The sequence below is a fragment of the Leptonychotes weddellii genome, chromosome 4, assembly GCF_054177405.1.
Source record: "Leptonychotes weddellii isolate Sample4059 chromosome 4, ASM5417740v2, whole genome shotgun sequence".
Classification (NCBI taxonomy): Eukaryota; Metazoa; Chordata; class Mammalia; order Carnivora; family Phocidae; genus Leptonychotes; species Leptonychotes weddellii.
This window is the reverse complement of record NC_138372.1, coordinates 159,257,000-159,328,558: the sequence shown is the minus strand read 5'-3', so window position 1 is coordinate 159,328,558 and position 71,559 is coordinate 159,257,000. Positions and strand designations below refer to the sequence as shown.

General features: G+C 45.9%; 1 protein-coding gene across 4 annotated transcripts; it reads right to left on the bottom strand.

Annotated features, from left to right (window-relative positions):
- Positions 1 to 35,055: 35,055 nt before the first annotated feature.
- Positions 35,056 to 40,291, bottom strand: MYC (MYC proto-oncogene, bHLH transcription factor). 4 transcript variants are annotated; one of them, XM_031024491.2, is made up of 3 exons: positions 39,697 to 40,291; positions 37,258 to 38,023; positions 35,056 to 36,127 (listed from the first exon to the last, which is right to left on the bottom strand). In XM_031024491.2, the coding sequence occupies exons 2-3, from the start codon at positions 38,012 to 38,014 to the stop codon at positions 35,568 to 35,570; spliced, it is 1,317 nt and encodes a 438-aa protein (XP_030880351.1). In that variant the 5' UTR covers positions 38,015 to 38,023; positions 39,697 to 40,291; the 3' UTR covers positions 35,056 to 35,567. The 4 variants fall into 4 exon arrangements, with proteins under 4 accessions (XP_030880351.1, XP_030880350.1, XP_030880352.1 ...); XM_031024490.2 differs by having other exon boundaries at positions 37,258 to 38,026; positions 39,697 to 40,290; XM_031024492.2 differs by lacking the exon at positions 39,697 to 40,291 and adding an exon at positions 38,279 to 38,411 and having other exon boundaries at positions 37,258 to 38,026.
- Positions 40,292 to 71,559: the final 31,268 nt, after the last annotated feature.

The window sequence follows — 71,559 nt, the reverse complement described above, 5'->3', positions numbered from 1 at the left end:
TCAGCTGCGGGTAACAGAAAATCCACTAAAGGTTGTTTAAACGAATAAGGGTTTAAATTTCCCACCAACCCGTAGTCTGGAGGCTACTCGATATTGGTGCAGTGGCTCATTTGTGGCTCTCAGGTGGCTGTTGCAGCCTTAGGCATCACATGTGTGGCTCAAGCAAAGCAATGTGAAATGAGCAGCATCAGCGGTATCTGGCCCTTTTACCAGAAAAAGCAAATGTCTTCCCAGCGTCTGTTGTTCGACCTCCAGTCTCATTGGCTGGAACTGTCACGTGGCTTCTGCTAACTTCGAGTGAAGTTGTGAAAGCAAGCCTTGGGTTTTTCCAACCTCGGTAGCAAAGGCAGCCAAGTAGGAAGGGATTAAGAATTAGGTTGTGTGAACCAGCTAGCGGTGTTTGTCTTGGCCAGTTTGAGTTGAGGTTTCTGTTGTTTGGAAAGCATCTTCAATAGAAGACCTGATTTTTTTTCTTCTTCCAGTTGTTTTAAGTTTCCCTTTTTACTCCCAAACTCCTTAATCCATCTGAAATTTCACTTTATTAGATTCTAGAATTCTGAAACTTTTCTTGAAGGAGAGAATAGGAAGCACATTAGTACCTTGGAATATGACAACATATATAGACACAGCAAAGCTTACAAGATAGTCTGGACATTGATGTCCAGAGGTCTGTGCTAAAAAAAACTGTCCCTGGTCTCACCCACTGGTCAGAAGGACTCAGGGAGATCTGTTGCTGAATTTTGTCCTGGACGAGGTGATTTAGCATCCTAGGTCAGAGTGCAATGCTCCTGAGTCTTAAATTATAAGGTCCAATCCTTCACACTCAAGTTAGCAACTTCCAAGCATAGGGAAATTTCTGTTTTAAAGTTGCAGCTCTCAGGTGCCTGGGTGGCTCAATTGGTTAAGCAACTGCCTTCCGCTCAGGTCATGATTCTGGAGTCGTGGGATCAAGTCCCGCATCGGGCTCCCCGCTCAGTGGGGAGTCTGCTTCTCCCTCTGACCCTCCCCCCTTTCATTTCTCTCTCTCCCATTCTCTCTCTCAGATAAATAAATAAAATCTTTAAAATAAAAATTAAAAAAAAATTTTTTAAAAAGCTGCAGCTCTCTACCCATGGACCAAGTCAGATGCCTCCCCCACGCAAGAGGGTTTTCAAAGACACTGGCTCTGAGACACTGGAAATGAGTGGAAGAAAAAAATCAGCTACAAGTACCTAATTGCAATCAGCTACAGTATATATGTATATACTTTATGTATATACTTTATACTTTTAGTATATTTTCATTTAAAAAAAAAAAACCCTCAATGCAAGATACAGTGAAACAAAGCATGGGTTTTGTGCCAGATAGAGCTGAGTTGGAATCTGCAATGAACTTTCACCAGTTACATGAGATGGGGTAAGTCTGAGGCTCAGTTTCCTCATTTGAACAATGAAAATACTAACTTACAGCATGTTTGGGAGAATATAAGATAATTTCTGGGAGGTGGGCTCTCTCCACCTCATGTAATGCAGCTGCCCAGGCTGTATGTAGCAACTTAAATTGTTTTTAAAGATTTTATTTATTTGAGAGAGAGAGAGAGCACAAGTGGGGGAGAGGGAGATGCGGGGCTTGATGTGGGGCTCGACGCAGGGCTGGATCCCAGGGTCCTGGGATCATGACCCAGGCTGAAGGCAGCTGCTTAGCTGACTGGGCCACCCAGGCACCCCAGCAATTTAATTTTCTTAATAACACTTAATATTCTTAATCAGGATATTTTCTAGATAGTACTACTTGATATTTTCTTATTTCTTATTTCTATTTCTAGTCTATTGGCTATCCTCATTCCCCCTCATTGGAATGTGAACTCTGAGGGGAGATCTTGTCTGTCTTGTTCATCTCTGTATTCCCAGAATGTAGCACACAACAGGTACTCAATAAAACTTGCTGAATATTTGTAGACCAAGTACAGAGCCTAGGGTAGTTTCTCACACAAGGTAAGTGCTTAGTAAATGCTCATTCCCTTCTATTCTTTCTCCAATACCCTAGGCAGTGGGGCTGTTTTTGGAATAAGACCCATACTCAGCATCAAAAGCAGGGTTCTGCTTCCAGCTTTGATAGTGTATAACTGTGTGACTTTAGTAAAATGGCTTGCCCTCTCTGTTCTGTTTCCTCACTGGTATAATGAGAGGGTCCAAGGAGATGATCACGTCTAGCTGTCTCAGTTGGAAGCTTTGTGATTCTGAATGAGTTGCCGCCTCTCTGCATAAGGAAGACCACCCATTCTAGCTTTCTCTTCCCGACACAGGAGAGAGGACACCTAATAGAAAGATCTGCTTCCATGGAACCTGGCCTAGATGAACAACGGCCAATGACCAGACTGTCATGGCTGAGGGAGACTTCGGACATTTTCCTACCTACCCCCTGTTTGTGCTTGGGCTCTGAGAAGTGAAACTGACCTGCCCAAGGTCATGTCACCAGTTGCAGGAGCAGCTAGGAGAACCAGATTTCTTAACTCCCCATGATTCTTTTCTCTACTGTCTATGTCTCCAGAATACTTCATTTTTTTGTGCCCCTGCCTTTTATCTGTCCACTGACTCTCAACCCATTTAAATGCAGAGATATCACTTCTCTGGGGAGAAATTTGTGGTTTTCCAATGTGTGCAGTTAAGGGCAGTTAGATGAATGGTCTCATGTGAACTCTTACGGCTTGATTTGTGATTAAATATTAACCACTCCCTTCTTGGTACATGTTGTCACTTTCCACCAAGCTTCCTTGGCTGTCTGTCCAGCCCTGATTCTTGGGGTAACTATCTTCCTGCCTTTCTTGGCTCTTCCACACTTTATCCATCCCTATGTCTAGATACATGGTCTCTCAGGCCGAAAGATTCCTACGAAATGGACTCTTTTCTTTACAGTGGTCTAGGTCTTTGTACTTGGGTCTCAGGTCAAAAAAGGGCTACCTGGAACCCATGTCTTTCCAAACTTGCTGAGCACAAGAGATCAATGCTGTGTGGTCATGACAATGAATTTGGCACCAAAACGATCTGGTCCCAATCTGCTCCTGCCACTCTCCAGGCACATGATCAAAAATAAGTTATTGACCATGCAGATCTTCAGCTTGCTTTATTTATTTGTTTGTTTGTTTGTTTGTTTTTTAGAAAAGGGAATAATAACATCTATTTCACAGAGTTATATAGTGGGCTGAATGAGGCTTCATGGGTGTAGGTTGTGGTACGGTGATTGGCATATCATAAGCTCTTAATAAACATTTGTTAAGATTTATCCATACTTAAACCCTTCACCTGTATCCAGCTGTATTAGTATTTCTTAGGTTCCATTTGCAAATTAATGGAACAAACCCAAGTGAGGGAATAACAAAGATTTACTCTTTGACCAGACTCTAGCCGGGTTCCTCAGGGTCCCCTCCTCCACTTACCCATAACCTTGGCTTATAAAGACTTGAGCAAACACTAACACAGTTTCTCACAGCTCAAGGATGCATCCCTAGGATGATCTTAGCTCTGCTTAAGGAGCCTGCCTGAGAAAATTCAAGGCTGCCAAGAGAACGAACTGTTTCAGCCTGAAGGTAGGGCCCCTGTCTCCCAGTCTCTATGGGAGGGAGAAGCCAAACTTCAGTAAGTACCAGTTAGCAAACCCAGAGGCATTTCACATTACCAATGCCCTCCCGGTTTTTGTCATGTTTCCTTTCCCCGACTCTGCTTGAGCCCCTGCCCCCCTCCTTCCTACTCCCTCAATGCCAGTTCGTCTGTGTGCAAATCCGAATGGAGTTTGGCTCTTCCCCTACTGCCAGCAGCTACTGAATACAATCTATGTCACTGTTGTAACTAATCCCTGGCTGGGACTCATCTTTGGCAGTAACGGTCCAAGGCGGCCACTCACACAGTCATTCAGGACTCTAGCCTGACAGCAGCTTTGCATCTTTAATATTAGCTTCCATGTGATCCTGGCGGTCACCATTCCAATCAAACTAAAGGGGAAAGGAGGATGGGGGAGTGAAAATTTGCTGGACCTGGAAGCAGCTTGCTTCACCTCTGTCCACATTCCTTTTGCCAGACCCAGTACATACCATGTGCCCAGAGAAAGAGGAAATGGGCTTGGTGTGCAGTTGGTGGTCTCTGGCCCACATTCCAATCAACTCCATCCTACCCCTACCTGACTCTTCTTCAGTCTTTGTAAAGTATTTTCGAACAGTTTCAATGTTGTAGCTACAGCATCTTCATGGAGTTCACCTCAAATTCCCCGTTTTGTTTTTGGTAAGTGCGAAGGAGAGAGAAACCAGTCATTGAGTGTGAAACCCGTATCTGTGTATTAGTCAGCTTTTGCTACAGCAACAAATGTCCCCTAGATGTCATGGCTGATGATTTCTTTTTTTTTTTAAGATTTTATTTATTTATTCATGAGAGAGAGCGACAGAGAGAGAGACAGATGCAGAGGGAGAAGCAAGCTCCCTGCAGAGCAGGGAGCCCGATGCGGCACTCGATCCCAGGACCCTGGGATCATGCCCTGAGCCAAAGACAGACGCTTAACCAACTGAGCCACCCAGGCACCCTGACAATTTATTTTCTTGCTGCTCTGCAGTTTAACTGTGGCTGTGCCCACCTGGGTTCGGGGTGTCTGTTCGTTCCTGGATCTGAGATCATACACAAGCCCAAATAGAGGACACATTGTTCTCACAGCAAAGTATGAGAGGAGGGAAGAAATTTCCAAACTTCGTTCATGTGTTTAAGATTCTGCTCAGATTGACATACATCTCGCTCCCTCACAGTCCATCGGTCAGATTATCCTGGCTAAACCCAAAGTCAGTGGTTCCAAAGGTATATTCCACCTATAGAGAATGAAAGCAGAGTAAGAACGGCGAGAAAGTGACTAATGGTGAGCAAACAATACAATCTATTAATCTCTTATAGCCAGATGCTCTGCACCCAAGATATAATAAATATTATTTCACAATCCCAATTTTGCATTTGAGAAAATAGGCCTCAGAGACGTTCCTATTTGTCCAAGTTCTCAACAGATGATAAATAACAGTCAAAATTCAACTTAAAGTCTGTTTCACTCTGAAACACATGTTCTTTTCCTTGCGCCTCTCCTAATTGAGTCAAATCACAAGAAGACTTGCTCAATTTCTTTGCGAGATTGTTTCTTTTCCCAGAAACCAGAGCAAAAGTATGTCTGAGGGTCATTATATTCTTGTTCCCATTTCTCCTACCTTCCCCATGTGTGCCTACAGTTCTCCAGTCCTTAATGAATGCGCCAAGATGCCATCCTAAGCTTAAGATAAACACCTCCTCTGTGAAGCCAGGCCAGATATTCAAAGCCAGGCTTCGGTCCTCTGGGTTGTCTTGTGCCTCATACAGACCTCCAGTCTAGCAATTACCACATTGCATTAGGTTTGTCTAGTGAATTTTCTGTCTGTTTCCATTTATAACAACAATAGGCCTCAACTATTTTTTAAAAATCTGTTTGGGGGTGGGATGGTCATGCATCCCTCTGAGCAAATAAGGAAGACCTACAAATCCTCCATTTCGGAAAAATACACTTGTGCACGTACGCAGCGACAGGTGCTCACAATCTCATGGGTCTGTGGATTCTCAGTGAACCATATCTGCCATGGGCTGTGGGCTGCACTTTTGTATCCCTGACACCTAGCACAGAGCTTAGAACCCCAAATAGGTTCTTAGTACATGTTATGTGGTTGAATGAATGGATGGGTGCAGTAAGGGAGAAATGATAGCAAAACTTACCCAGAACTTACTATGTGCCAGACATTGTTCTAAGTGATTTTTCTGGGTTACCACAATGAAGTCTCACAACTTATAAGGTAAACACTATTATTATTCTCATTTCATGGAAGAGGAAATTCAGGCACCGAAAACTTCGGTGGTTTGTTTGGGATCACTCAGCTAGTTCTAGAGTCCGTAAATGTAACCATCAGATTATAAGAAAAATGAAACAAAACATTTTAGAACATTTTAGTTTTTTTTTTTTTTTTTTAACTTGGATTCATCTGATATCTTTGGAGGGCCTTCTAGGGACCGAGCCTTATGCCAGGGGTTTCCAGCTCTAACTAGAGACTGATGTAGCCTTTCCTCTGGGGTCCTGGGTAATCTAAACCGGATGGAAGATCTGGCGAGCTTTTGTCCCACTGTGAGGTCCAGATTGAGCAATTTGTGGTCTAGAACCAGAAACACAGGTTCTCTTAAACAGAAGCATTTCCTTATAAATGGCTAAGATTAATGGGGTTGGTTTATCATCTTTTTCAATGAATTGACATTAACCTTAAATATCACAGGCTGGTTGGACTGGCCCATCAAGGTATGGAGGATTTGATGTCTTGATCAGCTCAGTTTATCTAGGAGCAAACAGAACCATGTGCCCATCTGTCATTGGTCAAACACAAAGGAGCGATTGCTTTTAAATTATCATCACAGAATTTCCTGGCTACTGGGAAAATTGCATATGATAAAGACAGCAGTTGTGGTTAGAAAGTGCCAGGAAAGAGGCCACCTGGATCCTGCTCTGACCATGTTATTGGCATAGACGCTTGCTGCCTCCAGGCCTCAGCTTCTTATCAGTGAAATGGGAGAACCACACAAGGTGATCACCAGACATTGTAAAAGTTTTAATAGCCTGTGAGTCTGTGGATTTATTTAGCACCAAGCTTCAGCAGTGTGTCAAAAGCTGCAAAGAAAGAGGTGAGGAATTGACTTTTCTTTCTTTCTTTTTTTTTAATTCATTCAGCAAATCTGTATTGTTCATGGCTCTCAGTTCTCTGGATATAGCAGTGAAGAAAACAGATAAACATGCCTGCCTTCATGGGGCTTACGTTCTATACAGGGAGGCAGACACTAAAGAAGGTGAACAAGTATATTAGAAAGTGATGAATACCAGAGAGAAAAATAAAGCATAGTAGAGAATATAGGTTGAATTGTGCCCCTATTCTACCCCCACTCACATGTTGAAGTCCTGATCTCTAGCACCTTAAAATGTGACCTTATTTAAAAATAGAGTAATTGCAGGGGCTTAGTTGGTTAAGCATCTGCCTTTGGCTCAGGTCATGATCCCAGGGTCCTGGGATCGAGCCTTGCATCGGGCTCCCTACACAGTGGGGAGCCTGCTTCTCCCTCTGCCGCTCCCCCTGCTTGTGCTCTCCCACTCTCTCTCTCTGTCAAATAAATAAATAAAATCTTAAGGAAAAGAAATAGAGTTATTGCAGATGTAATTAGTTAAGTTAAGATGAATTCATGCTGGAGTCGGATAGGCCCTAATCCAATATGACTGGCATGCTTATAAAAAGGGGAGGTTTGGCCACAGACACGTATAGGCTGAAAAGGCCATGTGGACACAAAGACAGAGATCAGGGTGATGTATCTGTAAGCCAAGGAACATGAAGGATTACCAGTGATACCAGAAGCCAAGAAGAGAAAGGCATGGGATGCATTCTGTTTCAGAGCCTTCTAGAGAATCTGGCCCTGCCAACACCTTGATCTCAGACTTCTAGCCTCCAGAACTGTGAGACAATAAATTTCTGTTGTTTAAGACCCTCAGCTTAGGGAGCTTTGTTACAGCGGCCGTAGCAAACTAACACAGAGGGCTGGCAAATTTAAATAGGATGATAGAAGAAGACCTCACAGAGGAGGTAACATTATTGAAAGTCTTAAAGGTGGTGAGGGAGTGAGTCATGGGAACAACCGGAGTTAAGAATGTTTCAGGCAGAAGGAAGAACAAGTGCAAAAGCCCCGAGATAAGAGCTTGTCTAGCATGTTTGCAGAACAGCAGAGATGCTCGTGTGAGTGGTAGAGATGACCAAGAAAGAGAAGAGCCAGGAGCTGAAATCAGGGGAGTAAGGGAGCAGCACATTGTGTGTGGCCCAGCCAATGGTAAGGAAGATGCGAGACAATATTCTGTAAGATGCAAGCCATGACATGGTTGTGAGTGAGGAGTAATATGCTATGACTTACCTTGTAAGAAGGTGCTTCTGGTTGCTGTATGGATGGGGATCAGAGGCCAAAGTAGAACCAATCATGCAGGCATCTTAGCTTGGACCAGCAAGGGTACAGATGGAGGTGGTAAGAAGTACCCAGATTATGGACAGAAATGACACACACACACACACATGCACACACACGCACTAAATGTGTCTTGGAAAGCCATCCATAGAAGGACGTCTACCTCTATGTCATTCTTCCCTCTTCCTGGTCCCTTTCCTAATTCCATTCAAATAAAGACGGTTTTGTGCTTTAGGCGGAACTACACAAAACTGATAAAGGTTAAAAATATTAGCCATTTCAGATGGTTCAACCCAAACCTTCTCCAAGAGTTAGCCACAATTCCAGAAAAAAAGAGAATGCTCAATTGCCGCAGGCGGAATTCTTAACATCCCAGTGGAACGTGAGCTTACAATGCAAGGTAAGTTTTAGAAAAATAAAGTTGTATTTCTAGCACAGTGGATGGTTACTGCACTGAAAGTTACACCTGCGTCATGTAGGGTCTTTTCCTGCATTGCTCAGCGTCTGCGTGGCTGTTGTTCTTGGGCTTCTGATGACCAGCCTCAGAGTTAGAGCCCATAAGTCACGGCCAACACTGTGAGAACTGATGTCCCAGGATGCCGGACTCTTGGCAGTCATTACTGACTCAGAGTATTTTCACTTTTGTGGCCAGATCCGGGGTTGTACCTTGCTCTTTGTAACTGTTGCATGGTATTCTACATCCTCTAGAATGTCACAACTTGTTTGACTATTGCTTAGGGATGAGTAGGAAGGTTGCTTCCTTTTTCCCCACAATTATACACAACATGGCAATGAACGTCTTTGTGCACTTGGGTGAGTGTTTCTTTAGGAAACTTTTCAATTATTTTCCTTTCTTTTCACCTTTATACTCATTTATTTTCCCCATCATTTTAATTAAGAAAATTTTCTAATGCACAGAAAAATGAAAAAGAATAGTATAGATCATACAGAGTTATCAATTATTAACATTTGACATATATGTCTACTTTTGATGGCTGATCCATTTCACCACCCCTAAATGTTTCAGCACGTATCCCCAAACAAGGACATTTCCTTAATCACAATACCATATCCACACCTAAATAATTAAACAATAATTGCATGTTCAGATTTTCCCAATTGTCCCTAAAATATGTTTTACAACTGTGTGTGTGTGTGTGTGTGTGTGTGTGTTTAACAAATCCAATCAAGGACAAGGTCATGAGTCTCTTCATCTGTAACAATCATCCTCACCTCTTTTCTTTCATGATTTTGACTTTTTGAAGGGATCAGGCCAGTTATTTCATAGAATATCGTATATTCTGTATTTGCCTTTACTTGTGGGGGGTATTCTTTCTCTACAAAAGCCCTGCTAGTCTACAAAGACTAGTTCAAATGTCCTGAATTTAGTCTTTGTAAATCAAGTCAGCACCTATCAAAATGATAATTTAGCTGGCAACTAATTCACAGGCAACTGGGAGACCTGAATTCTAGCCAGTGCTTCTCTACTGGGGGCAATTTTGCCCCACAAGGGACATTTGGCAATGTCTAGAGGAAGAGGATGCTACCGGCATTGGGTGAGTGGAGGTCAAGGATGCTTCTAAATTTACCACATTGAACAGGACAGCCTCTCACAACAAAGACTTGTTTGGTTCGGGTGCCTGGGTGGCTCAGTCGTTAAGCGTCTGCCTTCGGCTCAGGTCATGATCCCAGAGTCCTGGGATCGAGTCCCACATCGGGCTCCCTGCTCCGTGGGAAGCCTGCTTCTCCCTCTCCCACTCCAGCTGCTTGTGTTCCTCACTGCTGCACGATGGGGACTTTACCATGGATCTTCGTACCAAGAGCACCGGGGGAGCCCCCACTTTCAACATCACTGTCACCATGAGTGCCAAGACGCTAGTCCTGCTGATGGGCAAAGAAGGTGTCCACGGTGGTATAATCAACAAGAAATGTTATGAAATGGCCTCCCACCTGCGGCATTCCCAGTACTGACCTCGTCCATCCCTTCCCCCCACCACTCTCCACGGCTTTTGCACCCCTCTCCTTCCCAGACACACACATACACCATTTTTATTTTTTGGGCCATTACCCCACACCCCTTATTGCTGCCAAAACCACATGGGCTGGGGGCTGGGGCTGGATGGACAGACACCTCCCCCTACCCAAACCCGTCCTGTGTGTGGTTGGAAAAACTTTTTTGTTTTTTGGGGTTTTTTTTTTTTCTGAATAAAAAAGATTCTACTAACGAAAAAAAAAAAAACACACTCTGTCTCTGTCAAATAAATAAATAAAATCTTAAAAAAAAAAAGACTTGTTTGGTTCAAAATATCATTAATGCTGAGGTTAAGAAACCTGTTCTAATCTATCTATGACTCTGACATCAACTTGCTCTATGACCTTGGGCAAGTGCCATCCTGTCTCTGGACCCCCTTGTGATGGTTCTTTCTAGCCCCACCCAACCCAGTTAGAGAGAGGCAAGTTCTACTCTACTATTGGCATCTCTGCAGCTGAGACTGAATGGCTCAGGAACATTCCATGCCAAAGCCTCCTGTTTGACTGACAGTAGGTCAGGTTCACATCCTCTCTTATTGCTAACATCCTCTTTCACATATTGCAGACAAACTATTTTGGGGCCAAGCCATATAGGACAGTTTGGAAAGACCCAACCACAAGACAAATGGGCTTTGGCTAAACAATGCCACACAGTGTTGCTTGTTTCTATTGAGTCTTATGATTGACCAAACAAGTGGGTTATGAACTTATAAAAGAGAAGAAGAATGGGGAAAGCAAAATATCAGGACAGACACACACTTCATTTATTCTTGTGAAAGGAGAAAAGGTGACCCAGGCCATCTGAAAAAAATCACTCAACCCTGAACATCTGTTGAAGGTCTACCCAGAGATCACAACTACCCTTGGATCCATGTCAACTAGCCACTATGAACTGAATACCTACTATGAGCCATGTACTCTACGGAGCATTTAAACATATAGGATTCATTTAATTTTTAAATCTTACAACTCGATGGCAAAATTTACTTTTCCAAAAATGGCTTCAGCAAGATCTCCCACCTCATCATTGTTTCTTACAGTACAACTTGGCATTCCTTGTACCAGGAGGTCCCTCTGCTTGAACGTAGGTGGGCTTATAACTACAGTGGACGTGACACTATATGACTCTGTGGCTAGGTCATAAAAAGCAGCACAGCTTCCATCCGGAGCTCTTGGGACACTCACTCTTAGAACTGAGCCACCCTATTTTGAAGAAACCCATGAACAGGACAGCCATGCGGAGGAGAACCAAGAATCTCAGACCACAGCCCCAGCTGGGTTCCCAGCTGGCCCCCACCTACATTCCAGCCCTGTGAGTATGGATGGATCCCCTGTCCATCCAAATGGACAGATCCAAACTTTGGATCCCCCAAACTACTCCAACTCACACTGCATAGAAGAGAAATGAACTGTCCCTGCTCGATGCTGCCCAATTGTAGATACGTCAACCAAATAAATGATTGTTGCTATTTTAAGGCATTTAGCTTTAGGATGGTTTGTAATGCAGCAACACATAACTGATACTCATACCAAAGTGTAGGTTTAGATATCTTTATTTCACAATTGAGAATGCTGAATTTCAAAGAGTGGCAAAGCCAGAATTCAGACTCAGGGCTGTCTGGTTCCAAAACTTGTGCCCTTACCTACCACACAGTACTGCCCAGTGAGAATGAGATATAATCACTGCTCCCAAGGACTATAAACCCCAGTTGGGGAAATGGGACCTAAACTTTATGCGTTAATAAAAAATTCAAACTCGGGCGCCTGGGTGGCTCAGTTGGTTAAGCGACTGCCTTCGGCTCAGGTCATGATCCTGGAGTCCCGGGATCGAGTCCCGCATCGGGCTCCCTGCTCTGCAGGGAGTCTGCTCCTCCCTCTGACCCTCCCCTTTCATGTGCTCTCTCTCTCATTCTCTCTCTCTCAAATTAAAAAAAAAAAAATTCAAACTCAAATTGCCTGCGGGCAGATAATATCAATCTTGGTATGTTATCCCATGGGGAAAAAAATCCAAGAGGACATGTCATGTGTAACAAAAATTTTGTAAGATCTTGAATGTCTCACAATCAGAAATGGTTGATAAAATATACCAATAAAATCTATCACTATGAACATGAGGTGACAACTTATAAAAATGATCACAAAATCATATTAAACAACAAAGGCAAAACACAAAGTGAAATGTGCACCCCATGCTCATGTCAACATAAAGAACAGAGAGGAAAATCATATGCATTTAAGTTCTCCTAATTTCGTGGCACCGTATGTATTGTTCTTTAATTTCAGCTTTCTAAGAACTCTGTGAGGAAGTATTATCCTTGTCTCAGATCCGTGAACTGAGGTTCAGAGAGATTAAGTAACTTGCACAAAATCAGACAGCTACTACCTGGCTGAGCCAGGGATCAGACCAAAAAGTAGAGGATGGGAAATTAAGCAAAGGTAGGGCAGAAAAGATGAGAGAAGGTAGAACATTGGGGATGAGATCTGGTGAGGTCAAATGATTATTTTTGCCATTGGTTGCATTCACTCTTTCAGCAGAAGCAGATTTACCTTTCAGATCATAGTTTAACACCATTAAAATCAGCAAGTAATTGGGGCACCTGGGTAGCTCAGTCGGTTAAGCGTCTGCCTTTGGTTCAGGTCATGATCTCAGAGTCCTGGGATCGAGCCCCACTTTGGGCTCCCTGCTCAGCTGGGAGCCTGCTTCTACCTCTCCTTCTGCCACTCCCCCTGCTTGTGGTCTCTCTTTCTCTCAAATAAATAAATAAAATCTTTAAAAAATAAAATAAAATAAAATCAGCAAATAACGACTTAGCAGCTGCTGAGCCAACACTGGGCCAAGCCCTTGGTACCAAAATGAATACAACACTGGTACTAACCTGAAGGAAACCCTGGCTAACTGAGCCTGTTACAGGCTCCATTCTTTATTTCTGGGGACACTCCAGGACATCTATGGGCAAGTGGACAGGTGGGGGGAGGAGACCAATGATTGTAAACAATATTCTGACACCATTTGCAAAATGGATGGTTCACAGGCAAAGAAATGTACAGTAAGATCTTAGGGCCCTTCTCCCTGCTTTGCCCTACACGTGACTTAGAATTCTTCAGAGAAAGGGTTCTTTGAAGATCCAGGGCTGAAACAATGAGCAATCAAGTAAGCAAAAACATAGACATGACTGTCAGGATGCTCCCTGGGGAAGAGAAAGGGCAAAATGTAAGACTCCCTCTCATTTGGATAGTACTCAACAGTTCTTGGAACTCTTTATGTATATAATTAGGGTAGCCAGCCTCCAGAATGGCCCCCAGTGATCTTTACCTTTTTGTATTCATACCTTTATGTGGTCCCCTCCATGCTGAATAAAGTTGGCCTCTGTAACTCCTAGGATATTCAGAAAGGATGCATGTGATTTCCGAGGCTAGGTCAGAAAAGACACTGCAGCCTCTGTATTTGCTCCCTCTTGGAATACTCACTCTGGGAGATGCCAGATGCCACATCATGGTGACACTCAATCAGCCCAGTGGAGAAGTCCACGTGACGAGGAGCTGAGACCACTATTAGCTGCTGCTAATAGCCAGCAGGAGTTGAGCCTTCAGATGATTGCAGCTGTGGTACATAATGGTCACTTCTTGAAAAATCCTGAGCCCAAACTATTCAGCTAAGTTGTCCTTGAAATCTTGACTCGTGGACACTTTTTGAGGTAATAAGTATTTATTGTTGTTTTAAGCCACTAAGTTTGTGCGTAATTTGTTATACAGCAATAGCTAACTAACACTCCGTGCTCAGCGGGGCAGTCTGCTTGAGATTCTCTCTCTTCCCCTCCCTTTGCCCCTCCCCCTGCTCCTGTGCTCTTGATCTCTCTCTAAAATAAATAAATGAATCTTAAAAAGAAGAAGAAGAGCCTCAAAGAAGAGTAAATGATTCTCCCATGTTCTCAAGCTGGACCCTTTGTGTCCTTGCTCCCTGCTCTGAGCTGTGGGCCAGGAGGGACCCAGCATTTCTTCTTATCCCTTGAAAATCAAAGAGCAGAAGGGAGCAGAGCTATTAGGGTTTCAAGAATTGGAGGGTAGTGTGGAATCAATAGTTTCCTGGAAATAGTGGAAATGACCAGAATTCTAATATCAGGAAGTAGTGAAAGATGTCTTCTGAAATCGTACACAGTCCAAATTGTTAGTCTTTTGGGTGTCCCATTACTCTAGGTTATATCAGCCATGATGCCTACCGACTCTCTGGGGTTGAACAGGTAGAAGAAGATGGGGGGTTTAGTGCCAGCACAGTAGGGAGTTGAGTCTAGACTAAGACCTCAGTCATGGGACAACATTAAAATGTGCTTTTTTTTTTTTATCCTCAAGAAAAAGAAATTCACTCTCTACTCCTCTTCCATCCCTTTTCACACCTGTGAGAGGCAGTGTGGTTTGAGAGAAACAACACAGGTTTTAGAGTCCCCGATGTGGTGTCACAGCTGGGGATGTCACCGAAACCCTGAATTTAGTGTGCTCATCTGTAAAATGGGTATATTAGTTCTTATTTCTCAGATTCTCTTGAAGAATTCATGACCTCATGTACATGAAAGAGGCTGACATGAGGTGGATTAGTGCCTAGTAAAACAGACTTTCATTTCCTCTTTCTTTCCATTCTTGAAGGAGATCTTTGTGACTGGGTTATATTCTCTATTCCCTGAGAAAAGGTAATTTCCAAGAGTTCTTGGATTACCAGCTTTCTCTAGCTTAAAAGAGGCAAAATAAATAATTATCCTTTTCATATTTGTGTATGTGCACATCTTGTGAGAGGGCACGCACACATACACACACACACACACACTCGCATGCACTCACCCCCTCTCACACCACACACACGGTAGTCACCAGCCAGAATTTCCCTCAATAACCTGTCCCAGGACCAATGCCCTTTAGACGGATCCTAGCAAACAACTTAGGTAATCACAACTGGAAGTAAAACATCACACGGAAGTCTTAATTAAAATTATCCCCAAAGATAACCTGTAAATGACCAGTTTTACCAAAAACAGGATCCGAGAGCATTTACCCACAGCTCGCGCTGTGGCCCGATGACAAATTGTCGTGTTGGCCAGGCCCAGCATCGAGGAGGACTAGACTGGACTCCGAATGAACCTCGTTAAGGAGAAACAGTCCACCTTCCACCCTCAGCCAGCAGGCCTCGGTCCAACACTGCGCACACTGCCACTTTGTTTGGGGCTCGCTGAGGGTTGTCGGCAGCTTTCTGCCAAGCTAGGCTGTGTGGAACCTCTGCTGACTTACCTCAGCCTGCAGTAGTTCTGAGTCTCGACACCGGGTTTGGGAGAACACACTTCCACACGCTCTGTCCTGCTCCTCTGGGAAAGCAGTTCAGCTGTCGGAAAAGCCGGTGTGGAGGCTGGACACCAACGGACGACCCTGTCAGACCACCGTGGGGCCAGAGAGAGACAAGCTCTGCCTCCCACGCACCGGGGGCTCAGGAGGTGTGTCCCCCAACGTGTGCTTCTTGGGCAAGCACATTCATGCAGCACCCCGCACACGGAGGGGTCCACGTTTGGTTTGGGGTTCTGTCAGTACAGTCCTGAAATGTGTAATAATGTTTGATCGAGGGGCCCTGCATTTTCATTTTGTACTGGGCCCTCCGAATTACGTAGCCAGTCCTGTGGGCCCCTCTGGGCCTTTGCACATACTCTTCTCTGCTTGGGATGCTTTCCCCTCCCCCACCCCACCACCTGCCTGGGGAATAGTTTTTCTCTCCTTCTTTCTCTCCTTCTTTTCTAGTTTCCTTCCTTCTGTAAACAGTTGTGGAGTCCCTGCTGGGTGCTCCATCTGGTGCCAGGGACCAGGAGTTTCAGGGTAGACAAGACAGAAGCAGTCCTTGTCCTTGTCTTCATGGTGTTTACAGTCTGATGAAGGAGGTAGACAAACAAAATCACAAGGAAACAAAAAAAAATTGCAGTCTAGTCATTGCTATGAAGGAAATATGCTGATGAAAGAATCACAATGGTAGGGGGGCAGGAGGCCACATGGGGAGGTGATCACTGGTTTCAGATCAAGGCTCCACCCAAACATCCCCTCACTCTCCACTCTCACAAGAGCTGGTCATACCCCCGCTTTGAGCCTCGTCTGTACCTTGTCCCTCATTCATTTCTCTGTTTTTGTGTTGGCCACACTTAGCGGCAATTATATGTGGACATGTCCGTTGTTCCTCTTGTAACACGTCGTAAGCATTTTTGTCTCCCTACACTCCTTGTGGGTACTTCATAGACACTGAAAGATGTCAGATGCTTTGTTCCTCTACCAGTGGTTCTCAGAGGGCTTGGCGGGGGGGGGGTGTGATTTTGCCCCTCAAGGGACATTTGGCATGTCTGGAGGCATTTTGGATCATCATGACCTGTGTCATCTAATGGGTAGAACTCAGAGATGCTGCAAAACATCCTATAATACACAGGATAGAGATTATCTGGCCTAAAATGTCTCTGGGGCTCTACATTCTATGGACCATACAAAACTACATACATGGGTAATATTTTTGAAATATTCACTGGTTTTGGGGGCGCCTGGGTGGCTCAGCCGGTTAAATATCTGCGTTTGGCTCAGGTCATGGTCCTGGGGTCCTGGGATCGAGCCCCACATCCGGCTCCCTGCTCAGTGGGAAGCCTGCTTCTCCCTCTCCCTCTGCCACTCCCCCTGCTTGTGCTCTCCCTGTCAAATAAATAAATAAATAGATAAATAAATAAATAAATAAATAAAATCTTAAAAAAAAAATATTCACTGGTTTAACCCATCCTTTGCTTTCCAGCAGGACCATATTAAAAAAGTTCTTCTTCCAGAAACGTATCAGAAGGAGCCTCACCGTTGTTCTCAGGGCACACTGCAGTGACGCCCAGCCCTGAATGTCCACTCTCTCTTTCCCACTGTGATTCCATGAGCTCGTGAGCTAAGCTCCTTAGCAAGCACTGGACAGCCATGATTTCCTCTTGTCCGGCACTTTCTCCCCAGCTTCCTTCCGACCTAACATTCTCCTGATACAGCTGAAATGCATTTCCTCAGCAGCAGACGTTTCTGACCTCACCAGGTCACCCAGGAACATGATTGAGCAAGTCCAAGAGCACATAGCTGCTAAAGGGGTTTTGAGTTGAGGAAGGAAGGAACTAAAATTTGGTAAGAGCACTTATTAGGGGTCAAGTACTTTTCCCAATATGATCCTCAACACAGAGTTTCAAGGAAGGTATAATTAGGCTTCCCCCCACCCCCAATCTTCTAAAAAAAGAATAAACTGAGGCACAGTAGGTCTTGCAAGGTCACACAGCTACTAAGTGGTCAAACTGGGTTGGCAACCCAGATTTTTTGTTCTGAACCCAGTGCATAAGCCTGTTCTGTCACTGACATTCACAAATTACACTGTGTTTATTTTCATTATTTTTCTCCTTCATTTCAAAGTAGGTGTGAAGTAACTTCTGGCTATATATCACACCAAGGGAAAGGGTGAGTAAAGAAATCAGGGTAAGAAAAATAAGAAAGAAAAAAAAATAATCATAGGAAAAATAAAATGAAGTCAAGGACAGGGTTAGTTACTGAAAATAAGTGCTTTAAGTCTTACAGACTTCCTGTAGGTGGACATTAATTTGGCTCTGAGCTTCCTAGGGGCCAAGCAAGGAAAGAAATAGCACCAGTTAGTTTTTCCTAATGCTCCCAGAGCTGAAAAGAAAATAAACATATTAAAATTAAGGTTATAATCTCTATCACCAAAAAGAAGAGCTGTCTTGGTACCGAGACAGAAGAGAAGTTTCTCCCATGGATTCTTTTTTTTTTTTTTTTTATTGTTTCCTCAATACTTCTTTTTTTTTATTATTCTTATGTTAATCCCCATACATTACATCATTAGTTTTAGATGTAGTGTTCCATGATTCATTGTTTGTGCATAACACCCAGTGCTCCATGCAGAATGTGCCCTCCTCAATACCCACGACCAAGCTAACCCATCCTCCCACCCCCCACCCCTCTAGAACCCTCAGTTTGTTTTTCAGAGTCCATCGTCTCTCATGGTTCGTCTACCCCTCCGATTTTCCCCGCTTCATTCTTCCCCTCCTGCTACCTTCTTCTTCTTCTTTTTTTTTTTTCTTAATATATATTGCATTATTTGTTTCAGAGGTAGAGATCTGAGATTCAACAGTCTTGCACAATTCACAGCACTTACCAGACTCCCATGGATTCTTACAAAGGCAACTGTGGTAGATCAGTGATCTTATTGACATCCGTGCCTTGTGACATACCCTGGCCAGGGCCAAATTTTGGTTTAGATGCATACACTGTTAATAAGTCAAGTGGGCAAAATGGTAATGTGGTCTGTTGATGAACTGAAGGATGAGTTAAGTTACAATTGGAGTTAAATTACATTTGTCAAAGACACAATGTGGGTTGTATCAGTCAAAGCAGAGTAGGTAACAAACAACTCTAAAATCCTAGAAGTTTACTGCCCACTTATTGGGTGACCTCGGACATGCAATTCAACTTGCCCAAACTTCCTAATATATGAGGCCAATTGCAAGAAAATGTACCCCAATGGGTGGATATAATTTAATATTCCATCATAGATGTGAACATATCTGGCCTGGCCAGTAGTAAACACTCTCTAAGGTTCCATTTTTTTTTTTTTTTAAGATTTTATTTATTTATTTGAGACAGAGAGAGAGAGCGTGCACGTGGGTGCGCAAGCACAAGTTGGGGGAGGGGCAGAGGGAGAGGAAGAAACAGATAACCCTGCTGAGCAGGGAGCCCAACCGCCTCGGGGCTCCATCCCAGGACCCCAAGATCATGACCTGAGCCGAAGACAGATGCTTAACCTACTGAGCCACCCAGGCGCCCCTAAGCTTTCATTTCTTGTTTGCTGTCTCTGTCCTCTCCTTTCCCCTCCCTTGACCTGTGAAGGCCCTTTGATATATCAGGGGAGGATGACTCTCTTTTTTCAAGTGAAGACATTGGCAAGCTATTAGATAAAGCTTTTGGGGGCACTCGCCATTCTATGGGGAATCTCAGGGCTGGAGAGGACTTCACGTATCATCAAATCCATCTGCTGATCTGATGCGTGACCATCAGCCTCCTTTTCATTGTCCCCCTGGTCTGGTTCTCTCACCAACCAACCTGGATAGCCTCTGAAACCTGGTATTCCAGGCAAAAATCGGACCCTTGGTGCTTTCTTGAGTTTGCTTCTTCATGCTTTGCTCCCTACTCGGTTCTTGGCAGCTTCTACCTGTATCTTTCCTGTGTGCTTTGGGCTTGCCTGCTGTGTACCAAGGAAAGTTGAATTACCATTGACTTCCTGCCTGCCTTCCTGCCATTAGCTTTCGATACTCTTGTCGGCATCTCATCCGAAGCAGAACCGATATCCTTAGTAATGAGCGGGAGCTCTTGCCAGCTGGTGAGGTCACTGCTCCAACCCCAGAACTTGGCAGCCAAGAGACTGGGATTCAGGTACCTGCTAGGGTTTATTCTGGGGCTGGATATAGAATCTGCTCCTTGGATCCTCATCGTCCCCTTCCTTTTATGTGGCTAATTATTATTTTTCCAGCTTATATAAAATGCTCTTCTCAGCTTGAAGTCAGCTTTTCCAACCACATTACCTCCCACAAATACATTTTATATGGAAATATGAGAGCCACGGGGGACTGTGGAAACAGGAAAATGTGTGGGTAAGCCTGTTATACTTTTCTCATTAGAACATGTTCACAGGGCGCCTGGGTGGCTCAGTTGGTTAAGCGACTGCCTTCGGCTCAGGTCATGCTCCTGGAGTCCCGGGATCGAGTCCCGCATCGGACTCTCTGCTCAGCAGGGAGTCTGCTTCTCCCTCTCCCGCTCCCCCCTCTTGTGCTCTTTCTCTCTCTCACTCTCTCTCTCAAATAAATAAATAAAATCTTTAAAAAAAAAAAAAAGAACATGTTCACAAATTTCTTATTCATTCATTCATCCCACGGCTTTTATTGAGCATCTTCTATATGCCAGGCATTAAGCAGGTTCTGGAGATTCAGTGGGGAACAACAAGAAGGACATGATCTTTGGGGCTCCTGGGCGACTCAGTTGGTTGAGCATCCGACTCTTGGTTTTGGCTCAGGTCATGATCTCAGGGTCATAAGATGGAGCCCAACAGAGTCAGCTTGTCCCTCTCCGTCTGCTCCCTTCCCCCGCCCTCTCAGATAAAACAAACACATTAATTATTAAATATTTTTTAAAAAGAAGGACAGAATCTTTATCTGCAAGGAATTTACAGCCTGAGAAAGGCAACCATCTCAAAGAAGTGGACTGTCTCTGGGGTATGAAGAATCAGCCAGAAGAATCAGAGTTCAGGCCTCCTGATGCCCAGCAGTTCGGACACCCCTTTAGCAGGCAATAGTCCAGGCATCCCCGGCTTCTTTATTCTTCACCATGCATTTAATCTTATTGCCTCCTTCCAGCTCTCTAAGTGTTTTGCAAGGGTTTAGATTTCAACAGCTCTAAAATCAGTTCTCTGACAAGAATGAGGAATGCAGTAGTTGACTTTTACCCCAGGCACAGGGATGCAAAGATGAAGAAATCCAGTCCCTGTTTGCAGGAGCTCGAAATCTGGAAGCGAAAACTACAATTGACTGTGGGCACTGCAAAGAGAAAGAACTGCTCAGCCCCAGGCTTCCCTACCCGGGGCAGAGATACCAGCACCGAAATATGGTATGATTTTAGGCAGTGCACACTGCCTAAATGTGGGATAATATGTCCATGTATTTTTCATATGAGAAAGAAATATAAACAACACCTCAACCCCACGTTAAATGTTTGTTTTCATTCACTCATTCAACAAATGTGTGGTGATGGTGACTCTGTGCCCAGCGCTCTAGCCTCTGAGCGTCCAGAAATGAACAAACAGCTAAAAATCCCTGCCCTTCTAGAAATTACATTAAATCCAAATAAACGATTTGAATGTAACAAATGAGAAGATTTAAAGAAAGAAATCCACAGATAAACGAGCTTTGCCACTTCCTGGATGAGTAACCCTAGACCAGTTCCTTAACCTTTCTGTGCCTCAGTTTCCTTATCTGAAAAATAGGGATAATAATTGTATCCTCCTCACTAACATTGTTCTGGCCCTCGTGTGAGCTGACAGAGTGAAATGCACACAGTGCCTGGAACATGATAAGCCATGTGTAATGGTTTTTGTTGTTTTTTTTAAGGACAGGAATAAAAATTTTGAAGATGAAGTAATGACTCAATTCTGGAAAGCTAGGCTTCGGACATCTTCCCAAGTGCCTGGAGAACTTGTTAAGATGCATACCTCCCAGGCTCCACCTTGCAGACCCCAACATAGGAGATTTGAGGCAAAGCCCAGGTGTTAAACCCCTCCCCTCTGCTACCAGGAGAGCGAACCATCCAGGTCTGCTTTCAGGTTCAGATAAGGACTCCTCCTTCTAGGCTGGGTGGGGCGGGGAAATGCCTTCCTGGGTGCTATTGTGCCTTGAAGGACAGATTCACTGGCAAGCGGTTGTATTCAGGGGGAGGTGTTGGGCAGAGGGATAGCAGGTGCCGAGGGGCCGGAGAGAACGAGTTCAACTCATAAAGCTACAAGAAGCTGAGCAGGATTCGAGTGTCCAGGATGTGAGGCTGTTGGCTGACTCTGATTTGGCTTCTTGTCCCCAGCCTGGGGAGCATGCTGAATCAAGTTCAGTGGAAATCTGCCAACAAGGAGCTTTTAGAAACTGTGAGAAGTTTGCATTTTAGGGCTTAAGATATTGCACTCAGAAGCCCAAAGCAGCTGCTATGAGAAAAACTGATTCCAAGAGAATCTTTGGTAATGATTTGCAGTCTGTCACTCTGTCTTCAGGGTTCCCTTTGAATAGCAACCGCCCCCCCCCCCACACTTAGTGATTTCAGAGGAGCCGGAAACTGTGAAGAATCTTCTTAACTCCTTCAAGAAAACAGCAGATCATACTCAGTGGTCTCATACATTTTCAGGAAGCTTGGCTGGGAGGCAGTTTGAAGGCATAAAATATCTAAGGGTCACTTTCATAACCCTCGTGTGATGAAGAGAAAGTGCTATGGAATCGGATGAACATAGGTTCAAATTCGGACTCCCCTTGGAACTGGCTGTGGGACCCTGGGGAAACTACGTGTTGCTTAAAACCTCAGTGTTCTCCTCCGTCTAATGGGTATCATGTCAAGAACGAGTGACTTTGATGTGTGTGGCACACTTTCTGGCACCCAGTAACAGCTCAGTAAGTGACAACATGCTGTTAATTTTTAATCAGAAAAAGTGAACTAGCGCCCAGAAACTAAAGAAAGAGGAAGACATGGGCTGTGATTGCAATTGGGAAACTTTTCACTTGGGACTTCTGGAGAAAAAAATCGGAAGGGTGTGTAGCTAAGACGGCTTATTTGACTAAGGGCTGAAAATGTAGTTTGGCTTTCTGTGGGCTGCTAATGGCAGAGTGAAGAAATGCCTGGGTGGGGTGAGGAAGCTTGGAGATCCTCACCTCTGGAATACGTGCGCACGCATGCACGCGCGCGCGCACACACACACACCTCCCCCCCACCCCCAGCCCTTCGTGGCTGGCAGGAGGAAGGAAAGAGAAGAGGAGGCTTGGGTGGGTGGGGAGCCAGAAAAGACAGCCATGAAAAAGGGAAGGAAGGGGGCTAGGGAGTGGTTTGCTGTTTAGAGGGCTGGAGTCGAGAGAAAACCACCTCTTTGGGGCTGAGTTCATGGCTGCCCTGCGTCCAACCAGGATTATGAGGGTCTACTGTGTGCACTCCCCAGTTTAGGCACTGAGAGGGGTGTGGATCTGTGCCCCAAACCCAGTCCTGGAAGTGCCTACTCATCTGCACTGGGCCGAAGAGTGTCTCCGTGGAATTTGTGTCCACCAGGAATCTCAGATGTGACCTTGCTTGGAAATAAGGTCTTTGCAGATGTACTTAGTTAGGATGAGGTCATACTGGTTTAGAGTGGACCCTAAATCTAATGACTGGTGTCTTTATAATAAGAGAAGAGGAGACACAGAAACATATACAAATACAGGGAAGAAGGCCATGTGAAGACAAAGACAGAGACCAGAGTGATGAACCTACAAGCCAAAGGATGCCAAGTGGCGGTGTCCACCAGAGCTAGAAAGAGGGGAAGAAGGGTCATCCACAGAGACTTCCAAGGGAGCAAGGCCCTGAGGACATCTGCGAGAAAAAATTCTGGTTGTTGTAAGCCACCCTTTTGGGGCCATGGCAGCCTGAGGAAACTAGACACCATGGAAGAGAAAATCAGAATGCAGGTACTCCCCATTTTGCAAGGCACCATATTAATAGAAACTTGTGCACATCAGGGTTCCGCCCTCACTTTGCATGTTGGGAGCTAACTGATGTCTAGTTTCAGTTCAGTGGTAACTGACCTCTAGTTGCAATTGACATGGAACCATGCAAAGCCTGAGCAGACCCCCACATACACACACACCCCTGCAAAAGCACAAGCAGTTCACAATCGAGAGAAAATTAATAAAGCACAGCACCCGGTGAGTAACAGAAGACGTCGAGGCCGCAGAACCAACTTTGGTTAATCAGGAAGGGCTTCGGGGTGCCTGGGTGGCTCAGTCGGTTAAGAGTCTACCTTTGGTTCAGGTCATGATCCCAGGGTCCTGGGATCGAGTCCTGCATTGGGCTCCTTGCTCAGCGGGGATCCTGCTTCTCCCACTCCCTCTGCTGTTCCCCCTGTGTGTGCTCTCTCTCTCCATCAAATAAATAAATAAAATCTTTAAAAAGAAAAGGCTACGTAAGTCCTTTAAAAAAAAAAAAATCAGGAAGGGCTTCCTGGTATGAGCAAGTGTCGGCTGCAGTTTTGAAAGACTGGAGGAACACGGGCCCTCAAAAATGTCACGGCGGGGGGAATGATGGGTGCCTGCAGTCTTTCTTCTAGGGTTCCAATTCTGACTGGGCCACGTATTTGCTCTGAGGTCTCAGTCCACCTGAGGCTATGTTTTCTCACCTGTGATCCTACACCCCAGTTTGCCTGCAAACACCAGACTGGATCATTCACAGCAGCCCCTCCCACTCTCAAGGGTGTTCTGGTTTGTATTAAAAAAAAAAAAAAAGCACTGGGATGGGTTTTATTTTCTATTTTTCAAATATGAAATTGTATCATTACATGTGCTTTTCAAGCAACAATTTCCCTGGAGATTCTGATACTTAGCTTTGCTACCTCAGAGGGATTTCCCTGGTTGAGAACTACTTGAGTGGGGTGTCTCTGAGTTTTTTTCAGACAATTCAGCCTAGGTTTTTAGAGCAAGACCTCTGAAGCTGGACCGACATGGGTTTATGTCTAAGGCCTATGGCCCGCCAGCATTTACCACATCCCCCACACCCCCATCACTGAGGGCCAGTTTTTTCCTTAATGCGATGGAGCCAATTATAGTGTAATATTAAAAATAGTAATAACATTTTGCCCTAATTAATGATTGCACATATTAATAATAATATGTGCTAATAATAGTGCAATAAATCTCAATACTCCATAGAATTGCTGGTTTGATTAAACGGTACATATAAAACCCTTAGCACAATACGTGTCACAAAACAACGATTTCTTAAATGGGAGAGTTTTTGTTGTTGTTGTTTTTCTTTTTCAATGAGAGTTAAAAACAAAAAATCTAAGAACTGTGCTTAAGTTGTGCAGGGTTTATTTGGGTTTGATAGGAGGAAGTACTTCTAGACAGAGTGCAGACACCACAATACCCAGACGGCCTGCTATCAGCTGTGTCGGGAGACCTGAAGCCCGGCACAAATTATCCCTAATTGTAGATAATCGAAGAACAAAATATGCAGCCGATGAGACAATGAGACACGACACAGAAGATGTTACTGCCCAGGATTTGATTGTATTTCTACCTTGTTATGGCTTTCAGCTTGCTGCCTCTTTGCGGTTTTCTTTTCTTTCTCTCTCTTTCTTTTCTTTTTTTTTCTTTTTGGAAGGTTGTTGTTGTCTTGCCCAGATCAAGGCAGCATGATATTGTGGGGAAAATTTGAGAAATACTCCATTACTCAGAGCTTTTTAGTTACAAGAAACAAAAAATTCTAATGACGAACTGAATCCTAAACAGAATTTTCCAGAAGGACATTGGGGAGTTCCCAGGACTGATGGGGACAAGGAACGACAGGGTTGACCCGGTCTTGGCTGGGGGAATGCCAAGCGTCTAGAGAGCCAGACAATTTGTTCTCTCCAGGGACAGCGCCCAGAAAGAATGGGCTCCCACCTCTATGTTCTTTTCTTGGATCACTCCAGTCCAGACTCAAAGTCTTGCAGGGTCCAGGGAGAAAAAGTCTGGCTGGTCTCCCCTGGGCACCTCCGTGGCTAGAAGAGGCCTGGCTCTCCCCTGGGACTCCCAAGACCACCGACATTGGGTAAGAGGAGATTCCACAATTATTTGCATTACTCAAAGAAGAAGAAAAGATGTCTGGAGCCCCAGGGCCACAGGGACTTTCAAAAGCAGGCCTAGGAAACTCAGGCTACCATTCTCACCTGCTCCTCAATGTCTGTGTGCTCTGTCCACAGCCCTTCTCCTGGCTGGACCTCAACTTTCTCATCTGCGAAATGAGATGGTCAGCTCATGTGATATTGGGGGCTTATCCTTCCAGAATGTTCTCTGACCCCCAGCAGCTCCCACTGCTCTGATCACCGCTCTCCTCATGTTTAAACCTCCTGCCCTGATGGTCACGAGTGACTGACAAGTCAGAGACCAGTTTCTGAAGAGCTGATTGCAGGTAGGAGGACTGTGGGCTAAATCCTAGAGTGAGGGATGCACTCCACAGCAATTTTTCAAATGTACTTTGGAAGAATGCGTAGCAGTCTCAGTGCTTGGGAGGGAGATTTGTGAGGTTGAGAAGAGAGAGGGGGGTGTGCCAGGCTCCCGGACAGACAACCTCAGGAGGCCTGTCTGGCCTGTGTAAATCTGGTGACGGCCAGGGGCTGAGGCGCAAAGATGTGGTTCATTTCCGACTGTGGTGCCATGGACTTCGGGGATGTTCCCACACCTCACAGAAGGCTCCTACAGTGCTTGTCTTCTGGTGTCACGTGGGGTACTTTGTTAAAACTTCAAAGCACCTGAAACAGCCTTAAAAATAGACTGGCCCAGGCCATTGTGGTTTTTGAGGCCTCAGGACTTTCTGAAGGATTGTGGCAGTGACGTGGCAGGTGAGGAACTGGGCTGGGGAGTGGAGCAGACCTGGGCTTGACTGTTCCCTCTTCCACCTCTGCACTCGGTACCCTTGAGGGATTTGCTTAATTTTGCTCGGAGTCTTTTTTCTCATCTGTAAAATGGGAATAATCATAGTTTCTTATGCACGTGGTTGCCGCGAAGATTCAAGGAGAAAAAACATGCACGGTGTTTTGCACGGTACTGGGCTCATAAGAAAATACTTGATCAATGTTAGTGCTGTTATTATTTTTGTTATTATTGTTATGTCCCAGTTGGAAAGAACTTAATATTTATGGTTACCTGGTCTAGGCTCACTGATCTATGTTATAGACAAAGGTACAAAATACAATGGGTATAGACAGTGGCCGTGCAGAGAATCAGCACTATGACTTCCGACTTGATCACAACCCAAGGCTATGGGGATGGTGTCACCACAACCAGAGGATCCAACAAACATGGTGGGAATGATGTGAACTCCTCCACGGCAGTCTGTCCTCAGACAATAATCCAAATGCCTTCACGAGGCTCCTGGGTGATCTGGCTTGGGACCCACCCCTTGGACTTCATCCAGGGATGCTCTTCTCCTTGTGTTATCCACTCCTTCCATTCTAGTTTGCTCTGGGTTCCCTGAGCATGTCTTCCTCGCTTCCATTGCAGGGTCCCAGAATAATTTGGCCAGACTAACCCATACCCATCCTCCATGTCTTAGCTGAACATGTTCCCTGAGCCTCTAGGCTGTTAGACAGCCCCCTAACATTCTGTTCTTCTCACTGCTTTGGGTGCTTGAATTTATTTATTTAATTACTTGTGTAAATACTTGTTCAATGTCATGCTTCTTTACTACATTGTTAAATCGATTTCTTCCACACTGGTGCCTACTCTGTATGTAGGAGGTACCCAGGAAGGTACCCAATAATAATGTCTTGACTGGGGAAGTCTGGGTGTGGGATTAAGACCTGGCATAGGCTTGAGAACTGGGCTGGAGGTAAGTTGCCCCTAACTTAGGAGGTTATCCTGGATTCAGATAACGCAAAGAAACAAATCCTTTAGCTCAGAAGACCTGACATCAGAACCAAATTGGCCAGAAACTAGGTGAAGGCCCTTGGGAAGACCATATCTTCTCTGGGGGCTTCATCTAGAAAGCAAAGGCTAAGGTTGCCTCTAGCTCTCTACCACGTGTCCTGTATCCTAACCCTCAAACAGCATGGCAGGAACAAATTCCTTTGGACGTAAACTTGTCACCAGTCTCTGTCTGGCCACGGATCTTGGCACATGAGTGCATTGACTGCATTTATTTAGCAACATTAATTGAGTCCCTTCTATGTGCTTAGTCAGCACTAAACACTGGTAATAGCAAGACACATAAGTAAGCATCTCCAATTCCTATGGGGAAGCAAGAAGAGAACATGTAGTGTGGTAGACTTGAAGAGGCAGGAAGTGGAGAAACCTGGTGACATGGAATCAGATGAACCTAGGGTTGAGTTGCTGCCCGGACGCTGCTTTGCTATATGAACTTGAGAAAGTTACCTGATGACTCCGAATCTCAGTATGCGGATGAGGAAGTGAGCATTTTCATCTCCTGGGAATGTGGTGAGATAACACAGAAGAGGTGACAACAACGTTGTGAATGAGAAGAGAGTCACCGTGCTTCAGTGCTATTAGCTACTGGGAATAAGATAAGCATGGAAAAGGGAACAAAAGGAGCAGAGATCAGGGAGGGCTTCCCTGAAGAGGTGACATTCAAAATGAGATATGGTGGAGAGGAACATCATTCAGACCAAGGGAAGAAGGAGAGCAGAGGTCCAGAGGAGAGCATGTGCTTGGCAGTTTGGAAGAAATGCAATTATCTCAATGCAGCTGTGGCCTCTGCCCAAGGGAGTGATGTGGCTTGAAGCTGGACGTGTAACTGGGGCCAGGTCAGGAACGGATACCAAGATACTTGTACTTTACAGTCAGAGTAAGAAGAGCCGCTAGTCTTGTAGGCTGGAGAATGATCCGGTCAGCCATCTTTTGAAGACCATTCCTGGGCCTTTGAGAAGACCAGACTAGAGGTGGTGAGACAATAGTGAAGATCCAGGCAAAAGATGATGGTGGATGAAAAGAAGGTGGTAGCAGTGGCAAGGAGCCAGGAGGTATTTTGGAGGTAGAATCTAACAGACCTGGTGATGTACTGAAATGGAGGGGTGACAAAGGGGAAGAGGGAGAGGGAATTCTCCTTTACTAAATCTGAACTACACCGTTTCTCATATGGTACCTCATTTAATTCTCTCAATTAAATGGAGGTGCCCTGGCACTGAGGTATGATTCCCATATACCTCTGGCCACCCCTTTATTTTCTTTTCCCCCTGCCAATTGGGAAAGTCTGGGTCAGAGTGGCAGAGTCATTTGGCCTGGGTCACACAGCCAGCTGGCGGCCCAGCCAGATGGAAACTCAGGTCTGGGAGAGTTCAGAAGTGAGGAGCCTTCAGCTCTGACGTTAGTCCCCAAACCTACTTGTTCCTCCCTGTCACTTGTGGAGCTTTGAAAAATTATGGGATCCTAGCCCCCACTCTCTGGACACTCTGGTCTCGTGGCTTTTAGGTGGATTCTGGGAATCTTTATTTTATAAAAAAGATCCTCAGGCAATTCTGAGAGTCAGTCGGGGTTTTTAAAACACCTGGGCTCTTCCATGCAGCTCTGAGGAGCTTAGCACCACAATTATCCCGTGAGTCCATCTGGGGAACACCTGCTCTTTTTGTGTGCCCCTCTTTTTCTTCTAGGGATTGCCTTTCCTTCTGCTGGATGGGGCTGTCAGTCAAAGCTCTACCACAGGAAGGGGGCTAGGAACCCAGTGATCAACCAGCCTCAGGGTGGGCATGTGATCCCAGGAGGCCAATCAGAATCACTTCTGAGGATGCTGGCAACCATCTTTGCCCCAGGTGGGGTAGGGGGCTCCTGACTGAGATGAAGGTGTGGAAAGAATCCTTAAGCTACTGTTTGAGCCCCTAGACCCAGCCACCCCTGTGCCTTTTCGGTGCATAAGCTAATGTGTACTTTTTCGTCTTTGCTTGGCTTTTTTTTTTTTTTTTTTTCATTTGCCAATTTAAGCTGAGTTTCTGCTGCTGGTAACATAGAGATCCCCGACTGATAGACTTAGAGAAGTTATTGCTGAAGTTCCTGCTGTCCCCAGCGAGTTATGTAGACATCAGAGGGGGGGAATCGATTTAGTATGAGCTGAGCACAAAGCATAGGGTTGAACAGAGTGAAAAAGATTGACGGCCTCAGGAAGTAGAAACTTAAAAGGTACCGCAAATGCATGCATTCATTCATTCATTCATGTGTTGATACACTCACTCATTCACTGGATGCAATTTTATATATTAGACATGTGCCTGCCCTAAGGGGGACAACGATGAGGGAGAACATCAGAGATCTTGTTCTCCAGGAGTTCAGAGTCTAGCAAGAGAGAGAGAATGAAGCAGGTGATTTCTAACACAGGTGAACATGGCCTGTAAGAGGACAAGTGCGGAGAGCTCTGGGAGCCTGGAGGAGACCTGGGCTGGCCTCTGCTGTCACTACCCGGAGGAATCACTGTGTGCAGGAGTGGCCCTGTCTGGAATGCATCCCCCTCACCTTAGCTCAGTCACATTCCACACTCAGCTTCGGGCCTGTGGAATTCCAGGTGATCATAGCGGGCAGATAAAGAGGGAAGCTGCCCTTCAGGTGGCTACCCCTGGCTTCATCCCCCTTTCCTCCTGTATCTTCAGTTCTCCCCCTTTCAGCTCTGCCCCATCGGCATACAAATGAATTATCTCTTCCATCTTCAATAAGATAAAGTCAAAAGCCACCACAGCCCATCACACCAAATAAAAATCCTGTTTTCACTGGATGTATCCATCTGTTTCCTTATCCTCACAGCTACCCATTTGAAAAGGTTAGTGTGAAACGTTTCCCCTTTGCTTTAAAATGGCTCTTCACGGGTGTCTGGGTGGCTCAGTTGGTTTAGCGTCTGCATTCAGCTCAGGTCATGATCTCAGGGTCCTGGGATGGAGTTCCCTGCTTCTCCCCCTCCATCTGCCCCTCCCCCCTGCTCGTGTTCTCTCGCTCGCTCTCTCTCTTTCTCAAATAAATAAAATCTTAAAAAAAAAAAAATAAATAAAATGGCCATTCGTGAAAGAATTCTTGAGTCCCTGTTTGATGCCAGGCATTTATGTTGGTGCTGAGTGAGGATTCGTTGGTGAACAGGACTCATGTGGTTCCATTTCTCAAAGCAGGACAAGTGATGTCCATAAAGAGTGAGAAGTGTTTGGACACATAATCCAAGTCTCCTAAGGAACATTGTCTCAGTGGTCAGAGAATACTAGAAGGTGAGCAATGAAAGATGAGTAAAAACATGTTAGCCCTGTAGGCTCAGTGTTGGTGGATTGGGTAGGTGGTGTGTCACCAGTGTTTTGTGCCGAGGGGGCAAAGTGTCTGAAAAATCTCACAGGACATAGGGAAACCGGAGTGATGACGAGACCTGTGAGGGAGCAGAAGGCAGTGTGTGGAGGACCTTGTAGGTGTAGAACAGCTTTGGACTTCATCTGAATGGTAGCAGGAACGCTCTGAGGGGTTTTAAGAGGAGCCTATTCATATTTGTGATTCGAAAAATCACTGGGGTGGCAGTGATGGGGAAGGAAGTGGTTCTCCAACTTTCTCTAGCCCCAGAGGGCTTGTTAGAACACACTTTCCTGGGGCCCATCTCCTGGGATGCTAATTCAGGGGACTATGTGTTTCCATTTTTAACAAATTCACAGGTGATGTTGATGCCAATGGTCTAGGCATCACACTTTGGGAACTCCTGGAGAAGGTATTGCAGAAGGGCAGGATGTGGGGGAAAGGAGTGGGCAGCTGTTTGAAGTGATCGATTGAATGAAGGGCATGAAGAAGAGGGAGGATCCTGGGGAGGAGGCGTGGCCAAGAAGATGCCTCCATGCTGCGAAGTCTAATGGACCATTCTTTGTGCATCCTGCTGCACCTCTTTCTGCTTTTGTAGGAGAGCTTCCTCTTGGCTTCATTGACACCATCTTCCTTTACCTTTCCTCCATCCCTCTGATGACTCTTCTCCTTTGTTCCTCTTCTAGCATTTCTTGAGTTTGATCCCATTTTCCCTGGGGGGAAGGGGTGGGGTCTCCAGTAGAGAGCTTCAACTCCATCCTGCTCTAAAAGTTTTTGTAAAATCACTTAGTCTGATTACCAGTTCTCTTTGTTCTCTGTTAGTCCATAGGTGACTCTGGGCCATGACCTTATCTATGCATCTCTTCCCACCCATAGCATAGTGCCTCACACACAGTAGGTGCTTAATTAATATTTATGAACAAATGAATAATTCCTGCAGTCACCATTTTGCCAGTTCTGTGAAGGAAGGCAAATTACTTAATCTCTCAAAATTTCCATCTCTTGATGTATAAAATGGGGGTTAAAAATAGAATTCATCTCCTAAGAGTTGCTTTGAGGATGAAATACGATAATTCATGTGAAGTGTTTGGCACGCAGTAAACATTAACTACCATTGTTGTTGTATTTATTGTTGGTACTTTGTGTGCCTTTGGGAGAGCTATTGAACTTGTCTGAACTTCGGTATTGTCACATTCAACAATCACTCTCCAACTGGGCTGTTGTGAGGGTCTTCGAGATGGAGGGTTTGGCAGATAGTAGGTGTGTAGGAAAGGTTAATTCTCTCTCCCCAAGCTCCCCCTTTCTCCACCCCCAGAAACCCCTGACTGCACTGGCTTGTTTTATCTCTTGATCAGCTGATGGGGTGACAATGGGAAGAAAGTGTTGGGGTTTGTGGCTGAGCGCCCAGGCATTGTTTAAAAACAAAGAACATTCCTTTTAACCTCAGAGGATCTACATCCCATTAACACTGGTTCCCCTCAATTGTGTGTTCTTAGGGTAGACTAATATTGAAAGAAATAAAATGCGAAATCAACTCAAGAGTCATTTAGAATCACCTCCAAGCAATTAGGCAAAGCAAATATTCTTGGGGATTTCTTCTAAATTTGGAATTAGTCTAAATTCTCTCCTAAGGATCTAGACTAGAGAAAGGTTATTGCTACAGTCTTAGTGGTGGGTGTAAAGTCTTTTTCATTTTATTTTTTTTAATGCGTCTCTGTTCTCATCCTATTAGCTTGTTTTTACCCTCCTTCTCCTTTGAAATAGGCCTGTAATGGTCTATAACCCTAAACGAGGAGCCTTCTGTGAAGCTACCAGTGCATTTATAGATCGTGTTGTGGGATACCCTTCAACATTATCTAGCCTAAGGATTATTTATTGTTGGGAAGAAATGCATGAGGGGCCCCTAGCGTGTATGCTAAAAAATTGTGACTGACTGAGCCAATCATAAACTATTACAAACAAACCACAGAAAACCCCTAACACTTGTTGTCCTCTTTCCCAAGCTTTGTGCCAGAGTTTGTCTTAAAGACCAGCAGAGAACTCTACTTAGGCTGGGATTTTGAAAACTTTGTTCATTTAAAAATCTGTTTTTATATTGTGGATCTCCTATGTTGCTTCCAAATGGCAGCATTGAAATAACACTTCCTTCCTCTTTATACATTCCATCCCTAAACAAAATCATCCCCAGAATCCCCTGGGGATTAATTAATTAATTCCTGGACATCATTCTGGGTAAGAGGCATAGTCAGTAGTAGCTCATTCCTTCCCGAATATTCTTGACCAAATTGCAAGCTCCTCCCCTCCATCTCCGATTCTTGATTATGGTTATCTACAAAATAGATCGAACAATGGCACAGACCCTGGGGACTCCCTGGGTTGGCTCTGAGAGCCAGTTTGTGTTGGGGTCAAGATCTGCCTGACTTTCTGGAAAGAAGTTGGCATCTGCTCTGTTTTCTGACCTTACTCTTGCTTCATAAACCTGAGGGGGTCGGCTAATAGGTAGTTGGAATGACTCCCTTCCATCCCCACAGCCAAGCTCGGCATCCCTGTTGTTTCCTGATTATTTGGAATGGGGAGTTGTTTTCCCAGTAAGGAACACTCTCTCCCATTCTGCTGGCTTGCCTGGACTTAGTGATCAAATTAACACCTTCCTTGTTCTCAAGTGAGTCACTCCAGAGCTGCACTCCAGCCACAAACGGGCAAAGAGTGAATCTTTTAAGATCGCCCCCGCTTTTTACACTTTGAACTATTCAACTTCTGTGGATTGTATCTCCCTTTGAATTTAGGATATAGGGTGTGACTACATGAAACTATTAGGGTGGGACTCGGGATCCAAAATAAAGGATCCAGAAGGATTTGCGTAAATTATTCTAGAGTTCAGAACCAAAGACAGTAATTATTTACTGATGTATGGGTGGTGGTTGGTGCTGGTGGTGGTGGGTTAAAGTTCTAAAAAGAGTACAGGATCTTAAGATCTACTCTGAGGCTGGAACAATGAGATAATTAGAACAGCAATAGTAACTTCCATTTGCCTATGTAATGTTCTCGTTTCCGGTTCAGACCCTGGGTTTGCAAAGGCTTATAGTTAATAATGTCTACATTCAAAAATGCCTTTTCATGTTCTAATGATGACCATGTGTCATGAGTGTCCATGTGTCAAAGAGGTTGGAAGGAAGGGGAGTTTGCAGTTTCCAAAATAATGACTCATGTGACAGAGTATGTTTTATTTTATGATCTGAGCAGTAGCATTCCAAACTGGCTGCTTCCCAGGAGCAACGGGGTGAATCGTATTTAACAAGTGGCTAAGATAGGAGTGAATGACTTGTGGGTTTCTCAGAGAAAGAAAACACGAGACAATGAACCAACAAAATAACAAATGAAACAAAACAAACAAAAGGGGAACTGAGGTCCTACAGGGCCTCAACGTTGAGATTTATGGCATGTAACCCGCTAGATTGGTAACCCCTGTTCTTGCGAGCAGCCAGTTTATTCCCACTGGCTTGTTGGCGGGGTGTTGTTCTAGCACAGGATATCAGTGGGCTGCCTGGGTTTGAATCCTGGCTCTACCGTTCATTATCAGTGGGCTTTGGGCACCTGGCTGAATCTTTCTGTGCCTCAGTTTCCCCTTTTATTATAGGGAAATCAACATTGGGCTGATGTCCTTCATAGGGTTGCTGTGGAATTATTACAAGGAAAATGCTTCTAAGAATGCCTGACACATAAATAGGTTAGTATGGTTATTACTTGAGTCGGTCCATCAGACCCACAAACCAAAAGCATTCCTGACCTCAGCAGTTTAGCGCCAGGATGAACGAAGGCATGAGAGTCAAGTGTTAAGTATTTTTCAATGGAACAGGGACCTTGGATTCAGCCTTTTACTGTGTGGCCCCAGAGAAGTGACAAAAGCCCTCTGAGCCTCTATTATTTCATTGTTTGTAAAACAAGGGTTAGTAACTTGCCTCCCGGAGCACCTTTGAGATAACCCATGTAAAGGGCCTAGTACCTGGTTAATAGTAGTTAAGCAGCAAGGGAGTAGCATGGGTTAACCCAACTGGAGTTTCTTCTTCATCTTCCTCCCACCCCCAGCCCTTACCTCCTTTGTGTACTTAACTTATCTTTAACCTCTGGCACCCCTTTGCCTTCTCACCAGCCTACTGCCTGTTCATTCTTTCATGTAGCAACTCTGGCCCTATCACAAATCTCCAGGAAGCATCTTATAACCCTGAGAAAATAAAGCCCTTAAGGCCCCAGACCCATTTTAACAAAGAAAAGCCCTTGCCCTTTCTTAAATAACTTCTTTTCCCATCTTTGTAAACTCATTCCCTTGAGGGCCAAATTCTGTGAATTGGAATTGATGAAATGAGAATGGAAAGAAAAAAAAAAAAAGGCAAGAAAAGAAACAAAACACTCACAACTTAAGATTTGGCTCAATTATATATTTGCCAGATATTTTATTTTTTCTAAAAACAATAGAAAAAATCAACTTTAAAAAGGAAAATGTACTTAAATAAAAAAAATTATGGTTTATAATACATGGTTTGAATTCTTGTATAACTGCTATAAACGTTTTATTAAAGTTATTTACATTTAATGGCCATATTTACATGGGGAAGTGGGGTAAACTTTACGATTTTTTAAAAACAATTCTTAAATACAAATCTGTTAAAGGAAAAAAAAAAGGATGGCAAGCATAAAAAAAAGTTCTTTTATGCCCAAAGTTCCATTTGAGGCAGTTTACATTATGGCTAAACCTTTCAATCCTAAGGCTTAGCCAAGGTTGTGAGGTTGCACTTGAACATGCATTTGAAAAAAGTTCAGATATGAGGAGCTGCTACAGTTCTGTCAGAAGGAACCTGTTCCCTTACTTTCTCTTAGTAACAAATGAGAATTCATGACCAATTCCAGTTCCGTCCTCCAATAGGTGGACTTAGGCACCAGAGTTCCTTAGCTGTTCCAGTTTGTGTTTCAACTGTTCTCGCCGCTTCCGCAACAAGTCCTTTTCTGAAATGAGCTTCTGCTCCTCTGTTTGGACCGACAGGATGTACGCGGTGGCTTTTTTAAGGATGACTACCTTGGGGGCCTTTTCATTGTTTTCCAACTCCGGGATCTGGTCACGCAGGGCAAAAAAGCTCCGTTTCAGCTCGTTTCTCCTCTGGCGTTCTAAGACGTTGTGTGTCCGCCTCTTGTCATTCTCCTCTGTGTCCGAAGACCTGGGGCTGACACATTTGCGGTTGTTGATCTGTTTCAGGACTCTGCCACTGTCCAACTTAGCCCTCTTGGCGGCTGGATAGTCCTTCCTGGTGGAGGGGGGCGCTGCGTAATTGTGCTGATGGGTGGACACATGGCATCTCTTAAGGACCAGCGGGCTGTGAGGAGGTTTGCTGTGGCTTCCCGCCGAGGGTGACCCCGATTCTGACCTTTTGGCAGGGGGCTGCCTTTTTTCCACAGAAACAACATCAATTTCTTCTTCATCCTCTTGTTCTTCCTCTTTAAGAAAGGAAATAGAAACCACCCGGTTAGCCACGTTTCCTTAAAGCAATCAATGACCAGATTAAATGAATGCTGTGTAAATATAAGGCATTATTATGTGAGAAAGAGCCCTGGCACCCAGTTATCCGCAGAGAACAAACTAGCCAACCGACCCTGCTCTTCTTGCCACGAAGGCCCGAGTCAGAAAGGGAGAATGACAGCTAGCTTTACAGCACAGACAAGAAAATTACAATTTACCAGGATAACACATTGATGCCAATTCTTACCTAAGACTTAATGAGGCTTTGGACACACCCAAAGCAAAGCACATTCCCAAGCACCTCCTATTTTTTTTTTTTTTTTTAAGATTTTTAAGGGATTTTACCAAGAACACTTCAGGTGTTGCAAATGATAGCTTCAAATCTGTTGGTAGGACTTTAGCAACTCCCTATTTTACTGGAAGTGCAAAAAGAAAAAAAAAAAATTCCCGCGGCTTTGCCAAAAGTTCTAGGGGTGGGGGAAGGAGAAAAAAAAAAGTCCAATTTTGGCAAGGATTTGCTTTTAAGTGTTCAGAACAGGCTGAACGGATCCCAGCTCCTCAGCCCGAAGGCCCTTAGGGCACTTTCACTAGTTCCCAGCACCCCGTGGGGAGGCTGCCCTGCCTCTGTCCGCTGCCCGAGTTCATTTTTCCGTGGATCTGTAGTCCACGAAATCCCACCAGCTTCTCGCGAGGCAATTCATTCACTCTCACAGAGATCAATCCTCTCTTATCCCCCTTCACACACACCCTCACCGCCCACCCTGGGGCAATTAAAATGCTTAAGAAAAGTAAGAGGGAGTGGATGGAGTTGCAAGATAAGCCAGAAGATTTAAAAACCCAAATGAAATTCCTAAGGGGAGGGAGAGAGAGGAGGGGGCTGGCCACGGGGGGCAGTCTTAGAAGGGATAGGAGGGAACCCTAAAGCCCTGTTTTCCGGGATGATGAGCTCCCAGATCTAACATTTCCCTTTCCAAATGTGAGAAAAGAAAAGAAAAGAAAAAAAAAAAAGGCTGGGTCAACGGAAGTGGCCAGCTGAATGAGCCGCCCCGGGAAAATCATTAGGAGACCCAGTTGCCCCCTGTGACAGGCCTGGAGGGGCTCAGCTTACCCGAGTCGCTGCTGGTGGTGGGCGGTGTCTCCTCGTGAAGCGCCAGGGGCTCGGGACTGGCCCGCGGGGAGGACTCTGCCGAGGAGAGCAGAGAGTCCGAGGACGGAGAGAAGGCGGTGGAGTCCGGGGAGGCGCAGGGCTTGGGCGAGCTGCTGTCGTTGAGCGGGTAGGGAAAGACCACGGAGGGGTCGATGCACTCGGAGGCGGCGGCGCTCAGGTCCTGCAGGTACAGGCTGGAGGTGGAGCAGCCGCCAGGCCCGCGGGCGGGGCTCGGGCTGCCGCTGTCTTTGCGCGCAGCCTGGTAGGAAGCCAGCTTCTCGGAGACCAGCTTGGCGGCGGCCGAGAAGCCGCTCCACATGCAGTCCTGGATGATGATGTTTTTGATGAAGGTCTCGTCGTCCGGGTCGCAGATGAAGCTCTGGTTCACCATGTCCCCTCCCAGCAGCTCGGTCACCATCTCCAACTGGTCGGCCGTGGAAAAGCTGCCGCCGCCGCCGTCGTCGTCCCCCCTGGGGGAGAAGGACGCGACTGCAACGTAGGAGGGCGAGCAGAGCCCCGAGCGGCGGCTCGGGGACAGCGGCGGGGTGGGCAGCAGCTCGAATTTCTTCCAGATATCCTCGCTGGGCGCCGGTGGTTGCAGCTCGCTCTGCTGCTGCTGCTGGTAGAAGTTCTCCTCCTCGTCGCAATAGAAATAAGGCTGTACCGAGTCGTAGTCGAGGTCATAGTTCCTGTTGGCGAAGCTGACGTTGAGGGGCATCGCGGCAGCCTGCTGAGGGGGGCACACAAAGGGGGGGGCGGTCGTGAGTTAAGAGGGTCTGGGTGGGTGCCGCAGCCCCGCGCAGCGCGCGCCCCGACGCCGAACCGCGCGCGCTCCCCTTCGAGCGCTAGCCCCAGAAGGGGCCGGTGGCGGGGAAGGGCACCCTCTCATCCCCTCCAGGTGGCCCCCTGCTAGCTGGGACACACACTTGGTGAACCAGCTGCGGAGCGCCCGCGGAGCTTGCGTTCCCCCCCGCACCCCCACCTCGGAACGGGTGCCCGGAGCGCGAAGCCCGGGAGTCCGCCCCGCCGCCGCCGAGCAATCGAAATTGGTTTTGGCCTCCTTAAGTGGCCGGGGGAGGCGGCAGCGGGGAACACAATCCGCCAAACCCGAAGGCGCAAAAGTTTTGCGCCACCTGAAGGAGAAGGCAAGAGGCGCCGCGGCAGGAGCGGCGGCGCGCGGCCCCCTCCCGCGCCGGGCCCCTCCGCGCCGCGCCCGTTCCCACTCGCGCCCTCGCCGCGCTCCTTCCCCCGCGGGCGCCGCCGCCCCTCCCAACCCCCCCTCCCCGCCGCCCTTCCATCCCTACCCCCAGCGCGCCCCCCTTCCTTCCTCCGCCGGCTTTTCTCGGTGTCTCTCGCCGGCTGGTGGGGCGAGCCTAGCCGCTGGCCGTAACACTTCCCCCCATAAATAAAAGGGGGGTGTTAGATAATAACAGGGGCACCTCCCTGCAACACCCAATACGGCGACGCAACTGCGCCAGAGCCCCTGCTGCGATCCCGCGCCCGGAGCCGGGCGTTTTCCCCTCACCCGCCGAGGGTAGCAGCTGTTCTGGAAAAGCCCCGAGCCCAGCTCCTTGCCGTCCCTCCGCATCTCAGGGGCGCGGGGACACCAGGGGCCGCGGCGGGGGAGCCAAGGATGGGTGCGGAGATTCGCCCTCGTTTCCCCCAAGTCCATGATTCCAGGAGAATCGGACACATCCCTGCCCAGCCTCCCTTTCCCTGGTCCCTGCGCCTCCCCAACACCCGGTCCCCAACCAGTCCCTCGGAAGCCCAAGATCCCTAATTTTATTAATCTTTTAAAAAGCCAAATGCCAACTTCTTAAAAGGAGCAGGGGGTGAATGGGAAACGCCGCGGGGATCGGCGGGCGGGACGCGCCGCAGTGTCTGTCTCCGGCTGTCAGAAATGCGGTAAGACGGAATTTAAATGCCCTTTCCGAGACGCGGAAAAGTCAGCGGCTGCGGAGCTCTCTGGCTCCCACACGCAATTTGTAATCCTCACTCCCAGGAGCTCAGGATGCACAGGGCTCTCTGCCCACCGCGAAGCACAGCACCCCCCGCTCCCTCCAAAAAAGCAAAGGCAATTAGTGCAATAAAGCAGGAATGTCCAGCTGGTCGGGGGCAGCGTCAGTATACATAAGCAAAAATCTCTAAAGACGAGTTTTAGAAACGCACTCGTCGTCCCTCTGCCTTCTCCCCTCCCATCTTGACAAGCCGCTCTCCCCCATCCAGTTCTGGTTCGTCCTCACCCCACCCCGAGCTACCACAACTACTGAGAAAAGTGTCAATAGCGCAGGAATGGCTGAGACGACACCCCAATTCGGGCATTCGACTCCGACTCGTCGCGGCATTGCATTAAGGCGGTAGGGAAAATAAATGAGAACACAAATAGATCCGGGTGCTTACCGGGTTTTCCACTACGCGAAGGAAATCCAGCGTCCAAAAAGCGGCGAGGAGCGCCTTTCGGAGGAGCCGGTCGCGGGCAGCGGCGGGGAGAAGTGTCTCCCCAAATAGGCAGAAGAGCCTCTCCGCGTCCGGAGGAGAGTCGCGCTCTCGCTCGGGTCTTGTAAGTTCCAGGGGCAAGTGTCCGCCCGCGGCAACGGGCAAAGTTTCGTGGGGGCGCTGGGGGTTGCGCCCCGCTGGCACGGGTGGACGGGCCGGGTGGGGTGGGGGCGGCTGGGCCGGAGGCGAAGCCCCCTTTCGCTCCGGATCTCCCTTCCCCGGGCGCCCGGAGCGCCACTCGGCTCACTCGGCTCGCTCTGCTCGCTCTGCTCTTCCACCCTAGCGGGCGCGCCCGCTCACTCCCTCTGTCTCTCGCTGGGATTACTACAGCGAGTCGGATAAAGCCCGAAAAACCGGGTTTTATATTGCTAGGCACGATCCCGCCCCCCTCTGTTCTCTTTTTCCCGCCAAGCTCTGAATAGCCCTGCCCTTCCCGAGGCCGGCGGGGAGCCAGGCGGCGGCCGGGGCGCAGCGACGGCGGCGGCGGCGGCGGCAGCGGGGAGAAGCGCAGCTCGGGGGGTCCTCGGCCGCGCAGACCCTCGCATATAAAGGGCGGGTGGGCGGGGATTCGCGAGAGAGGATCTTTTTTCTCTCTCCCCCCGCCCTCCGCTTTGGGAACCAAGGAGGGGCGATACTGTGGAGGGAGGGACGGGGGTGGGGGAGCGGGGAGGAGACTCAGCCCTTTCGGCCTGGCACTCCAGTGCGCCGAGCTCTCGGATGTAAACAGTCAGAGCACAGCTTGAATTAACTGCGCGCGCCTACCATTTTCTTTCGCTCCCGCTCAAACCCTCTCCCTTTCTCCGTTGCTCCTCTGGCGCAGCGCTCGGTTTGACAAACCGCATACTTGTCCTGCGCGCTTAAATCATCGCAGGCGGAACAGCTGAGCCTTCCACACAGAATACACCGTGTACCCACCGCCCCGCCAGGCACGTCCCGGGCGGACGGGCGCCTCCCGAAGGCTGGGGACAGGGCAGCGTTTGGAAAATCAGTCCTAAGAAGAACGGGAGGGAAGCAGGGGTATTTATGGGCGCGCGCTCGGAGTGTGTGGGGTGTTAGTGTCGATGGGGATAAGTGGTAAGAGATACAAGGAGGACGATGATGCCTGGAATATTAAAATAACTCAGCAACCCACTGCCACGTATACTTGGAGAGCGCGTTATGAATAAACACCCACTGCATTTGTCGGCGGTGTTATGCCTTATATGCCTACGGCTACCTATCGCGATTGGGTACCTTCCACCCCGAATGAATCCCTCAATTTGCTGCCTAGGCAGTAGACACCCACGCCCCCGCCCCTCCTACGCAGGCCTCCAGGGGGGTCGGCGGGAGCCCGCTCTTCCCCGCAGGACGCGCTAATCCTTGAGATCTTTCCTGCGTGCTCCCGAACTGGAGTTAGGGAGGAGCGCGGTTGCGGGTGCGCGCGGCGGGGGACCCTCCCCCGCCCGCTTTCCCCCAGTCTGTACCCGCATCCCACCCCCACGCCTCTCGCTCGGAGTTCCCAATTCCGCAGCCAGGTTTCAGAAAAGAGACAAATCCTCTTTGCGCCCCGTGGCGCCGGTTTGCACCAGCCTGGGGTTCCCAGGTTTGGGGGAAATCAAAGGCGCTAGACGCGAGAATTTTTTTTTTTTTTTGCCGGGGGGGGCGGGGGGAGCCTCGGGACCCGCGTTCCCAGAAGGCCGGGGAGGAGGCGAGCTGGAGGACCCTGCTTCGGGAGTTTGCAGAGACCCTGGTGAAGAAGACCGTTAACTCTTTCCTCTTCGGGCAAACCGGACATTTACTTCCTTTCTGGGTCTTCTTTCCACTTTATTATTGGAATCGAGATTATGCACAAAATAAAATAAAATAAAATAAAAATGTAAAAAATGCATCGATTCTTATCAAAGTAGAGGAGTCAAATATTACTTCTGTGCCTTTTTGGTGGGTCTTGGGCCAATTAAACATTGGCCAAATTTCAAGCATTAATTTCCTTGTTCACTGACTCTAAATTTTTTTCTGAACACCACAGTGTTCAGTGAAGTACTTAGGTATAATCCGCGTACATCTATATACATTTCTTGTACACATTCAACCCAGAATGTTGCCCAACACGACACATGATTTATTCGCTCCCTAAGTAAATCTATATTTAAGATATAATGCATATTCCCTCGGGATTTGCTATTTTGCATTACACTGGGGCATTAAAAACAAAGGCAATCTCCCCACCGTGGTCCTTCACCCAAAAGCATTTTAAGTAAACTTTTCCTTACCCCCCCTCCCCATTCCAAACAGAAGAAAATCCGGGGTGGGGGGGAGGAGAAGATCTTGCAGAGCATGTTTGAGATAAATTATTACCCGTTGAGTTTGCCGCTCAGCGTTCAATTCTTAAAAGAGTAGCAACTTCCTCCAAATCAAGCGCACAGCGCAATTCGGCTTTAAGGGTTGCAAATTACTCCAGCCTCTGGGCCTTTGCCGCAAACGCTAGGAAGCGACCAATCGCGAGTCAAGGTTTTGCTGCAAAGCGTCTTTCCTCCGCCCCCTCCCGGGGCTGCACCCGCCCTGGGGTTTGCGAAAGTAAAGTAAGTGTGCCCTCTACTGGCAGCTGAGATCACCGCGTCCGGATGCCAACTGAGGGAGGGAAGTTGGTGGGGGCAGGGGCGTCCGGCGCGCGGGGGTTTCCTGCGGGGCGAAGGATGTGGTGGCTCCTTAAAACGAGTTTCCAGCTCCCTCCTTACCGATTCCTTCAGGCCCGCTGCAAAGGAAAGGAAGGAAGAGGAATTACTGGAAGGAAAAGTGGCTCGGAGGCGGCTATTCGACCTCAAAAGCAGTGGTGAAAATAAATCCATCACTACTTATCGACAATGAATTATCACCCCATGGAGAACTGATGCTATTTATGGAAAACACGGAATAATTAACAAGTACAGACACCAAAAAAAGGTCCAACGAAACTCTGAAGCAGCAAAACAAGCTTTAGCCCGCATGTCTTAGAAAGCCATCCTCTCCTAACCATCGAGTTTCAAAGCAAGATCTTGGATTTATTGGGGAAGGCTAGGCGCAGGAAGGGGAGCGGTATTTGTGTTTTGTCATTATTTAAAAAAAAATTCCCCCCCCCCCAAAACAGGGCTGGTGAACAATAGCCAGATGCTTTGATAGTGATGGGGGAGGGGCATTTGAGATCCCACTGGAAAAGAGTGTAAAGGAACATTTTGTTAAAAAGTTTTCATCCCGTAACAACTGGGCAGTAAAGGTTGCAGTAAATGTGAAGGAAACTGACATTGCATGTTTCGGGGGTGCGAATATCTCAAGTAGTCTCTTTATGATGAGAAGGATGCTTTGACAGTGTCTGATCACCTAGGTGTATCCTCAGGAAATTTGGCAACAGGAGATCCTTCCTGCAAGAGGCCTCTTAGGGTGGTTTCCCAGGAATCTGGCACTTTGGGCTTCGCTCTGCTGGAGGCTGACTACACTCCACAGGACACACAAAACAAAAACAACAAAACCCCAAACCGTCCAACCTAATCAAACAGCAACAGCAAAAGTAAGTTCAGCGTGACCTCAGAGGGTAGTTTGGAAAGCTATTGAAGATGGCACATATGCCCTATCTTAATGTCAGACAACTGAATTATGCCAGCCTGGTGTGGGACCGTTGAGGATGTGTGAACCCCAGGCAGATAAGCTGCTTGTGGCTTCAGGACTCAACCACACTCTCCCCCAGGTTGGTGATATCACCTGGGGTGTTACTTTCAAGTAACAGCTTGGCATTGTAGGGGCCATCCCATTTTACAGCCAAGGAAACAGAAAATCAGATCTCCACCAGGCTCAAGGACTCCATTGTCTTTAAAAAATTTCTAAGAACCACTTGACCTAGAGTAGACATTTGCTGGGTTGAATATGGCTGGGGAGATTAAAACGAATAATATCTTTGCAGATGACCAAAGTGGTGCGTGCTCACTGTGAAGGGAAAATTGTAAAATAGAAAAATAAAGGAATCAGAGAACGGAAAGAGTTTGTAATCCTGATCACCCAGAGATAGCTATTGGGGTTTACCTTTTAAGGACACTGTTTAAGGGACAACTTTGGTCTTTCTACATCCTTTTGGAAATTAGTAGTAGGTGTCTGCTGACCAAGCATTCCTGGTTTGCTGGTCTAAGGACACTCTAAGGCTGTGTCTCTCTTGTTTTAGGGTGTTGTTGGGGTTCTAAGAAGAGGCGGGTCTCCAGAAGGGCAGCTCTGTTATCACCCACAGGGTTGAGATTCCAGGTAAACAGTCCAGTGAGATTTGTCTCCTGGAAGAGAACACTGTGTCACTGCAGGAACATTCTTCCCTCCAGGATGGTACAAATAAGAATCATTAATTCTCACAAACGCATATTCTCATGATGACTTTGTGGGTGCCACTTTTAGGCTTAGGAAAAAAGAAGTGTGCAGAAAGAATGAGCAATTTGATCCAACTTTCTCCACTCTTTCCAGAGACGCAAAAGGAGAGATTCAGAATGTGTGACTTACATAACACCAGTCCCCATCTCCCCTCTTCTTTGAATATCTCTTCCCCACCCCTCAAAAAGTTTCCTACCCAGTAAGTTGATCTTTGACAGATAAGAGCAGTGACTAATATAGATAGAAACTGGACCCCAGGGTTCCAACCAGCTTCAACGTGGGGGTGAGACAGAACTCCCCTCCCTCCCTCCCTCCCCCAGGAAGGCTGGCTTGTAATTTCAAAACCCCTTGAAGTCATATGGGGCCTGTCAAGGAGGGAGGAAAGAGGGGAAAATGATAAATCTGTATCTCCAGCAGAAAGATCATTTTGAAAGAAGGGCCATGAGACTCAAACCCAAGCCAGCCAGGGAATGTTGAATTCAAGTCAGGGAAGGTCTCACCAGCATTTGCATGCCAACCATGTGTCCCAGGGAGAGGAACCCTGGAAAGCTCTTCAGCAGACTAGCAGATGGAATCTGGCCAATCATTCGTTTGTAGGAATGATAACAAAAAGGCAGTGAAGAAAATCTTGGTGCATTTTTAAAAATGCATGTTTTTAAAAAATGTTGTCTCCCTCTCCCCCCCCCATACTGCATCACTTAAAGCAACTGAGAAGGGGAAAAAAAAGATGTTTTTAACTCAAAACCCTAGACCCTACATTCCCTGTGTTGCATTGAGTATATTTGGTTGCTCTCTTACCCACTGACTTGAGATCCTCGCGGAGGGTCCTGGGCTCGACCCACTAAACGTTAGTCTCGTCCTGTCCCCAGCGTGGCATTCTTTTACTCCTCAGTCCTCCTTGAGGTTGCCTCCCTTTGTAGCTGCTGGAGTAGACAAATGGTTCCTTTGTTTAGCCTCTTCAAAGGCTTAGTTTATTGTTCTGTAAGTGCCAACCCCAAGTCAGTCTCAGAAGTCTCCGCACTTTGTCGCTCACTTGGCCCATTTTTGCTATGGTCCTTTTGGGCGACATCTGTCCCCAGGTTGGACCCTAGCTGGGTTGGAGGTGGAAGTGGTTGTAAAGGACACTCGGGGTGGGGGGGGTGGGGGGTGCGGATTTTAGCTTCTTAATCTCTGACCTTCGTTTGGAAGCCGGTGGGGATAAGAGCCTGTTCCTTTTATGGACTTGTAGAAATCCCAAACCAAGGCTTCCAACTTTCCGCAGGTAGCTCACCCTTGGTTGTTCTCCTTTTTAGATTGTCTGTTCCTTCTGTAACTCCATTTGAAGGAGCTTTCTCGCTCGTACCTAGTGATCACCAAAGCCCATCATCTCTTTCCCATTTTCCCTCTCGCCTTCGCTGCTCTAAAGGGAAACTGATGGCTTTTGGAAATGATTGCTCTTTTGATTCTCATAAAATGATGGTTCTTAACTGGAGGTGATTTTGACCCCTCCCCAGGGGTTATTTGGCAAGGCCTGGAGACATTTTGAGTTGTTACAAAAGGGCGGGGCTTACTCCTGAATGTCCGCAGATGGCCAGCACAGCTCGACCACAGAAAAGTGTTGGGCAGGTGTGTCAGGTTGAGAGTCCCTGACATACTGTGCTGAGGTCATTCCCACCTCGCCAACTTGTTCTTCCCTTTCCCTTGCTGGTGCTCTTCCTCCTACATGTAGCTACATGTAGCTGCCAGAATTCTCTTGCACCGGACTCACTGTTTCTAGCTTAACACTCCACTTATCCTTGCGCGCCGACTCCTTCTCTTCCGCATTGGAAAATCTTCAGTAGCTTCCGATCGCCGAAAGAGGGTTCGAGGCTCCGCCTCCTGGGCTCGGCATTCCAGGCCCTCCTGCATCTGCTCTCTGCCTTCTCTTTCCCGCCAGTGCTGCACTTCAGAGAAACAGGTGATTTAGAGTCACCCCGAGTGACACGCAAGTCCCTACCTCAGAACTTCTGTTCAGGCCCTTGTTCCAGTCTTCCTTGCCGCTTCTTGATTTATCCAAGATCGACCCTTCCTCCAGGACCCGGAGAAAGCCCTGTTTCTCTGTGGAGTCTCCCCTTACTACCCTCGCCTGTGACCATCGGACAGAATCATGAAAGTTTGGAGTCGGAAGCAGTTTTGGAGAATTTGTAGTTAAGTTGTTTGGAAACACGAGCGTTTGTTCTCAGAGTGGGATCAAGGGGGCACCTGGAAAAAAAATGTCACTAGTCGGGGATCAAATCTGGCCCCAAAGTGAGGGATCAGTTAATCCTTTTAGAGAGAATGGATGCACCCCCCTGTGCCACTGGGTAAGAAATCTAATAGGTAGAATTTTTCAATTACTTTTTGTTTATAGAAGAATCTAGCTTATGAGCGGAGGCTGGGGAATTGGTTTGCCTGGGGGCCTATTCTGTCATGACCACTTGCTAAATCTAGCAAGTCCCATGACATCCCAGAACCTCACTTTTCTCATCTGTAAAATGGGACTACCATCACTGTAGCACCTATCTTATTGAAGATGCTGTAAGAACTGAATGAGCTGGTGCATTTAGTACAGAGCCTTGTGCCTGGCCCACACTTCGGGAATGTTCACAGTTGTTAGTGTGGATCCTTGATTTAGCAGAAAATTATTTATTGAGCTATTTTAAGTATAACGCATCACTATTTCATGGTGCCCCACAGACGATTGCATAACATCTAGATCCTCTATCTCTTCATCAAGCATGAAAAATGGTGGGCTCAGACAAGCTTGTCATTGGACAGAGGAGAAAGTGAGGTCTGGCATCACAAAGAGATTACCTGATGTTTGGGGACTAATTCCTGACCCACCCTCCTCCAGTCTCCAACTGCTACAGGACTTACTATTCCGAACGTGTGCCCTTTTATAGACCTGTCCATCCAGAAAGAGCAAAATTCTGGAAGCTCTGGAAGGCAGAATTATGCATTGTTCCTATTTAATACAAACGAAGGCATTGTGTGAGAATTTCCCTCCTTTGACTGAATTCCTCTGCTGTCCAGTGGCTGACCAACAGGGAGTGGTCCTGGAAGACGCAGAGTGCAAGGGAGTAGCTTGGTTCCTGGCTCGCTGAGGCTTGTGCTGAGATCTGCCTCTCTGCTTTCACGCCCTGGCGAGCTGGCCTGGACGCTGGAAAAACTTCACCTTCGAAGCATCGATCAACATTCAGATTTAGAAACTCTTGACTTCTAGCCCACATTTCTTCCTATCAGATTTTAGTTTAAGGGTGGCTAACTCAGATGCTTATGGGGGCCTAGCGGGGAATGTAAATTAGGAACACAATAGGGAGTGGTGGGGACTGTGCCAAACTGGAGACCAAAATTTGCCTGTGCGAGGCTGGCCTCGCTTTGCAACACCCTGCTAGTCAACCCCTTCAATAGGGGTCTTCCAGTTTCTCAGGGAAGGTGGGAATTCAGGTTTTAAAATGTTGGCAACTAATTTTAAAAATTATGTGTAGAAACAAAAGATGTCTGTGGGATGGATTCAGCCCTCCGGCTGCCAGTCTGAGATCTCTGCTTTTAGGTTTTAGTGATCCAGCGGATAATCCAGCTGATGTGGGCTCTTCAAGGAGCTTTTCCTGATGGTTTCCCCCTTCCCTTGAGGGTCTTAACCATCCCCTCATTCTTTCGTGATAGGGAATCTAACAGTTTACTGCTTTGGTGGGTTTTCATGTCCCACTCCTTGACCAGAAGCTTCCGGGGGTCCAGGAAGATTGTGCTTTATTCACATTCGCATCTGCCAAGAAAGCCAACATGTTGCACTGCTCTGGGGCTGCCATTCACAGAAGACGTGGGTCTACAGGGTCTAGCTAGCACAGTGCTGCCTGGTTCATGATAGGCCCTCAGCAAATAGAGGGAGCTTCCAAGAGGAGGCATACCCAGCCCAGCCCAGTTTTATTTAAAAGAGAGAGAAAAGCTTTGAGAATTCCTCCTCACTTCAGTTCCACCGACAGGCAAGCCTTGTGTGTGCGTGTCCTGGATGACAGGTGAGACCCGAGATGGTTGGAGGGAGGGGGATGAAGACAGGAGCCAGCCCAGAGAAGTCGATTGGACTCACTGGCCAAAAAACAAAAGCAATAAAATAAAAACCAAACCAAAGTTCACAACAGCTTTAAACACCACCCCCTGTAGGTCTCTTTCCTCCCAATTTTATAAACCCACCCAGAGGAAAATCCACCCGAATTGGAGAGAGGAGGGAAGTGTGGGATGATGGCGATGGGTACCAGGCTGGGAGAAGCTCATGGTGTCAGAGTTTTCCCATGGAAAGTGATGACCCTTTACGGGGTCATAAAATCAATGTAATTGCTAGTGATCAATATTATTCACAGAAATGGACTAGCACAGAAAATAGCAAAGCCATCGAAGAATATTACCAAGTATGGCTTCATGAATCCTCTCTCTCTTTCTGTTTCTCTGTCTCTCTCTGTCTGAATTTGGCCATGATGCAAACTGCATCATTGCTAACTGTGAGTTAACAATGTTAGACAGCCTCTGTAAGCTCTCCTTAAATCTCCGCAGTGACACTATGAGGTGTAGATTGGTATTCTGTTTTGTAGATGGGCAAAGGGAGGTGTTACAAAGACTTGCTCAGGTTCACACAGAGAGTGGTAGGGATGGGTTGCAGCGCCAAGTGCTTCTGATTCTACAGCATCGCCGGGATCTGCTCTACTCTCAAGTTCGGGAGACCCTGGGACCAGGCACTTGTCATTTCTCTGCTGCTGAAGCTGCTGACCGGGCAAGTTTCCTGTGGGAAATGCTGGAGGAATCAAATAGAGCACTTTACCTCTCACTGCTACCCTTTCCGTGGTGCATAATGGCAAAGACATTTGGGGGTCAAAGAGAACACGAGTGTCAAGACAATGAATTCATGTAAATGGACGAGTCCTTGCCCTCTAAAGAGCTTGGTAAAGCCCACATTCTCTCTCTCTCTGCCTGGGAAATTCTATAAGGCCGGTTAGCAACAATTTTGCTTTGTGCAGTAGACTTTTATGTTGGTGAGGGGATGAGGGCAGAGGAAGGGCAGCGGTGGTGCACAGAGGGGAGAATGCAGCCCCGCAATCCTATAAACCCTGGCAGTCCTCTGCATCCCCATGAGATTAGGGTCAAATGCTGACTTTGGATGTGGAGCCTTGGAAAAAGTACTTCACTGAAACGAGCCTCAGTTTCTCCAGTTTCTATGGTGGTGATAACCACCCCTTAGAATTATCCTGAAGGTTAAACGGGGACGCACGCCCTCAGAAGTGATAGCTGCTTTGTTGTTAAGATGAGCAGTATTCTCTGCTTCAGAGTTTCCGATTTCTTCATTTTCTCAGGTTGGAACACTGTTGCCTCCCTCAGGGGCTTCTTCAAGGGACCTGGGAGGGAATGTGTGGTCAGTTCCGAGCTGTGCATCTTGGTGGGCGTCTACGTGCACACAGGAGGTCTTATGATTGGGGATGAAGCCCAGGCTGGTGACTCTGCTCATCACTCTGCTTGCACCCAGCCTCCAGTCTACAAGGTAAAGCGGACTCCTCTCTGTGCCCTCAGTCCAAACCGATTGGGACCATCCGTGCCTTTGGAAACCCTTGCCTGCTGTCTGGGAGGTCATCTTGGAATTGCCACCCTCACTCCGTCTCTGCAGGGAGGGAAGTAGAGGTTGGACACTGGCCAGGGAACTTCACAGGCCCAACAAAGAATTTCTTAAAAGGGTTGATTTGGTAATAGGCAGAGGGGAATTCCATGGATAAATAATAATTTATGCAAGGAATGCTGTCTGCTTCCCTGTTAACACATTAGTGTATAATCGCAGGCTCATTTCCCTTCCCATTCTGTGCCCTTTACCTTTCAACCCCTTAAATAATTATATTGACACCTCCCCAGCTGACTGGGTGGGAGGAGAGGCATGGGGTGCCCAGCTTGGATGCTGGCTGTAGACAGTTTGCCATAAAACTGAAATAATTAATTTTAATGCATTAGAGGATTAAACACTAAATAAGAACATATTGAAGTTCTGGCCAGTATGTCTGAATGTTGTGCTGGAAATTAATAAAAACTGGCTTCACCGGAGACATTCAGTTGTAAATTAAATTCAGTCTTTGAACAAAGACCCTGTTATAGGGTTCTCTAATTAGATTAGGAATCAAAACCAGTGCGCACCAAGCCCTCTCCATGCCACCCTACCCTTACCTTGGCACCTACGAGAATGTTTTGGGACTCTGGACGTATGTATGAATTGTTCTGTCTCTCTTTGCAGCTTGGGTGAATTCTGGTGGAGGTGGTGAGGGGTAAACCTGGCTTTGGCGGGGGGTGGGGTGGGGGCTCGGAGATCATTTTGGGAATCAGGCTAAAGTGCTTCGAGCCGAGAGAGCAAGCTGGCTTGAGGACCGACACTTGCCTGCTGATATGTTGGCTCAGATGCAGATTTTGACCTTCTCAGCATTTATGACATTTAAAAATAGGTGCCAACACTTAAAAGTCAATAGATTTCACATAAAAGTCTGAATTTCTGCTTCCCTTGAGAAGCTGGCTCAGCTAATCCTGGGCTTGCCTTCTCGTGTGGATGGAGGCTGAGAAGCACTCACTGCTTTAGAAGAGCCTTGAGTGTTGCAGCTTCAGTCTCTCCCACTCCTGATGCTGAGCCCACTCAACTTACTCACAGTCCCTTCCTGGCTTCTGCTGGTCCTTGCAGGCCTTTGAGTTTGCCACCTCTGAGTTAGAAAATTTCTTGGGTCTATCTATAGTTCTCATAACAAGGAAAGATTTTGTACCTTTAGAAAGGTGGTACGTAAGAAACATTTCTTCAATAATGATGATACTAGCTAAGATGAAGCACACACTATGTTCCCATGTGCCTGTCCCTTTTCTTTTTAAATATTTATTTATTTGAGAGAGAGAGAGCATGAGCAGGGGGAGAGGCAGAGAGAGAAGCAGACTCCCTATTGAGCAGGGAGCCCGGTGCGGGGCTCTATCCCAGGCCCCTGGGATCATAACCTGAGCTGAAGGCAGACGCTTAACTGACTGAGCCACCCAGGTGCCCCACTATTTTTTTTTATAATAGCTTTATTGAAATAAAATTCACACGTCGTACTATTTATTATTTATTTATTTATTTATTTATTTATTTAGAGAGAGTGAGAGAGAGCGCTTGCATGCGTGGGGGTGGGGAGGGGCAGAGGGAGAGAGAGAATCTTAAGCAGGTTGCATGCCCAGCACAGAGCCCGATGCAGGGCTCGATCTCAGGACCCTGAGATCATCACCTGAGCTGAAACCAAGAGTCGGATGCTTAACTGACTGAGCCACCCAGGTGCCCCAACGTTTAGAACATTTTCATCACCTCAGAAGAAACCCTGTACCTCTTGGCAGTTACTTGTTATCTCTCCTCAACACCCAGCCCTAGGCAACCACTACTCCGCTCTCTGCCTCTATGGATTTGTTTATTTTAGCCACCTCGTATCAGTGGAATCACACAATATCTGGCCCTGTGTGACAGCCTCTTTCACTGAGCATATTGTGTTCAAGGTTCATTCATGCAGCATCTAGCAGTACCTTTTTTTTTTTTATTGCCGAGTAACATGACACTGTATGGCTGTATCACATTTTATTTATCTCTCTGTTTGTTGAGGGACATTTGGGTTGTTTCCACATTTTACTATTATAACTGATGCTATTATGAACTTTCCTGTGCAAATTGTGTGTGGATGTAGGCTTTAATTTCTTTTGCGGTTGTATATGTACACACACACACATTTAGGCGTATGAGAATATATACATGAGAATGGAAATGCTGGATTATAGGGTAACTCTATGTTTAACCATCTGAGGAACTTCCAGACCACTTCCCAAAGTGGTGGTGCCATGTTATAACCCCACCAGCAGCATGAGGGTTCCAGTTTCTCCACAGCCTCACCAACACTTGCTCTTATCTATATTTTTATTATAGTCCTGCTAGTGGTGTGAAGTACTATCTCATTGTAGTTTTGATTTGCGTTTCCCTGGTGGCTAGTAATACCGAGCATCTTTTCATGTGTGTGTGTTGGCCATTTGCCAGCCCTGTGGTAAGCACTTAAGTGCACTAATTCTTTGCACCACAACAACCTTGACAGATAAGTACAATTATTACTATGCTTCCCAAACACACCCCAAGCGCAGACTTTCTGTGGCAAGCTTTGTTTTCGGAGGCTGAAATTAATCCTTGTTATACATAAGGGAATTTTAGTTCCTGGTTCTGGATAGGAGTGTAAATCTCAAAAGAGGACCATCTGTGCCTCATTAATTCCTAGTGAGCATGCGTCTCCTCTCTCAGGACTTTTGCATGTGCTGTTCCTCTGCCTTGGGCCGTCTTTCCCTGGCTAACTTTTGATCATCTTCTAGATTCTCTGAGAGGCTTCCCTGACCCCCTTCCAGTCCAAATCTGGGCACTTGTTTGCCCTCGAAGTACTCTGGACTGACCATAATCACATCCATTCATTAGTGTCTTTCTGTTTTCTTGTCTTTCTTTTAAACAAAAGGTTTTTGTTTTGTACCCTCCTAATTATGCACTTTGTGTTCATTTGTATTCCACTTTAAAAAATTTAACACGGCATTACCAAGATCAACGGTGTAATTGAAAGCATAATTTTAAGTGGCTCTAAGAATATTCTCTCAAGTGATTATAAAATAGCTCATTTAACCATTTCCTTTAAAAATGTTTTAAGTTTTTTTTTTTTTTAGCCCACCCTCCCCCCAAAAATGTTTAAGTTTTTAATCATTGCTTTGCTAAGGTAAAGAACACTGGCATGAACATCTTAGGGCATAAAGCTTTTATCTATAGGATTATTTCCTTGGGGTAGAGTTTCAACAGTGGGATTATTGAGTCAGAAGCATCTGTAAGGCCCTTGATATACGTTGCTAAAGCCCTTGTGGAGAGGTATTATGGTGATTTAGACTGCCCCAAGTATGTATGACAGTGTTAGTGCTGGGTTTATTGTCTTTCTAAAAAAAGCTTTGCTTTAATCTGCATTTCTTTGATTAACAGTGGGAACAAATCTAATAATTACATAAACAGTGGAAGCACATCTTAATTGATAGGCCAATTAAAAAATAGATACTACATTATGGGTGTAGTTTCCTGAAGGAGACCCGAAAAAGACTGAACGAGAGCATTTGTTGGTGAGGATAAGAGAATGAAGTGGCCCGAACAGCCTCAATAAAACTGCTGATAATGGGATTTGCAGATAAGGCAGAAGGACATATGGCCTGACTATTACTCCATAGCTCATTTTTTATGCCTTATCAGCATAGACGCTGGCTCCCCTGCAAATGAGCTACACCTGGCCGTGCAATAAAGAGATTTGCTCGCTGCAGGTGGATAGTAAGAGCTGCCGGAGACAGCTCCTGGCGTGGAGGACAGAACTAAAGATGCAGAAGGTTGGGATTGGAGGAGGCTTTGCCAACACCGGGAGGCGAAGCGTTTTTAGCATTTTATTTTAGTTTAATTGACCGGTGGAATAGTTCATTTCTGTGTGAAATCCCAACATGGAAGCCAGGTGGGGGGAGAGCAGAAGGGAGAAGGAGGAGGGCTATTTAGTCCACTCTTGTCATTCACAAAGGGCCTCGAGATGTTTGGCCCTTGTCTCCAGATGAGGTGCAAATGCAATCCCAGGGACACGTGACAGGATGGAGAGATTTCTGTCCTTCAATTTTCCTCTGAGCATTTAACATGTCCTAATCACTGAGTCCTCGCCGCAACCTAGTCAGACGGATACCATTCTCATTTACGTCCTGCAGAGGAGGTAACCACCGCACAAGGAGGTTAAATGATCTGTCTACAGTCAAACAGTTGAGTAAACGGTGAAGCAGATTCAAACGCAGGCAGTCTGAAGAGGGCAGGATAGAGGATCTGAAATTGGAGGGTATGAACTATGATTAAGTGGATAGTCATTGGGAAAATGTGGTCCACTGGGATAGATATCCTGACTTTTTAAAATGATTTATTTATTTATTTGAGAGAGAGCGAGAGCATGAGTGTGACGGGCAGAGGAAGAGAATCGCAAGCAGACCCCCTGCTGAGTGCAGAGCCTGAGGACCCAGAGCCTGCTGGATCCCAGGACCCCAAGATCATGACCTGAGCTGAAGGCAGACGCTTAGCCGACTGAGCCTACCCAGGTGCCCCAAGGAGTAGATAACCTGACTTTTAAAAAACCTGAATTTTCGTTGAAAATGGGATTAGCCAACCTTGGCTTCCTGAAAGATGTCGATGAAATCGAGCAGTTGAAGTAAGCAGAAGACATGGGTCAGGGAGGGTCAGTAGAGCCCCACATGGCCATCTGAGGGTCAGAACCTGAAGAAATAAATGGAACATTCCTATAAACAGTCCCCATTCACTTGTTTGTTCCCACATTCAGAACTCATGAAGCAGGAAGTGGGTAGAGAACAGAGGCCCTTAGGTTCAAATCCTGCTGTCCATGCTCTGTTAAGTCCAGATGACTCTCTGAGCCTCAGTTTTCTCATCTTTGAAACGGGGATAATAATAATACCAACCTCACCGGGTCCTTGGGGGGAATAAACGAGACCATGCATACAACCTACTTCTTTTGTCCGGCATATCACAAGTGCTCAGTCAATGCTCACTGTTAATGCGTAGTGATTCTCTTTCAGCAAGTGTTTGCTTAGCCTCACCTGTACTCCACTGGGCTAGTGGAAATGTCTTGGTTGACCCAGGAAGGGGATAAGACAAAGTCCTGAGACCAAAGATTTTAGCTATGAAAGTCCCTTGCCTTGAAATGTGTTGATTGGTAAGAATGTTTGAGCAACAGGACTTCATAACTGATCCAAGCATAGAGATGGGTCAGGACAAGGGGAGTGGACACATGGTCCACCTAGAACACAGACTCAGAAGCACCCAGAAGTGAGGGCTTTCTTTCTTTCTTTTTTTTTTTAAGATTTTATTTATTTATTTGGGAGAGAGAGAGCACAAGCAGGGGAGTGGGCAGAAGGTGAGGGAGAAGCAGGCTCCCCGCTGAGCAAGGAGCCCGATGCCGGGCTCAATCCCAGGACCCTGGGATCATGACCTGAGCCAAAGGCAGATGCTTAACCGACTGAGCCACCCAGGCGCCCAGAACTGAAGCCTGTTTGACATGGGTTGTGGGCTCTGCTCCTTTTAGCTGCCTAGGATGAGCAAGATAAAACAAAAGGGAAAAATTAGAGCTTCCCCATTACTTAGGGTCAAAATAGTGATCTCTGGGGCTCTTGGTAGAGCATGTGACTCTTGATCTCAGGGTTGTAAGTTCAAGCTCCACGTTGGGGGTAGAGATTACTTAAAAAAAAATCTTAAAAAACAAAAACAAACAAACAAACCAAAACCAAAATAGCGATCTCTGTCATAGAAAGCAACGTTTAGATCTTGTCTCTGCAAAATCAGCTAAAGCTGAGTTGAATGAATCAGAAAGAATTCAGGCCATAAAACAAGGTGCCTGAATTTGCAGATCACCTGCTGTGAATAAATCATCTAAAAATTACATAAGATCTCAAACAAAAGTTCTGTGTCTCTAAATTGACACTTTAAACCAATTTTTTTATTAAAACAAAAAAAAGGAAAAGAGTTGAATGGAGCCCAGGGAGACAATCACAATCCTTTGAAACTCCAAATAAGGCATTGGACGAAATAACATTTTTTAAAAACTGGGCTTTGGAACTGAAATCATCATATAAACAGCAATAATTCCTGCAGTATTTGCCACATTCTAAATTCTACACCAAAAACTTGATGCACCATGGTTTCATTTGTTAACATTTTTAAATTAAAAGATATTTTTAAAGACTTTATTTTTTTTAGTTTAGCAGTTTTATGTTCACAGCGTAATTGAGAGGATGGTATTTCGAATATATTCCCTGTCCCACACACGCACAGCTTCCTGCGTGATCTACAACACTTACCAGAATGGTACATTTTCTACCAAGGATGAACCTACATTGACACATCATGATCCCCCAAAGTTCACAGTTTACCTGAGAGTTCACTCTTGGCATTGTAGTATCTAGGATTCGGACGAATGTATAATGACATGTATCCATCATTATAGTATCATCTAGTTTTTCCAAGCCCTAGAAATCCTGTATTATCTATTCATCCTTCCCTCACCCCCCAACCCCTATCCAGAAGCACTGATATTTTTCCTGTCTTCATGGTTTTGCTTTACCCAGAATGTCATATACTTGAATTCATACAGCATGTAGCCTTTTCCAAGTGGTGTCTTTCACTCAGTAACATGCATGTAAAGTTCCTCCATGTCTTTTCATGGCTTGCTAGCTCATTTCTTTTTTAGCCCTGAGTAATATTCCATTGTCCGGATGGACTGCAGTCTATCTATCCATTTATCTACAGGACATTTTGGTTGCTTCCCAGTTTTGGCAATTATGAAGAGAGCCTGCTAAAAAAAAATCTGTGTGTAGGTTTTTGTGTGGACATAAGCTTTCAGTAGTTTTGGATAAATATCAAGGAGGGTGATTACTATGATTTCCTTTTAAGTTTTTCAGCAGCTCAGTGCTATGATCATCCCTATCCACATTTCACAGACTAGAAGGCTGAGGTTCAGAACATCATGATTTACTTAAAGACACACAGTTAAGAGTCAAAGCCATACTAGACAAGACCGGGTCTTGGTCGCTGATGTGATGCACTAGGAGTCAGAAGGTGGTCCTACCCTCAGTTTTGTCCAGACGCTCTGGATGCCCTTGATCTTGCTACCTCAGCCTCTCTTCTGTAAAACAGTCGAATGTGTCCTCCTCCTTCACAATGTCCTTGTCAAATGCAATCCTGGGCAGAAAACCGCTTTGGATTTCTCATGTTTCCAGTTAGCACAGTGGATAAGTCATTGTGTCTCTGGGCTTCATGTGTCACATCTGTGCAGTTAAAAGCTTTGGACTCCTTTCCAGTTCTGGAAGTGTAGGATTTTGCATCTTCACACCTCTCTGGGTTCCTTTGTGGTGAACTGGAGACACTGACTATCAGGGGAAGGATGGGAAGCTGTGAATGCTTCTATTTGAACTTTGGGGTTGAATAATGTTGGCAATTTTGAAGTCTCATTATCTTACTCCCTAATGCTTTGCTTCTAAACAGCTGTAGTTCTTGGGGGAAGGGGGTTGGAATAACAGTGTTGGAAATAGTTCCACTGGGGAGGGTGAAGGGTAGTCGGAGTTTTTAATTTAGAATCTTGGTGACCAAATGCTGCTCCAAGTTTGTCCCTGGGGCACTCCAGTCTCAATCAAGGACTATACAGTGTTTGGAATTGAGCCTATTATTAAGTGGGGGTGGGGTGGTGGAGGATAACACAGCTGCGGTGGGGACAGTACACTGCAGTTGGCAGTGTGGGCTTGGTTCTAATCTCTGTTCTCTCCCGCCATGCTTATGTGACAGCAAGCTCTCCATGCCTGGCTCTCCATAAAGCAAGAATGATAACACCCCTCCAGACTGATGTCTTAAGAAAGAAAAGAGGGGCGCCTGGGTGGCCCAGACGGTTAAGCATCTGACTCTTGATTTCGGCTCCGGTCATGATCTCAGGGTCGTGAGATGGAGACCTGGGTGGGGCTCTGCACTCAGCACCAGTCTGCTTGTCCCTTTCCCTACCCCCTGTCCCTTCCCCCTGCAAATAAATCTTTAGAAGAAAAGATAGAAAAGAGGCGCAGCCCGAAGTCTGGTGCCTAGTTAGCTGTTGTCCAATTCCGACTCTACAGAGGATAGTCTGGTCCTTCAAGGGACTGGAAGCTGCTCGGGTTGCCCTTTCTAACAGAGCTGACATCACACCGTAGCGTTTTTGTTCTCCTACAGTGAGGTGTATGCTGGACAGTGGAAAGGGGAGCCCAAGCACTGCTTTGCATATGTCCTATCCTTATAACAATGCTCTAACATTATTACTCTTCTCCCCATTTGTAAAGGAAGACTTTGAGGTGCAGGGAGGTAAAATTTGGCAAAGATTCCCGAGCTAATAAGTGGAGAAGCTGGGATTCAGACCCACGTCTGTGACCTCTCAGACCCTGGGAGTCCTAATGAGAGTTACTGGGGCTCGACCTCCCCACCCCGAGCTCTCCCTGCCAGTGGTTGCCAACGAATGGCAAGAATCTGTTTCACTGAACTTCTCTGGGCCATTCACCACTGTTGGGAGGTTCAGGAAGAATGGGATTAAGGATACTCCATGAAAGACTGCAGAAGTGGCAGGAATTCATACCCTCCTGCAAGATGCCTGTGCAGTGCTTCCATAGGAAGTGATACCTGTTTCTTTTCCCATGGATATGGGCTGGTCTGGTGACCTGCTTTGGCCATTTAAATGAGACAGAGCTGATGGCATCCCAGGTCCAAGTCTAGGTCTCAAGAAACTTTTGTGTGCTTTTTTTGCTCTTTCTTAGAAACCCGCCCAGCTGCCATGTAGACAAACAGGCTAGAATGCTGGAAGATGAGATATGAGGCAGAGTAGAGTCAAGGTGCCCCAGCCCACAGCTAAGCCATGTCCCAGAGGCAGAACTACCTCGTTGACCCACAACTGACCATGGACACATGCGTGAGCCCAGCCCAGACTAGAACCACCCAGCAGAGTCCAGCCCAAACCTCCTACCCCACACAGTTGTGAGCTAAATGTATGGCACTCCATTTTTTTGGAATAATTCGTAGTTTGTGAAAGAGTTGGAAAGATAATATTTCCATCACCCAATTTCAATTTCCTTCAGCGTTATCGTCTTATACTATTGTGGTGCAAGTTTCTTTGTCAAAACTAATAAACCAACATTGGTATATTACTCTGAACTAACCTGAAGGTATTATTTGGAATAATGCCCTTGTTTTATTCCAGGATCCAATCCAAGATGCCACAATGCATTTAGCTATTGTCTTTCCTTTGTCTCCTCGGATCTGTGAGAGTTTCTCGGTCTTCCTTGTTTTCATGGCTTTGACAGCTTTAGGATCACTGGCTAGATATTTTATAGCATGGCCTTCAACTTGGGTTTGCCTGATTTTTTTTTCATGATTAGACTGGAGTTTTCACGTTTGGGAAGGAAATACCACAGATGTGAAGTGAAGTGTCCTTCTTATCATATCATATCAGGGGGGACGTGAGATCCACTTGATATCATTTGGTGATGTTAACTTCGACACTTGGTTAGAACAGTGTTTTCCAGGTTTCTCCATTATGAAGTTACTCTTTTTTTTTTAAGACACTGCATTTTGGAGTGGTTTGCCCAGTAAATAGCTGTTATATACTACTTCCTCATTGCATTCACGCCTCTCTGAATTTGGCTTTTCCAAGTTATTTCCTGGATTGTTTCCCAACTTTAGTCTTTTGGTCAACAATCCATTGTAAAGTTGCCTGGACATTGATCTGCCCAAGCAAAGTTCTAGTTTCACTTTTGAAATTCTAAGAATCTTTCTAGGTTCTGGTCAACTGCAGTTGCCTTTGAAAACCTTCCCTGGCTCACTCTGTAAACCTTACAGTATTAATTCACTCATTCACTCATTTTATGGAGCACTATCTGCATACCAGAGTCTCTTTTACGCCCTGGGCCCCAGCCACAAACCAGACACCTCTCCGGAAACTTGCCAGGAGGGAGATACACAATTAACCCAGCAGTTAAATAATTTAAAGAGAAATATATAACTTTGGTTTTCTCTGATATCCATGTTCTGATGTTGGAGGTATTAAATTGTAACCTTCCTATGCATCTCAGTTAGTCAATCAGTCAAGAACTAATTCAGCAAATATTTAGTGTGCATGTACCATGAACCAAGAATTGTGATAGACCTCTGCAATGGAATGGCTTACATTGTTCTTGGAGTCACAGAATGCAGGCATTGTCTCATCCAGTTCATTCTGTTGTTTTTATTTTATTTTATTAAATTAAAAAAAAATTTAAGCAAACTCTATACCACACCTGGGGCTCAACCTCATGATCCTGAGATCAAGAGTTGTATGCTCTACTCACTAAGCTGACCAGGCACTCCCGATTCATTCTATTGTTAAACTATAAAATGAGGACAATAGAGGGATGGCTTATTGGGGCAGAGCTGGGACTCCAATCTAGCCAAGTCCATGAACTTCTGGCATGGGGTTCTTTCCATTGTGTCCCACTGCTTTCTTGGCTAATGAAAAGGAATGGCTGGCTGCTCTCAAAGGCGAGAGCAAATGCACTATCTCAGAGTTGGGGACAGGAGGTTGGAATGTCATTTACCCAGAAACTGATCTTCCTCCAGGGTCAGGATATGAGACTAATTCATCTCCCCAGAATTGAGACTACCCTGGAATTAAAGCAGTACTCATCAAACTTTGCCCTTTGACTGAAGATCAGTAATCTTATCTGTTTTGTTTTGTTGTCTGTTTCCCCTATTAGAATATAAACTTCGCAATGGCAGAGACTTGTCTGTCCTTTTTACTTCTATATTAAACACATAAGTCAGAGCCTAATATTCAGGAGGCATTTAACAAATATCTATGGAACAACTGAGTGGATACTGATTCATGAAGATTCATGAGACCAAAGTCAGTGATTTGTTTCATAGGAAAACTTGACTGTGTTCTTCTTTTGTCCCAAATCCTATCCTTCCATGACTCCCCATGGCCTGTAAAATAAGCCCAATACTTCAACATTTATTGGCTGGAGCTCTTTCACTTGTAAACAATAGAAACTATATTGGAGGAGCCTAATCAAACAGAACAATATATAACACATTTTAAAAAGCAACAACATTTATTGCTTACCCAACTACATCTTTTTTTAAGGTACAATTGGATCAAGGAGTTTGATCGACTCATCAAAATTAACATTTCCTCTTATTTTTATTATTTTAAAGATTTATTTATTTATTTGAGAGAGAGAGAGAGAGAGAGAGCATGAGCATGAGCAGGGGGAGGGGCAGAGAGAGAGGGAAGGGGAGAGAGGGAATCTCAAGCAGACTCCCTGCTGAGCGTGGAGCCAGGTGCGCGGCTCCATCTCACAGCCCCAAGATCACGACCTGAGCCGAAATCAAGAGTTGGACACTTAACTGATGGAGCCACCCAAATGTCCTAACATCCCCTTCTCTTAGATTAGGTTTCTTCCCTGTTGGCTTCATTCTCAGGCAGACTCTCCCCATGTGGCAGTTTTTGGTTACATGAGCCAAAACATTCCCTTCTTTTCCTTACGACAGTTTGAGCTGGGTTTCTGTCACTTTCAAAAAAGAAAAGGTGCTGACTGTTATTACTCTTTCACTTCTTTGGAGCATGGCATGGTGTAGCTATATAGGATGAATAAAGAAATGAAGCCTGAGGATGAAGAATTTGAGTGTCCTAGCACCTCAGGTCCTTCTCACTGACTGCTTCCCAGGAAGCTTGAGTTCAGGATTTTTAACAAGAGCTCGCCTTCCCTAGGCAAATCTCAGAGAACAGTATAAGCTTACCCGAGGGTTCTTCCTGTGGGAATCAAGATCCTGTGGGAATCAAATGTCTCTTATGTTAAGCCACTGAGATTTCAGGGTTTATTTATTACTGCATGTTATTTATTACTTACATGTTTTAAACATTCAGTTTGTTTTAAAGCTGCTGACTTCAGACCATCCCTTTGGTCTGAGAAGCACGAGTCATAAGGGGGTTGAAAAGGTAAGTGTTATCTTCTTCCTAAAAGCAGAGGTGCCAGGGCCCTCTGCATTTCCTTGACTATATGCAGTGAGGGCTGTGATGTGATCTCCAGATTTCTCGGGATAGCTAGAGCTTCTAGAGATCACCATCATCATTCAGCTCATAGATGCTGCTACTTGGTTGTGCAAAGCATTTTGCCATTATGCTTTCCATAGACCTGTCAGGGAATTCACTTGTGTTCATTTTTTACAGAGATACTCATTATTCACGTATGATGCAAAGGAAAGGGGAGACATCTTGCAGAGATGTCCAGAGACTTCCATTGTGTCCCAGCCTCCCTTCTTCCCTTGCAGGAAGGTTGGGGCCAGTGATTGATTCTGACCAACGGACTGTGAGAGGAAGTGATTTGTGTGACTCCCAAGCCCAGGCAATTAAGAACATTGTGCCCCCTCCTTTCTCTCTCTTTCTTGTGGGGGTGATCATGGAATCTTTATCAAGATAGTGAAGTCACAGGATGGAAGAAGCTTGGATCCCAGAGTCACCAAAGAGAGCTGCAAAGACTTGCTTGACAGACAGTGGTTGCTGAGTAAGAATCAAACATTTCTTATGTTAAGCTGCTGAGATGTCAGGGTTTATTTATTACTGCAGCATAGCTTAGCCTATCCCGACTAATAGAAGCCTGCATTTCTCCTCCAGCTGACTTGTAGGATGGTTGCTGCCTGAGATGTATATAAACAAGATCGTCTTGTCATATATATTGATCCACCTTCCAATTCCTGGTGTTTAGGCTTTGCCTTGAAATTACTTTGAAGCAACAGACTTGGCTTGAATCCTAGCTCTGCTACTGATTTCCTGGGAACCCTAGGCAAGTTACTTTACCTCGCTGAACCTTAGCTACTTCAGTGATGAAAAGTTGAAAATGATTGGACTTTTGGGAGGCCCATGACTTACTTCCTGTATAACTTTTAGCAAGTGACTCCTCTTTCCCAGCTTCAATGTCCTCTCTGTAGGAAAGAGATAATTGTGTTCCATGTCTGCCAAAGTTGTCCTAAGGAGTGCAGTGGAAAATATAAGGGCCCATTGAAGGCACTTAGTGTATTTTAATCTCTCTCTTTCTTATACACTGAGATCCCTTAGTTTCTCCTATCACTCTGCTTTATTCATTTATTTCTTTCTTCCCCACTTTCTCAATCCTTACTCAGATACAGAATATTGCTTCTTTTTTGAAGAGAGCTTCAAAAATGGTCGCTCTGGTGTGGCTGAGAAAGAATCAACTTTCTAAAATAACGTGGAGCAGATTTGTGTGTGTATGTGTGTGTTCACACTATTTACACCCTAGTACAGAAAGGAAATGGCAGCTTGAAGCCAAGGGCAAAGTTGAGTCCACACCTGAAGAACATACTTAAATACACTGATAAAGCCTGGAGGACCTAATCATTTGTCTTGAAGAAAACTGAAACAGTCACACTGATAAACAGACCAATTGAGAACAATTAAAATCTCAGTCACTTATCAGAAGCCAAACAAGGACAACTTCAGTGGGTTTTGAAGGTGAGAAGTCACTTAAGCAGAAACTCAGACAGCAGGATTCCTTGAGAATGGGACATTTATAACAAGGTCTCACCCCACGCTCCTCCAAAGCAGAAATGGGATATGTACAGAACAGAGTTTCGGGCAGGGGTCCTCCGTGTGCAGGGGTGGTGGTGGGGGGGGACAAGAATGACACAAAATGACCCCATATGGTGATAAATTGAGTTTATGTGCAGATTCTTTCTTTTCTTTCCTTTTTTAATACTTCTTGAACTTTGTGGTTTTCCTCAGAGAGATTGGCGCCCAGGAGGAAGGGTAGAAAGAACCAATTGACTGTTCTCAAAACAAAACAAAACTCAACAAAGCTTCTTTCTTCCTCAAGGACTATTCCCATGGAAAGTAAAAAGTGAGCCCACTTGGAATTACCTGACTGCAGAAACAATGCCACTTTTATTAAAGGGAGTTAGTTTTTCATTCACCCAATTTAAATATGGCTCCATAGAACTGCCCAAATCTTCAGAAGGGATATGGTCCTCAGACTAGAGACCACAGCCAAGAAATTTAAGGCTGAAAGAAATTTTTTTTTTGAGGGAACCAAAAATAGTGGTTTAGAAGGGAGCCACTCTTCTCAAATTATGTTCATAGCAAGATATGTCGTTCAGATACCACTGGTGAGAAATGAGACATTGTCCAACAGCCTTTTCTCCAGTGCTCTGGAATGGGGTGGTTGCTTTGGTTCACAGAATATTTTAAACCAGTCCAGCAATTTTTTAAAAGCACATTTGGGTTTGTTTTGGGGTTCTGTGTAGTGTGGATTTAATAAAACACATTTGTGTTGAAATGGGCACATTTGCTGGCTTTTCCTGTGGAAAATGTGCATATCACCTTTGGACACATGATGAGTATGGAAATCACATAGTGGCACCATGGAAAAGAATTCTGTCCTGCATAAGGAGAGCAAGGGATTTGTTTTTTCTCTAATTCAAGGCAAGTATGAGGAATCTGTTATCACTTGATCCTAGTTCCATATCATTCCATATCCCAGGGGTTCCCAGAACATGATCACCCAGGAGGGGCACTCCAGGCTTATCCCATAGAGCTTCTGGAAAATACAAGGTTTGAGCAGGAAATCTTGAAGCTAGGGTTAACAAAGCTGCAGGTGGGCTTGTCCCCTCCTTGAGAATTCATACCATCTCTGGTGTTTACTCAGACAGGTCTCTTTGGTGAGAAAGTAGTGGGATAAATCTTGGTGTGGATTTTGACTACAATGTGTAGTAAATAGTATTCTTCCTCTTTTAAACAAAAGAAATAACTAGGATTTGAAGAAATCCAGCTCATGGCTAAAAAGATTCAAATAGACAATAAGTTCTTTGGGGACAAAAACTCTGTCTTGTTCACCATTTCATCTTCTGTACCAAGCACAGCAGTGTTCAGTTAATGACCACTGAAGAAAGGGAGGTCAGATACCCTCTATCCTAAACGCTGTGTTAGACAGCTCCACTCAACATAAAGAGGGATGCCGACCGCGGGGTAGTTTTTCCTTCTCTGTTGCCTCAAGATGAACACAAAGGATATTTTTATTTGGAAAGAATTTTATCCATCATCCCCATGGGGACATGGGCAGGAGAAATAACCAACATGGGTGTTGACACACTTTTGAGGCATTTGGCAGCCATGATCTCTTTACTACGTGTTCCGATTCCCTCAGGCAGAGAAGTTGGTCCCACCTGGCTCCTTACACCTCAGAGGCCAGCCGATCTGGTTACTGTGTGAGGTGCGTTTCTCAAGAGCTCGGGACTGACACCAGTTGTTTGTCTCCTGTTCTGTACATTGCCTCCCATAGTACAAGAGCCTTCATCTGTAAGGCTCCCGTGGATGCAGAAAATGTCTGCGCTCAGGAGACACACTGAGGAAAATGTGTGGCCATGTGAGACACACTTTTTAGCCCTTGAGACACTCAGAAACGAAAAGGGAAAAAGACACATGTAGAAACTGTTCTAACACAAAATGCTAAATGCGAGGAAGGGGCCGAGAACCAGCATGCAAGGGGGCCCGATGGTGTCAGCCACCAATCGGGGCCTTGGCGATTCTTTCCTGGTTGTGAGGCTGTTGTCACGGGTGGAGGGACATCACAAAAATTCGAATATTACTCAATGTGTGGACCCTGTGTGTCCTCTCAGGAATGCCCTCGGAACAAGTGTTCATCTGGCTTCAGAACCAGGAATGTCTGTTTTTTTTCCTGAGAAGTGGCTCATTTTCACCTTGACCAGGACAGGATCCACATCAGTGGCTGCTGAGTTTGGGGCCAAAGTTGGAGCTCACCGTAGCGCCCATCAGTAACTCAACGTATGCAGAGTGCTACAGCCAGATTTTGGAGTCTGTTATAATTTCCTATCCCTTTTAAAATTTCTAATCTTTCCTCCTTAAAGTCTTTTAATTTATGTCATGTTTGCTCTAATTTTTAAATTTCCATAGATACCTCTGGTATAAAGCAGAAAAAAAGATTGATATGATGATGATAACCAACCGTCCCCAATCTGAGGAGGGGACCCCCGAGCTGACATTTGACAGAGGGGGGTGAGTCTGATGGTGGAGGGGGTTTCAGGCACGATGAACTGTGCATGAGAAAGCAGAAAGTTGTAAAATGGATGTTAGCGCTGTGAATTGTGTAAGACTGATGAATCACAGACTTGTACCCCTGAAACAAATAATACATTGTATGTTAATAACAAGAAAAACATAAAATAAAATAAAATAAAGAAGGGCCACATGCAACCCAGTGTTCATAACAGCAATGTCCATGGTAGCCAAACTGTGGAAGGAGCCAAGATGCCCTTTAACAGACGAATGGATAAAGAAGATGTGGTTCATATATACAGTGGAATATTACTCAGCCATCAGAAAGGATGAATACCCACCCTTTGCATTGACATGGATGGAACTGGAGGGGATGATGCTAAGTGAAATAAATCAAGCAGAGAAAGACAATTATCATATGGTTTAACTCATATGTGCAACATAAGGAATAGCATGGAGGACCACAGGAGAAGGGAGGGAAAAGCGAATGGGAAGAAATCAGAGAGGGAGACAAACCATGAGAGACTCTGGACTCTGGGAATCAAACTGAGGGTTTCAGAGGGGAGGGGGGTGAAGGGGTGGGGTAGCCTGGTGATGGGTATTAAGGAGGGCATGTGTGGTGATGAGCACTGGGCATTATATGCAACTAATGAGTCGTTGAACACTACATCAAAAACTAATGTACTATATATGTTGGCTAACTGAACAAAATAAAAAAAAAAAATGGATGTGGGTTCCGGCTCCATTTCAGTGATATTCTTATAACCGTAGGGGGATTCATATAACAACACATTGCTTCCCCCTTCACATGATCTTCTTGTTCTCCCCCAGTGCATTCTGGATATTTCTAATGTATTCTGTTAGGGTGAGCAAGCAAGACCCCTGGGAGGTAATCATACAGGAACTGAATTTGGCCCGCCATCCCTTCCCGTTAAGTCCGCTCTGGGGGCCTAATAATCCTCCTGGCCCTGGAAGAAAATGTAGGGCGGCCCCAGGATTGTCCTAGTCCTTCTTCATTTTATCAGCAATGGAGGAATTAAAATGTCTCATCCAATACCACTCTAAATTGATTAAGGTCAAGGCTTTTGTCTTCCTCTGGCTCAGGAGGGAAATCAGCAGGTGGGGAAGGGATAGGGTGGGCTCCTCCTTCTGTCCTTTGCTGCTTCTTACGGTCCCACCTTGTCCCACATCTCCGGGCTTCTGAGCCTCCGGTGTGGAGTTCAGGGAAGGAGGGAGATGGGGGACACTGGCCTGGACACCGCATAGTGGTGTGAGCCCGACTTCTCACTCCACCTCTTGCTTCAGCAACTAGTTCAAGCAGGAGCAACTCCATATTCTTTGCTTTCTGCCCCAGGGCTGCTTTGGTGTCACCCTGCCGGATGCCCCCCGCCAGCCTTTCTCATGTGTGCCCAGGGGAGGATAACCCCATTGGACAACAGTTGACCTTTGAGGGTGGCAGGTAGAGGTCAAGTGCTCCTCTTCCCATGTCTCAGAAGGTTGATACTGAGGAGCATGCTACAAACTCTTAGATGGCCCGCAATGAGATGGAACCTTGGTCACCCACAGAAAATCGAGCTCAATAATGCACCAGGGGCCAGCTTCTTCCCCCTGCACTGTCGGATGATTCCTGGACTGCCCCTCCTGTGTCTAGTGGCCATACCCCATAACAGACTACCTTCATGGAAGCCCTTGTCTTAAGCTATGCTTTTTGGAGGAAGGCAGGCTAAACTAGAAATCTAGCAGCAATTCAATACCTTTTCAGATTTCTCAGAGGTTTTGAGCTGACCCTTTTGTAGGTGCTTTCCTGGGTTCTTCAGGGAACCCTGTTCCTGGAAATGTCTCCTCCACACTTCCTGGATGGGGCAATTGCATCTTTATTCCCATGGATGGTTATCTTCTTCCTTTGCCTTGAGCCAGGACTGGCTACATAATTCACAGGACCCAGTGCAAAATAAAAACGCCGAGCTCCTTGTGCAAAAATTAGTAGGGATTTCAAGATGACTGCAGCAGAGCATTAAACCCAAGTGTAGCAGGGAGCAAGGCCCTGAGTGATCGCATGAAGCTGACCCTGCCTCTGGCCTGTTATATTCTCCATGCTTCCAATCTGAGATGACCCCAGGGCTCTTTCACAGAGAGGCCACATCTGGTCCATGAGAAGCCCACATCCTTTGCCCCACATTTGCTGACTTGGCTGCTTCAGTGAGCCTTTCTCCCTTTCGACTTCTCAGCATAAGTCACATGCAGTATGCTGAGGATGTTATACTACCAGCCTTCAAGATGGCTCCTGCTGATCCTAGCCTCCTGATTGTGACGCTCTCCCATACAGAATTAGGACTGACCTGTGTGACCAGAAGAATACCGCAGTTGGTGACTTCTGATGGTAGGTCAAAAAGGACACTATAGCTTTGGCTTTGTTCCCTTGATTTTCTCTCTCTGGGACTCAAGAAGCCCTTTGGAGATGACATCATTGAAAAGAATTGTCCAGAAGTCAGCACCGACTTGCCGGCCATGTGAGGTAGGCACCTTGCAGGGGACCCTCCAGCCTCAGGCCAAACCTTGGATGATGCGGCCCTGGATGACATCTGACCACGGCGTCTGAGAGCCTGAGTCAGAGCCGGCCGAGCTGCTCCTGAATTCCTCATGCACAGAACCCTGAGAAGTCACCAATCATCATTGTTGTTTTGGGCCGCTAAGCTTTGGGGTGACGGGACGTGCAGCAAAGGATAACTCCTACAGTAAAGCAAATCTCCCTTTCGGTGTGAAATAGCTCTCTTTGTCACCTCTGGGAGAGAGATTGTGGGATTATTTTAGGTCTGGATCAGTAGGGTGACCCAGAGATACCATCTTCCTCCAGAAGAGAAAAGCTCTGGTTTCTGGTAATGCTGATCCTTTTTATACGCTCAAAAAATTTTTTTAAAAAGATTTTATTTATTTATTTGAGAGAGAGAGTGAACAAGCGAACGAGAGCACGAGCAGGGGGAGGAGCAAAGGAAGAGGGAGAAGCAGACTCCCCACTGATCAGGGATCCTGACTCGGGGCTCCATCCCGGGACTTGGGGATCATGACCTGAGCTGAAGGCAGATGCTTAACCAACTGAGCCACCCAGGTGCCCCTGTACACTCAATTTTGTATGAGAGATTTAAGCAATTTATATACAGATCTTTGCCACTTATTCTAATTTTCTTTTGCATCTTGTTCAAAGACCTCATTCTAGAATATGCCTCAATTTCCTTTTCTTTTTTTCTTTCCTTTTTTTTTTTTTCCCCTCCAGTTATATTTTCTGTATCCACCTTGAAAATCAAGGGACTCATGTCTCAGGACATTTTCCTCCTTCCTATCCTCAAAGATACCATCTCTGTGAATTGGTTCTTGGAAAAGTTCTGCATTACAGAACTTAATTGATTTAGTGTAACGATATCCCTACCACAGTTAGATTGGGTAGCCATGGCCTTGGAAAACCGAGGAGTCCAAGTAGGAATATTCATTATGCAACAGAAGTCTGGAAACGTGCCCATGTTCTGGGAAAAATCTCTTAGCCAAAGAACTCAAACTTCTGTTCAGATTTGCATGAGTAAAATTCCAAAAAAGTCTCTTCTCAGAGAGAGAAAGAGAGAAGCACGAGAGAGTCATTTCTGCAATTCCGACCTAATTCTGCTAATAAGGAATTTATTCCTAAGGACCAGATAATTTATTTAGCATCTAATCACAGACATATTTCCACACAATGAGGATCTGAGATGGGGTGTCGGGGACCTGAAGGACCAGTTATCACACTTCCTCTAACGATCTGCGTGACCCAGCGTAACACACATGACCTCTCCGTGCTGCAGACTCTTTCTCTGTGTGAGTCTGAGAATATCTGTTGACCAGAGATAAAATATCACGGGGCTTTGAAGTGCTGTAAATGCTTTACCTCTTTGAGGTTTCATTATTATTTTGTCTCTTATATTTAGAACCATTTTCTGGAAGAGGGGAGAAAAATGGCTTATATGACATTATAAAAACATTAAAAGTCAAATAAAAAACAAGCCAGTGCATGATGACTGTTAAGGCAGTTTCTCTTAATTGAATCATATTTCCCCATCAATTTGCATAAAGAATGATGATTGGTTTCCATGGGGGCAGGGGGCTTGCAACGAAGCAGAATCACACTGAGAGGTGTCGAAAATCTCTAAGCAGTTATTTTAAGATACCAAATAGAGGCCAGGAGTACGGATGTCTCATGACAGTAAACATACTGGATTCTTTGAAGAAAGGTCCATGCGTGGGGAGCTGCACATTTAGGTTGGGTGCCTTTAGATAATCAGGAGATCCTCCCAGCTCTGAAGGAGGCGAAATCCTGCTGGTTAGCAAGGGAATACAGTTTTTTCTGGGGAAGGGAGGTAAACAGATGTGTATAAGTCGGGGTCTGGTTGGTAGGACACAAGCTCTGGGCTCTGTAGCTTTCAGGGATAGCGTTCCCCTGAAAGGAATGAGGGACATATAGGATTGTTGGAATAGCTGGGGGAGAGGACATCAGGGGACACCACCACGACCAGTCAGCCTGGAGCACCCAAACGGGTTCTCATGAACTCCGAGGCTCAAGAATGTCTGGGAAGCTCCCACCCAAGTCCTCAGATGATGGCAGGAAAGCGGTGGTTCTCAGGAACCCTCTGGGAGGCTGCTGTGAATCTCTCAGGCCTGGCTGCTACCGCCTGCCTCCAAAGCAAAGGCCCCTCCTCTCCTGGGCCCTACAGATCTAGCCCAGCCCTCTCACTGGCCGGCTGTCTCTGGGAACCACTGGGGGAGGGGTGTTCGGGGAGAGGAACCCTGCTTCTTTTGTGCAAAGTGGAGCAGAACTTAGAAGGAAGGGAAATGATGTGGTTTCCACAAGAGACCATCTGGTAAAGGGGAGAAGCCAACTAACTGTAGGATACTCCCCAGTGTGTGCTGTTCCCTGTGCTGGGCCTACCCACACGGTCTCTGTGAACCCAGCTGCAACTTCAGGAAGGAGCTAGCACTCATCCTTTACCCTCCTTCCCTTTTTTAAAAAAAATAAATGTTAAAACTTTAGGTTCAGAGGCCTAGGATCAAACAACTGGCATTTAGCCATCAGGATTCAAACGTGAGTCTATATATAAGGGAAAATCTCAAGTTCTTTTGGCATTTTATACAGCTAAACTAGTGGTTCAGACTTTAGCTGTATCAGAAACACCTAGAGGAATCACTCCACCCCCAGAGTTTCTGAGTCAGCAGGACTGGGATGGGACCTGAGATTTATATTTCTAGCAAGTTCCCAGGTGATGCTGATGCTGCTGGTTTAGGGACCATACTTTGGGAACTCTAGAGCAGGAAAGTGATCCTTTATCTTATCTCAGTCTGCTGGTGCTCAGAGTCCGATAGATCCTATAAAATACTAACTTTGTTTTAAGTACTTTTACTGAGCTTGCATATGGTCCCTATCAAGTAGCATGGTTATCCACATTTGGCTATGCATGTGTGAGTTTGTGTGCTGTGTGTATTTTAGCCCCATAGCCTTAGCAGGTAATCACACAGCTGAATGAAAATGGATGGGCTCATATTTCCGAATGCCACCTTATTTGGAAACCAAGAAGGGTACCTGGTACTATGCATATTTTCCTGATTGAGCCAGAATACCAAATTAAACTTTCAAGTTGATGATTTATTTATTATTTCATTGTGAGTTTTTAAAAAATCAGCATTTGATAAGTAAATGGCCCAA

Bases quoted from the DNA above. Each gene is read 5' to 3' on its own strand.
- MYC (XM_031024491.2), bottom strand. From the start codon at position 38,014: ATGCCCCTCAACGTCAGCTTCGCCAACAGGAACTATGACCTCGACTAC. The intron at 36,128-37,257 runs GTAAGCTGAGCC...CCTTTCTTAAAG, and splicing joins CACCACCAGCAGCGACTCGG to AGGAAGAACAAGAGGATGAA.